The sequence below is a fragment of the Lathyrus oleraceus genome, unplaced genomic scaffold (assembly GCF_024323335.1).
Source record: "Lathyrus oleraceus cultivar Zhongwan6 unplaced genomic scaffold, CAAS_Psat_ZW6_1.0 chrUn0273, whole genome shotgun sequence".
NCBI classification, from domain to species: Eukaryota; Viridiplantae; Streptophyta; class Magnoliopsida; order Fabales; family Fabaceae; genus Lathyrus; species Lathyrus oleraceus.
In genome coordinates, this window is record NW_026112664.1 from 3464 (window position 1) to 75552 (window position 72089).

General features: G+C 40.4%; 3 protein-coding genes and 2 pseudogenes across 3 annotated transcripts; all 5 read left to right on the plus strand.

The window, feature by feature from the left end:
• Nucleotides 1-7829: 7829 nt before the first annotated feature.
• LOC127113348 (uncharacterized) lies at nucleotides 7830-8681 on the plus strand (annotated as a pseudogene).
• Nucleotides 8682-16379: 7698 nt separating this feature from the next.
• On the plus strand, nucleotides 16380-33092 carry LOC127113347 (uncharacterized). Its single transcript, XM_051046481.1, has 2 exons — nucleotides 16380-17424; nucleotides 32984-33092. The coding sequence occupies exon 1, from the start codon at nucleotides 16438-16440 to the stop codon at nucleotides 17368-17370; it is 933 nt and encodes a 310-aa protein (XP_050902438.1). The 5' UTR covers nucleotides 16380-16437; the 3' UTR covers nucleotides 17371-17424; nucleotides 32984-33092.
• LOC127113344 (uncharacterized) lies at nucleotides 20239-21409 on the plus strand (annotated as a pseudogene).
• LOC127113345 (uncharacterized) lies at nucleotides 24151-25324 on the plus strand. Its single transcript, XM_051046478.1, has one exon. The coding sequence runs from the start codon at nucleotides 24179-24181 to the stop codon at nucleotides 25298-25300; it is 1122 nt and encodes a 373-aa protein (XP_050902435.1). The 5' UTR covers nucleotides 24151-24178; the 3' UTR covers nucleotides 25301-25324.
• On the plus strand, nucleotides 28079-29239 carry LOC127113346 (uncharacterized). Its single transcript, XM_051046479.1, has one exon. The coding sequence runs from the start codon at nucleotides 28094-28096 to the stop codon at nucleotides 29213-29215; it is 1122 nt and encodes a 373-aa protein (XP_050902436.1). The 5' UTR covers nucleotides 28079-28093; the 3' UTR covers nucleotides 29216-29239.
• Nucleotides 33093-72089: the final 38997 nt, after the last annotated feature.

Genomic DNA, 72089 nt, shown 5'->3' on the forward strand with positions numbered 1-72089 from the left:
CACCCCTTTGTGGCGATGGTTGCACAACAATCATCAACACGAGGGAAAGCCCCACCCGTCATCAGAGGTTTTGGAACCACAGACATTGGCATTTTCAACTGATCCTTCTCAGTCACCTCTATCCCTTTCTTGTCCTTCGACATCATTTTTACTTTTACAGGACCATGCCTTGTCACGGGGTTAGCACTATCATCTGTCGTCGGTGCAAAGTTGATTGCCTTAGAATCCACCAAGTCCTGGACCACATGCTTAAAAGCTTTGCGATCCTCAATATGATGTCCGGGTGCCCCAGCATGGAACTCGCACCTGACATTCTCATCATAACTGGCAACCCTCTGATCCGGTTTCCCTGGAACCAATATCCTTGGCTGCACCAACCCAAGATCATTCAACCTTTTAAACAGAGAGGCGTAAGTCACGGGCGGCTTATTGAAATGACGATCTGTCATCCTTCTTCTCACTTGGCCCCCAGCTCTTTGTGTCCTTTGTTGAGGTGGCAGTTGTTGCAATTGCATAGATTGATTACTAGTAGGGATCGTTACCGTATCAACATATGGGTGGTAACGATCCTTACCGCGTTCTCTTTTGGCTTGCACACCACTTGCTTCAACCTCCTTCTTGAGATGACCATTGTCAGGGGGCTTCCTTACCACGGCGCCAGAGGGGTTGTTTACTTCGGATAACAGAACCTTTCCCTGAACTTTCTCCTTGATCATCCAGCCTTCAATCCTTTCCAATCTCTCCGCCATGGCTTTCTGTTCCAAGGCAAGCCCTTGCACAACACTGAACAACTCCCTCATCATCTCTTTTAGTTCAAGAATGTCGGCGTTGGGTGGATCCATCAGTTCGGATTTGCTGAGTCTGGGAGGGTATCTGGGCGGAAAAGCTGTGCGCACCGGTTAGATACTGATACCTACAAAACAGCAAACAGGTTAACATGCATGAATGCAACGTCTATCCATATGAGGAAGATTCCGTCCTTTGATTCTGGTTTCATCGAGACGGATAATATTTTGACATCCACATTCTGACATTTAAGATGTCTCTCAACCAGATTCTCACTCCGTAATACTCCCCATATGGCTAGGCATAGGTTTGATGCAGGTGAATGCAAAATGTGGATGATGCTGATGTGTGAATGCAATGCACTATGCCATCCTCCAAGTCATCTGATCAACTATTGCACTGAAGCCTGATCTCTGAACTGATCACAACCATCTGAGGTACTGAGCAATCATAAGTCCGACCCAAGGGTTCCGAAATAAACGGAAGTGAAAGATACATCACCATCATCATCAGACAAACTCTGAGCAGATAACCACAAAATCATCTGAATCGGCCCGGGGGAATCCTGAAATAAACGGATCACCACTGATAAATACCACGGACGGAACTCCGGCGTCTCGGAAATAAATCCATAAATCCGACTTATAAATATGACTCTGATCAATAGCTGAGCCATTAGTCACCAACACAGTCACCATCTGTACCTGTAATAAAGATCATCCCCTCCCCGCTCACGAGTGTCATCTAGGCCAGGGTAAGGTAAAGAGAAACGCAGCATAAATAACCTTTCACAGAATATCATCATATACACACCCGAAGTATGTAACGATAATATCCCATCAGGGTCTGAACTGCTCATGATGTCAATGTTCCGCTAAGTGGCGCATACCACCCGCTTCCCATGAATCACTCTATTCCTAGGTTTCCTAGATTTCACTCATAGCCTGGGTATTGGGCCTTTTACCTCGAGTAACTCCCACCCCATCAGAGAGACAACACAGCACAGCCAGATGAACAGATGAATATGAATGAATGCAAACATAAATGCAAACAATAAATGCAAACAATAAATGCAAACAATAAATAAATGAATGCAATAAATGAAACAGCAAAAGCAACCAAACCCTATCCTAGAGAGCGCTAGGACTGACTCGCTTAGGGAAGATGGACCAGCAAGAGGTCAACTTCAAGTCCCCAGCAGAGTCGCCAGCTGTCGCATCCGCGAAAAATAACCGGCGGGCTAAAACAAAACAACACAGAGCCGCCACCGTGCGTTATTTATCCCAAAGAGGGAAAGGAAACGCTCAGAGTAAACCTGGAAAAGCATGGTCTCGTGACCAAAGAGAAAGGGTACGGGAGTCGGTTATGCGAAGGGAAGGTATTAGCACCCCTACGCATCCGTAGTACTCTACGGGATCCACGCTCAAAAGATAGATTAAGGTTGCTAAAACAAACATCACACACACACACACACAGAAAACAACACAGGTGGAAAGAGGGGGAAGAGGGCTCGCTAGGACATCGCATCCTATGCCTACGTATCTCGTCTAGAATGAGAATCAGAGCTACCGTAGTTCGGCTCACGCACGCCGAAACAAACACACGCACAGACGCTGAGACATCAAACAAACACACAAATAGGCAAACATGGAACCCGAATGCCAATCGCTGGACTTACATCAACTTCCGAACCCGAACAAACCCACACTGGAAACCAGATGCCACTTGATGGACTTATACCGGACTCCAAGCACACAACAAGAGGATACGGACTGCCAATGGCTGGGCTTACATCCGTCTCCTAAAACACACAAGAACAAACAAGCAATAAGCTACTAAGGAGTCGGGAACTCGAGCCTAGCAACTGTCAAGCAAACACACACAAAAAGGAAAAGGGTTTGAAAACAAAAAGGGTGAAAAACAAAAAGGGTGCCCGGAGAGATCTCGTGCGACCTCCTGCCTACGTACCTCATCTGGTATGAGGATCAGGGCAACGTAGTTCCCCTAAACAGGGGAGAAACTTTCTCCTAACCAGAGACTGGGAAATGACAAACTAAAAGGGAGACTGACTCGAGCCTAATAGTTATCATGTATTCCACAATGGTCCTAGGTTGAGTTTTCTATCTACTTGCACAACAGCAAGCTATCCTAACCAGGCAAAGCAAGCATGCAAGCATAATCAGAACAAAGCAAACATTCACAGTTAGCACACACTATATACAGACAAGGTGGGCTCAATCAAGGGTTAAGTTGCAAAAGCAACACAACTGTGTCAGGGTGATGTTAGCTCTTAACCTTAACATTAAGAGTTAGGGTGAAACAGATGAAATAGGAAGTGAGGGGTGTGCCTCACAGCTCTTATCCCTGGCCAGGGAGAGCTTCAGACAATGAAGTGTGGGTTCAGAAAGTGGGAACCCTTCTACACTTATGACACTGACTCAACTGTACAACTGTACAAGGATCTTGGGTTAATGTCCACAATGCATCAACACCAGTTGTGTGAGCAGAGGGACGACTCAACAGAATAGCAGGAGATGGATTGCACATCTCTTGTATCTGCCAATTGCCTTAATCAAGGTCTTTTCCTGCTTGGGGACAAAAATAAACAATCACAGGCATTGCCTCTTAAGGAGGACTTCAGACAGGTGCCTGGCCAAGTAACAGGCCAGGTCTTCCAGACTACATGGAGAAAAGAAATTCTACCTCAATTGGTTTATACAACCAAGCAACAGCACAAGCAAGTTCAAAAGAACTCAAGCAACTAATGTACCTGAAATCAATCTAGCATGATCAGTACACAACTCAAACAGTTAAACAGACAATTACAAGTTAACAGTTAACTGTACACAAGCAATGCATTAAGCAAAGCATAAGCCAATGCTTAACACAAATGAATTAGAAACCACCTACAAAACAAAATTAATGTTAATCAACATCATCCAAATGAGCAACTTAAACCAAATGCGTTAATTCCTCCATTCCATTTGCCTTTTGTCCTGAAACACAACTCAAACATGAGAAGCAAACCCCTAGGACAAAGCCTAGGGTCAAAGAGGAAGAAAAAGTTCAAAACAGAACATGAAATCTATTAAAAATCAAGTTCAATCAAATTAGAATCATGTCCAATTGGTCTCATGTTCATATCATCAACCATTATCATTTCATGAAGCAATAAGGGCAAAGCATGTCATCTAGAAGCTCATTGGACCAAACAGAATGAATCAATTCAAACTCAATCCAAAACAATTCAATAAATCTCCAGAAAATTCATGGCTAAACAGAATTCAATACACAATCATCACACCAAATTTCAGGCTAATTGGATAATGGGAAGCAAGTCAATTAAATTCATCAAGTTAAGGTATGCTCAAACAAGTCCAAACAAGGCACAATATCATGCATCAACTTCAAGCAAGCATAAAACAATGTAGGAACATGATAAATGCACCAAACCAAAACCATGGCAAACTTCAATGTGTCTATAATCACTCCACAAAATTTCAGGTCCATCCAATACATATCTAGAATTTCACAAGACATTTAAGAACATGACTCACAAAAAGTCCACATTTGGTAAAACAGAAAGGAAATTCTCAATCAAATAGGAAACACATCCAAAAATTCCACAAAAATTCACATGTGAACCTAACATCCAAGAGAGTCAACATGAAAAAATTCAGCTCATTTCAAGGTAATTTGGCATGGTAATGAAAATCCCTAAGTTGGACATGAAATGGTGTGACACAAATTGTCACACCTAGATTCAAATGATCATATCTCACAATCCAGAAACTCAAAAATCACAAACCACATGTCAAAATGCTCCTTAAGGTGTCTAGAATATTCATACAAAATTTCAAGAATTTCCAATTAAGCATCATCATTTTACAAGCCAAACACCAAGCAATGTGCAAGCAAACATATGTTCATACAAACCCTAGCCAAAACAGAAATCCACACATGCACAATTTTTGCAAAAATATCCATTAAATTGAAGAGACTACAAGGATCATGGCACAAAAAATTTCATTCAATTTGGACAATTATTTCATGAGTTATGAATTTTGGAAGCAAGGGAAAAAATAAAAAAATGAAATAAAGCCTGTGAAATATGTAGCATATGGTTGAAATAAATGGCAAAGCAAAAAAGAGGAAACGCTTGGGCGAAGGATCGAAGGGAGGTCCATTTTAAAAACGTGCGCGCTAACACTCCCAGCATGAACAGTAGCGAAAATATGGATCTAGCAACACTTTCTGGAAAATTTTCACACGTTCTTCATGTTCATCATATGTTCATAGGTCCAAGAACAAATGTTCACCAAATCACACAAACCTTATATCAATGGAAAGGTCTTTCAATGCACATTCACAATATCACATCCATTAATCATAATTCATCCTAATTTAAGAGAATCGAATCAAAACATATTTGAGCATAAAACTTCAAATCATCATAACTTCCTTGTTTCTCAACCAAATTTAGTGGTTCAAAGTGCAGAATGATCTACTAAGAAAGATCTACAAGAAGCATCAAACAATTTCAAGAATCATTAAGGTCGAAATCTGACCTTCAAGATGATGACAGTTGTGAATCGCGCGTTTTAGGCCTTGTAACATGAAAACAGAACTTCTATGATGATGTGGAAGATGAATGGAACAAGGTTTGTGTGTTGATTATGCACGATCTTGATGAAATCTCAACTTGCCATTATTGCACCTCACTTTAACAGTCCATGATTTGCTCGAATGTGGATGAATCCTTGCTTGCAAAAGCTTCTACATTGCTTGAAGGTGATGAATCAATGAAGATCTTGGCTTGGTTTGTGAAGAAATTGCAAAAAAGTAAAGATGAAAAGTTGAGAGAATTGTGCAATTTTGGATCTAGATCTGAGATGAATGAATGTTAATCTGATTTTCTGTTATGATTAGCAATATATAGCACAGCTTAATCCATTTTGTTAATCAAGTTTAGCCAAATATGAGTGATTAGTGAAAATGCACTTTTATGCTAAAATGGCCAATTAGCCAATTCACCCTCACTTATGCCAAACCAATGTAACAGTGGATTTTCTTTGTTGCAGCAAGTTTCAAATAACATTGGTGAGCTATTGCAAAAGGAATCATGTGAAAACAAGGCTTATTTCTCAAAATGCACTTTTTCCCTCCAAATTCAAAATTGGTTCACTTAAAAAATGGACTTTTTATGTGATGAGTTTTCATGAAATGTAATGATGGATTATGATAGTACATGTCAAATGGAGTTTGCTCAAAGAAACCTCACTCAATTTGGCCTTGTGAATCAAAAGTTATGCCACTTTGAAATTCAACTTTTTTGGACAATGATCAATCCATAACTTGCCAACCACACATGAGAAATTCATGTTCTTGGACTTTTTGGAAAGGTGAGAGCAAGATCTACAACTTTCATGTTGGACAAAATTTCATTTCAAGCATTTTTGGACATGTAATTTTGAGGAGAAAAACTTTCCATTTTTGGCAAATTTCAATTACAAGTCACTTTCTATTTTTGGAAAGTCTCCATCTGACTTTATTTTCTTCATTCTTGATGTTTGAAATGTCAAATGAAACTTGTTTAGACATGAATGAAGTGTCTCTAACTCTCTCCCACCTCCAAATCCCTCAATTCAGGCACAGTTGACCACAATTGACTTTTGTTGACTGATAGATGAATTGGCTGTGCATTGATCAACTTGAGCCTCAAACTTCTGATGAAATGGCTCAATGATGAAACCCTAGCTTCCATAAGCTCAATATAATGATATGATGATCCTCATATCCATTGAAAACCTCATCTCCTTCACAAGCCCTGATTGGCCCAATGCAACTGATTAGGGTTGACCAGAGGTCAAAACCCTAATCTCAAGGCATCTGATCAATCTCTTGGTGATGGCAAAACCATGATGATGATGATGTGCCATTTCAACCAAGAGGAAGCTCATCCCCTTGAGAAATCAAGAAACCCTAATTTGAATCACACACCCTCAGATGATTAATGATCCAGTCAATGAAACCCTCAGCTTGAATATCAACCTCCTATCTTCTGACCAAGACTTAGGAGGATAACTTGCACAATGTTGCCACATGATATGCAATATGCAATGACTAATGTCCTAAAGATGATATCCAATATGTTAAGCTAGTCCCAAGAGAGGAGGGCAAATTTTGAGGTGTTACACGGACCTACTAACGATTTATGCAATCCGACTTGTTCGCCTTTTTATACTCGACCTAGAAAAGCTTGGTCTTTGAGAATTCTAAGATGTATAATAATATAAACATAATTATTGAAAATCAAAATATAATCGAAATACAATGTATTAAAAAGTTATATCTCAAAAATGATTTTTATAAAATACTATTTGAAAAATAGTTTCAAAATTAAATAATTTAAAAATATTTAATATCTAATTTTTTTAAATAAAATAATTAAATATCTAAAATAATATTTTTAGAATAATTATTAAAAGTAATTTTTTATTAATTTTTTTATTTACAATTTTTTTAAAAAGTAAATAGTATAAAAATCATTTTTTAAAAGCAAAACAAAACAAAACAATCTGACCTTTAATTTCTCTTTTTCAAACTCTAAAGATTCAAAATCCTCTCCGATTAAAGAATATAGTATAATTTTATAGATAGATCATCATGAGATGAAGACCCATACACTTAACTTCAGCCGCTACTTGGAATAAAGTTTCAAACCCAAAAACACAGCTCTCAAAACCTCACCATGCCAATTCACTCATCCAATCACTCCCTTACTTCATACACCACCGTCGTCGTCGTCCTCCTCCTCTTCCTCCAAACTTCAACTCCGATAATCAAAGCCCTCGCCGAAAACTCCCACGTCACCAATTTCCAATCACCAAACCTCTATCCAGAATCCCTAGCGTGAGACCCTTCAAAACAACACTTCCTCGTCGGATCCCTCCGTCACCGCACCATCTCATCAATCTCCGACGCTGGCATAATCGAAACCCTAATCTCTGATACCTCTCTCCCCGAAAACGTCACCGTTGTAGGTATAACAGTCGATTCACGCAACAACCGCGTCCTCGCTGTAATCCACGCCATCAAACCTCTTCCTCCTTTCAACGCTCTCGCCGCCTACGACCTAAAATCCGGCAACCGCCTCTTCCTCTCCCCTCTCCCCACCGATGAAGAAGCCCTCGCAAACAATGTCGCTGTTGATTACAACGGCAACGCTTACGTCACGAACTCCATCGGCAACTACATCTGGAAAGTCAACGTGAAAGGAGAAGCTTCAATCTTCTCAAAATCGCCGAGGTTCACCGAACATCCGGTGGACCGCGACACACCGTATAGTTACATCGGGCTCAACGGTATTGCTTACGTCAGCAGCGGGGATTATCTCTTGGTGGTTCAATCCAATACAGGTAAGGTTTTCAAGGTTGATGCGGACGACGGTACAGCCAGGCACGTACTTCTCAACGAGGATCTCACGCGTCCTGATGGCGTCGTTTTTAGAAGTGACGGTGTCGTTTTGGTGGTTTCACCGCAAGCGAATAAGTTGTGGCTTCTGAAGAGTAATAATGGATGGGGGGAGGGTGTGGTTTATGACAAAATTGACCTTGAGAGTGAAGGGTACCCTACTTCGGTTGTTTCGAGAGGGAGGGATAAGATGTATGTGTTGTATGGGTAATTTTTGGAGGGTCTTTTGGGGAATTCAGAGAGGGAGGGTTTTAGAATTGAGGAGATTATGTCACCAATGGAGAGTGAGGGAGATAATGTTTGGCTTTATGTGATGATTGGATTTGGCATGGTGTATTTTGTGTATTGGAGGTTTCAGATGGGTCAGCTTGTGAAGCATATGAACAAAAAGATCAATTGATTATTTCTAAGTTTATAGTTTCTATTTCATGGTTATAACTTTTTTTGTTTTGTTTTGTTGTTATTGTTAGGTTCATAGAATCATAGGAGTGACAATTGTATCATTTTGATGTTTTATAGAAAACTCTTATTAAGAGCTTAAGGTGGTTTATAAATTCTAATGCTCTTTATGAACGGGACAAAGGATGATTTGCAGCAGTATAGTGAGATATCTTAATGTAATTTAAGAAACATAGGGATAAAAAGAGTAAGAATTGAGAAGAATAAATGAGACATGTTATAGTATGGTGTTCTATTCCCCTGTTTTGATATGTAATACTCATGTTTTTTTATTGTTTTTTGTGCTATAGTGGGATGGAGTCTATGATAAATGAGAATTTATAAATTCTGCAATATGGGGTTTTCATCTCAAGGCTCTAAGAAACTACATTGATGAGGTGATAAGCAAAGATCTGATTGTCTCAAAGTGCAATTTTGCCATTCTGATGGTGACCTTTTTAAACTTCTCTCTGTGTACAAAGAATGGGAGGCTCTGCCTCAAGAGAGGAGGAATAAGTGGTGTTGGGAAAATAGCATCAATGCTAAATCTATGAGGAGATGCCAAGACACAGTTTTCGAGTTAGAATCTTTTCTAGAGCGTGAACATGGCTTTGTTGTTCCAAGTTACTGGCGTTGGGATCCTCATACATCTTTTGTTCATGATAAGAATATGAAAAAGGTTATACTAGCCTCACTTTCTGAAAATGTAGCCATGTTTTCTGGACGCAATCAACTTGGTTATGAAATTGCGCAAACTGGACAACATGTTCAACTGCATCCATCTTCTTCCTTGCTCGTGTTTGCTCAGAAGCCTAGTTGGGTGGTTTTCGGTGACCTTCTCTCAGTGTCTAATGAATATCTGGTATGTGTTAGTGCTGTTGAGTTTCAATCATTATATGACCTTCAACCCCCTCCCTCGTTTGATGTATCCAAGATGGAAGAACGGAAGTTGCAAACTAAGACATTGACTGGTTTTGGCACTATTCTTCTCAAAAGATTTTGTGTGAAATCCAACAGTAATTTGCTTGGTCATGTTTCACGTATTAGGAAAGCTTGTTTGGATGAAAGAATCTTTGTTGAAGTGAAAGTTGACGAGAATCTCATCCAGTTATGTGCCGCTTCACACGATATGAATACAGCTACTATGTTGGTGAGTGATGTTTTAGAATACGAGAAAAAGAGGTTACGCACAGAATGTATGGAAAAATGTTTGTATCACGGGTCTGGTTCTGCATCACCTATGGCTTTGTTTGGGTCTGGTGCTGAGATAAAGCATCTGGAACTCGAGAAGCATTCCCTGAGTGTTGATGTGTATCACTCAAACATAAATGCAATTGATGACAAGGAGCTCCTGATGTTTTTTGAAAAGAATACCTCAGGTTCTATATGTGTTGTGTACAAGTTCCAAGGAATGGGGAAGGATCCTCCAGATAGAGAAAAGTGGGGCAAGATAACATATTTGTCCCCTGATGCTGCCAAAAGAGCCGTTGAGCTGGATGGAGACGAGTTTTGCGGCTCGAACTTGAAAATACTTCCTTCACAATCAGCTATGGGAGGGGATAAAACATTTTTATTTCCTGAAGTTAAAGCAAGAATTTTCTGGCCTCGCAGACTTAGCAGAGGATTTGGCATAGTTATATGTGATAAAAATGATGTCAATATAGAGTGGTATACACCATTATCACCATGAGACAACTTATGACACTTTGCATAACTTTCTATATAGTATTCTCATAGCGGGTCAATCCGGTATAAATATTACTCTTAATATTCATACCTATGTTTAAGACTTGATAACTTTTTATCCATGATCCATGAGATGTGATCACCGGTCTACAAACATAATAGTCTCAATGCTTTAATGTTATCCCATTTCACAATAAAGCTCGACTATGGATACTTTAAGAATAGTGTCCTTATGTTTAATGTGCTCTCATGATTAAGTCACACTTAATACATTAAACGGACTATCTATTCCAGGGACTTTATTAATCAACCATAATAAAGAAAATGCCTTTTATTATTAATAAATAATTCGATACAAGTACCAAAAGTATTGGCCTCTAGGGCTTACACCAACATCATGTTGCCCCCTGACACCCTTCCAGAGACCGTTTCCGACTTATTCATATACTAGAGTAGAGTCACTATGTGATCAGATCCGACTTGCTTACGTCTTGTAACAATGTTCTCCGAGAACCGACTGTCGCATCCGCGAAAAACAACCGGCGGGCTAAAACAAAACAACACAGAGCCGCCACCGTGCGTTATTTATCCCAAAGAGGGAAAGGAAACGCTCAGAGTAAACCTGGAAAAGCATGGTCTCGCGACCAAAGAGAAAGGGTACGGGAGTCGGTTATGCGAAGGGAAGGTATTAGCACCCCTACGCATTCGTAGTACTCTACGGGATCCACGCTCAAAAGATAGATTAAGGTTGCTAAAACAAACATCACACACACACACTGAAAACAACACAGGTGGAAAGAAGGGGAAGAGGGCTCGCTAGGACATCGCATCCTATGCTTACGTATCTCGTCTGGAACGAGAATCAGAGCTACCGTAGTTCGGCTCACGCACACCGAAACAAACACACGCACAGACACTGAGACATCAAACAAACACACAAACAGGCAAACATGGAACCCGAATGCCAATCGCTGGACTTACATCAGCTTCCGAACCCGAACAAACCCACACTGGAAACCAGATGCCACTTGATGGACTTATACCGGACTCCAAGCACACAACAAGAGGATACAGACTGCCAATGGCTGGGCTTACATCCGTCTCCTAAAACACACAAGAACAAACAAGCAACAAGCTACTAAGGAGTCGGGAACTCGAGCCTAGCAACTGTCAAGCATTCACACACAAAAAGGAAAAGGGTTTGAAAACAAAAAGGGTGAAAAACAAAAAGGGTGCCCGGAGAGATCTCGTGCGACCTCCTGCCTACGTACCTCATCTGGTATGAGGATCAGGGCAACGTAGTTCCCCTAAACAGGGGAGAAACTTTCTCCTAACCAGAGACTGGGAAATGACAAACTAAAAGGGAGACTGACTCGAGCCTAATAGTTATCATGTATTCCACAATGGTCCTAGGTTGAGTTTTCTATCTACTTGCACAACAGCAAGCTATCCTAACCAGGCAAAGCAAGCATGCAAGCATAATCAGAACAAAGCAAACATTCACAGTTAGCACACACTATATACAGACAAGGTGGGCTCAATCAAGGGTTAAGTTGCAAAAGCAACACAACTGTGTCAGGGTGATGTTAGCTCTTAACCTTAACATTAAGAGTTAGGGTGAAACAGATGAAATAGGAAGTGAGGGGTGTGCCTCACAGCTCTTATCCCTGGCCAGGGAGAGCTTCAGACAATGAAGTGTGGGTTCAGAAAGTGGGAACCCTTCTACACTTATGACACTGACTCAACTGTACAACTGTACAAGGATCTTGGGTTAATGTCCACAATGCATCAACACCAGTTGTGTGAGCAGAGGGACGACTCAACAGAATAGCAGGAGATGGATTGCACATCTCTTGTATCTGCCAATTGCCTTAATCAAGGTCTTTTCCTGCTTGGGGACAAAAATAAACAATCACAGGCATTGCCTCTTAAGGAGGACTTCAGACAGGTGCCTGGCCAAGTAACAGGCCAGGTCTTCCAGACTACATGGAGAAAAGAAATTCTACCTCAATTGGTTTATACAACCAAGCAACAGCACAAGCAAGTTCAAAAGAACTCAAGCAACTAATGTACCTGAAATCAATCTAGCATGATCAGTACACAACTCAAACAGTTAAACAGACAATTACAAGTTAACAGTTAACTGTACACAAGCAATGCATTAAGCAAAGCATAAGCCAATGCTTAACACAAATGAATTAGAAACCACCTACAAAACAAAATTAATGTTAATCAACATCATCCAAATGAGCAACTTAAACCAAATGCGTTAATTCCTCCATTCCATTTGCCTTTTGTCCTGAAACACAACTCAAACATGAGAAGCAAACCCCTAGGACAAAGCCTAGGGTCAAAGAGGAAGAAAAAGTTCAAAACAGAACATGAAATCTATTAAAAATCAAGTTCAATCAAATTAGAATCATGTCCAATTGGTCTCATGTTCATATCATCAACCATTATCATTTCATGAAGCAATTAGGGCAAAGCATGTCATCTAGAAGCTCATTGGACCAAACAGAATGAATCAATTCAAACTCAATCCAAAACAATTCAATAAATCTCCAGAAAATTCATGGCTAAACAGAATTCAATACACAATCATCACACCAAATTTCAGGCCAATTGGATAATGGGAAGCAAGTCAATTAAATTCATCAAGTTAAGGCATGCTCAAACAAGTCCAAACAAGGCACAATATCATGCATCAACTTCAAGCAAGCATAAAACAATGTAGGAACATGATAAATGCACCAAACCAAAACCATGGCAAACTTCAATGTGTCTATAATCACTCCACAAAATTTCAGGTCCATCCAATACATATCCAGAATTTCACAAGACATTTAAGAACATGACTCACAAAAAGTCCACATTTGGTCAAACAGAAAGGAAATTCTCAATCAAATAGGAAACACATCCAAAAATTCCACAAAAATTCACATGTGAACCTAACATCCAAGAGAGTCAACATGAAAAAATTCAGCTCATTTCAAGGTCATTTGGCATGGTAATGAAAATCCCTAAGTTGGACATGAAATGGTGTGACACAAATTGTCACACCTAGATTCAAATGATCATATCTCACAATCCAGAAACTCAAAAATCACAAACCACATATCAAAATGCTCCTTAAGGTGTCTAGAATATGCATACAAAATTTCAAGAATTTCCAATTAAGCATCATCATTTTACAAGCCAAACACCAAGCAATGTGCAAGCAAACATATGTTCATACAAACCCTAGCCAAAACAGAAATCCACACATGCACAATTTTTGCAAAAATATCCATTAAATTGAAGAGACTACAAGGATCATGGCACAAAAAATTTCATTCAATTTGGACAATTATTTCATGAGTTATGAATTTTGGAAGCAAGGGAAAAAATAAAAAAATGAAATAAAGCATGTGAAATATGTAGCATATGGTTGAAATAAATGGCAAAGCAAAAAAGAGGAAACGCTTGGGCGAAGGATCGAAGGGAGGTCCATTTTAAAAACGTGCGCGCTAACACTCCCAGCATGAACAGTAGCGAAAATATGGATCTAGCAACACTTTCTGGAAAATTTTCACACGTTCTTCATGTTCATCATATGTTCATAGGTCCAAGAACAAATGTTCACCAAATCACACAAACCTTATATCAATGGAAAGGTCTTTCAATGCACATTCACAATATCACATCCATTAATCCTAATTCATCCTAATTTAAGAGAATCGAATCAAAACATATTTGAGCACAAAACTTCAAATCATCATAACTTCCTTGTTTCTCAACCAAATTTAGTGGTTCAAAGTGCAGAATGATCTACTAAGAAAGATCTACAAGAAGCATCAAACAATTTCAAGAATCATTAAGGTCGAAATCTGACCTTCAAGATGATGACAGTTGTGAATCGCGCGTTTTAGGCCTTGTAACATGAAAACAGAACTTCTATGATGATGTGGAAGATGAATGGAACAAGGTTTGTGTGTTGATTATGCACGATCTTGATGAAATCTCAACTTGCCATTATTGCACCTCACTTTAACAGTCCATGATTTGCTCGAATGTGGATGAATCCTTGCTTGCAAAAGCTTCTACAATGCTTGAAGGTGATGAATCAATGAAGATCTTGGCTAGGTTTGTGAAGAAATTGCAAAAAAGTAAAGATGAAAAGTTGAGAGAATTGTGCAATTTTGGATCTAGATCTGAGATGAATGAATGTTAATCTGATTTTCTGTTATGATTAGCAATATATAGCACAGCTTAATCCATTTTGTTAATCAAGTTTAGCCAAATATGAGTGATTAGTGAAAATGCACTTTTATGCTAAAATGGCCAATTAGCCAATTCACCCTCACTTATGCCAAACCAATGTAACAGTGGATTTTCTTTGTTGCAGCAAGTTTCAAATAACATTGGTGAGCTATTGCAAAAGGAATCATGTGAAAACAAGGCTTATTTCTCAAAATGCACTTTTTCCCTCCAAATTCAAAATTGGTTCACTTAAAAAATGGACTTTTTATGTGATGAGTTTTCATGAAATGTAATGATGGATTATGATAGTACATGTCAAATGGAGTTTGCTCAAAGAAACCTCACTCAATTTGGCCTTGTGAATCAAAAGTTATGCCACTTTGAAATTCAACTTTTTTGGACAATGATCAATCCATAACTTGCCAACCACACATGAGAAATTCATGTTCTTGGACTTTTTGGAAAGGTGAGAACAAGATCTACAACTTTCATGTTGGACAAAATTTCATTTGAAGCATTTTTGGACATGTAATTTTGAGGAGAAAAACTTTCCATTTTTGGCAAATTTCAATTACAAGTCACTTTCTATTTTTGGAAAGTTTCCATCTGACTTTATTTTCTTCATTCTTGATGTTTGAAATGTCAAATGAAACTTGTTTAGACATGAATGAAGTGTCTCTAACTCTCTCCCACCTCCAAATCCCTCAATTCAGGCACAGTTGACCACAATTGACTTTTGTTGACTGATAGATGAATTGGCTGTGCATTGATCAACTTGAGCCTCAAACTTCTGATGAAATGGCTCAATGATGAAACCCTAGCTTCCATAAGCTCAATATAATGATATGATGATCCTCATATCCATTGAAAACCTCATCTCCTTCACAAGCCCTGATTGGCCCAATGCAACTGATTAGGGTTGACCAGAGGTCAAAACCCTAATCTCAAGGCATCTGATCAATCTCTTGGTGATGGCAAAACCATGATGATGATGATGTGCCATTTCAACCAAGAGGAAGCTCATCCCCTTGAGAAATCAAGAAACCCTAATTTGAATCACACACCCTCAGATGATTAATGATCCAGTCAATGAAACCCTCAGCTTGAATATCAACCTCCTATCTTCTGACCAAGACTTAGGAGGATAACTTGCACAATGTTGCCACATGATATGCAATATGCAATGACTAATGTCCTAAAGATGATATGCAATATGTTAAGCTAGTCCCAAGAGAGGAGGGCAAATTTTGAGGTGTTACACGGACCTACTAACGATTTATGCAATCCGACTTGTTCGCCTTTTTATACTCGACCTAGAAAAGCTCGGTCTTTGAGAATTCTAAGATGTATAATAATATAAACATAATTATTGAAGATCAAAATATAATCGAAATACAATGTATTAAAAAGTTATATCTCAAAAATGATTTTTATAAAATACTATTTGAAAAATAGTTTCAAAATTAAATAATTTAAAAATATTTAATATCTAATTTTTTTAAATAAAATAATTAAATATCTAAAATAATATTTTTAGAATAATTATTAAAAGTAATTTTTTATTAATTTTTTTATTTACAATTTTTTTAAAAAGTAAATAGTATAAAAATCATTTTTTAAAAGCAAAACAAAACAAAACAATCTGACCTTTAATTTCTCTTTTTCAAACTCTAAAGATTCAAAATCCTCTCCGATTAAAGAATATAGTATAATTTTATAGATAGATCATCATGAGATGAAGACCCATACACTTAACTTCAGCCGCTACTTGGAATAAAGTTTCAAACCCAAAAACACAGCTCTCAAAACCTCACCATGCCAATTCACTCATCCAATCACTCCCTTACTTCATACACCACCGTCGTCGTCGTCCTCCTCCTCTTCCTCCAAACTTCAACTCCGATAATCAAAGCCCTCGCCGAAAACTCCCACGTCACCAATTTCCAATCACCAAACCTCTATCCAGAATCCCTAGCGTGGGACCCTTCAAAACAACACTTCCTCGTCGGATCCCTCTGTCACCGCACCATCTCATCAATCTCCGACGCTGGCATAATCGAAACCCTAATCTCTGATACCTCTCTCCCCGAAAACGTCACCGTTGTAGGTATAACAGTCGATTCACGCAACAACCGCGTCCTCGCTGTAATCCACGCCGTCAAACCTCTTCCTCCTTTCAACGCTCTCGCCGCCTACGACCTAAAATCCGGCAACCGCCTCTTCCTCTCCCCTCTCCCCACCGATGAAGAAGCCCTCGCAAACAATGTCGCTGTTGATTACAACGGCAACGCTTACGTCACGAACTCCATCGGCAACTACATCTGGAAAGTCAACGTGAAAGGAGAAGCTTCAATCTTCTCAAAATCGCCGAGGTTCACCGAACATCCGGTGGACCGCGACACACCGTATAGTTACATCGGGCTCAACGGTATTGCTTACGTCAGCAGCGGGGATTATCTCTTGGTGGTTCAATCCAATACAGGTAAGGTTTTCAAGGTTGATGCGGACGACGGTACAGCCAGGCACGTACTTCTCAACGAGGATCTCACGCGTCCTGATGGCGTCGTTTTTAGAAGTGACGGTGTCGTTTTGGTGTTTTCACCGCAAGCGAATAAGTTGTGGCTTCTGAAGAGTAATAATGGATGGGGGGAGGGTGTGGTTTATGACAAAATTGACCTTGAGAGTGAAGGGTACCCTACTTCGGTTGTTTCGAGAGGGAGGGATAAGATGTATGTGTTGTATGGGTAATTTTTGGAGGGTCTTTTGGGGAATTCAGAGAGGGAGGGTTTTAGAATTGAGGAGGTTTCAGATGGGTCAGCTTGTGAAGCATATGAACAAAAAGATCAATTGATTATTTCTAAGTTTATAGTTTCTATTTCATGGTTATAACTTTTTTTGTTTTGTTTTGTTGTTATTGTTAGGTTCATAGAATCATAGGAGTGACAATTGTATCATTTTGATGTTTTATACCAAACTCTTATTAAGAGCTTAAGGTGGTTTATAAATTCTAATGCTCTTTATGAACGGGACAAAGGATGATTTGCAGCAGTATAGTGAGATATCTTAATGTAATTTAAGAAACATAGGGATAAAAAGAGTAAGAATTGAGAAGAATAAATGAGACATGTTATAGTATGGTGTTCTATTCCCCTGTTTTGATATGTAATACTCATGTTTTTTTATTGTTTTTTGTGCTGTAGTGGGATGGAGTCTATGATAAATGAGAATTTATAAATTCTGCAGTATGGGGTTTTCATCTCAAGGCTCTAAGAAACTACATTGATGAGGTGATAAGCAAAGATCTGATTGTCTCAAAGTGCAATTTTGCCATTCTGATGGTGACCTTTTTAAACTTCTCTCTGTGTACAAAGAATGGGAGGCTCTGCCTCAAGAGAGGAGGAATAAGTGGTGTTGGGAAAATAGCATCAATGCTAAATCTATGAGGAGATGCCAAGACACAGTTTTCGAGTTAGAATCTTTTCTAGAGCGTGAACATGGCTTTGTTGTTCCAAGTTACTGGCGTTGGGATCCTCATACATCTTTGTTCATGATAAGAATATGAAAAAGGTTATACTGGCCTCACTTTCTGAAAATGTAGCCATGTTTTCTGGACGCAATCAACTTGGTTATGAAATTGCGCAAACTGGACAACATGTTCAACTGCATCCATCTTCTTCCTTGCTCGTGTTTGCTCAGAAGCCTAGTTGGGTGGTTTTCGGTGACCTTCTCTCAGTGTCTAATGAATATCTGGTCTGTGTTAGTGCTGTTGAGTTTCAATCATTATACGACCTTCAACCCCCTCCCTCGTTTGATGTATCCAAGATGGAAGAACGGAAGTTGCAAACTAAGACATTGACTGGTTTTGGCACTATTCTTCTCAAAAGATTTTGTGTGAAATCCAACAGTAATTTGCTTGGTCATGTTTCACGTATTAGGAAAGCTTGTTTGGATGAAAGAATCTTTGTTGAAGTGAAAGTTGACGAGAATCTCATCCAGTTATATGCCGCTTCACACGATATGAATACAGCTACTATGTTGGTGAGTGATGTTTTAGAATACGAGAAAAAAGGTTACGCACAGAATGTATGGAAAAATGTTTGTATCACGGGTCTGGTTCTGCATCACCTATGGCTTTGTTTGGGTCTGGTGCTGAGATAAAGCATCTGGAACTCGAGAAGCATTCCCTGAGTGTTGATGTGTATCACTCAAACATAAATGCAATTGATGACAAGGAGCTCCTGATGTTTTTTGAAAAGAATACCTCAGGTTCTATATGTGTTGTGTACAAGTTCCAAGGAATGGGGAAGGATCCTCCAGATAGAGAAAAGTGGGGCAAGATAACATTTTTGTCCCCTGATGTTGCCAAAAGAGCCATTGAGCTGGATGGAGACGAGATTTGCGACTCGAACTTGAAAATACTTCCTTCACAATCAGCTATGGGAGGGGATAAAACATTTTTATTTCCTGAAGTTAAAGCAAGAATTTTTTGGCCTCGCAGACTTAGCAGAGGATTTGGCATAGTTATATGTGATAAAAATGATGTCAATATAGAGTGGTATACACCATTATCACCATGAGAATAACTTATGACACTTTGCATAACTTTCTATATAGTATTCTCATAGCGGGTCAATCCGGTATAAATATTACTCTTAATATTCATACCTATGTTTAAGACTTGATAACTTTTTATCCATGATCCATGAGATGTGATCACCAGTCTACAAACATAATAGTCTCAATGCTTTAATGTTATCCCACTTCACAATAAAGCTCGACTACGGATACTTTAAGAATAGTGTCCTTATGTTTAATGTGCTCTCATGATTAAGTCACACTTAATACATTAAATGGATGATCTATTCCAGGGACTTTATTAATCAACCATAATAAAGAAAATGCCTTTTATTATTAATAAATAATTCGATACAAGTACCAAAAGTATTGGCCTCTAGGGCTTACACCAACATCATGTTGCCCCCTGACACCCTTCCAGAGACCGTTTCCGACTTATTCATATACTAGAGTAGAGTCACTATGTGATCAGATCCGACTTGCTTACGTCTTGTAACAATGTTCTCCGAGAACCGAGCTACTAACGATTTATGCAATCCGACTTGTTCGCCTTTTTATACTCGACCTAGAAAAGCTCGGTCTTTGAGAATTCTAAGATGTATAATAATATAAACATAATTATTGAAGATCAAAATATAATCGAAATACAATGTATTAAAAAGTTATATCTCAAAAATGATTTTTATAAAATACTATTTGAAAAATAGTTTCAAAATTAAATAATTTAAAAATATTTAATATCTAATTTTTTTAAATAAAATAATTAAATATCTAAAATAATATTTTTAGAATAATTATTAAAAGTAATTTTTTATTAATTTTTTTATTTACAATTTTTTTAAAAAATAAATAGTATAAAAATCATTTTTTAAAAGCAAAACAAAACAAAACAATCTGACCTTTAATTTCTCTTTTTCAAACTCTAAAGATTCAAAATCCTCTCCGATTAAAGAATATAGTATAATTTTATAGATAGATCATCATGAGATGAAGACCCATACACTTAACTTCAGCCGCTACTTGGAATAAAGTTTCAAACCCAAAAACACAGCTCTCAAAACCTCACCATGCCAATTCACTCATCCAATCACTCCCTTACTTCATACACCACCGTCGTCGTCGTCCTCCTCCTCTTCCTCCAAACTTCAACTCCGATAATCAAAGCCCTCGCCGAAAACTCCCACGTCATCAATTTCCAATCACCAAACCTCTATCCAGAATCCCTAGCGTGGGACCCTTTAAAACAACACTTCCTCGTCGGATCCCTCCGTCACCGCACCATCTCATCAATCTCCGACGCTGGCATAATCGAAACCCTAATCTCCGATACCTCTCTCCCCAAAACGTCACCGTTGTAGGTATAACAGTCGATTCACGCAACAACCGCGTCCTCGCTGTAATCCACGCCGTCAAACCTCTTCCTCCTTTCAACGCTCTCGCCGCCTACGACCTAAAATCCGGCAACCGCCTCTTCCTCTCCCCTCTCCCCACCGATGAAGAAGCCCTCGCAAACGACGTCGCTGTTGATTACAACGGCAACGCTTACGTCACGAACTCCATCGGCAACTACATCTGGAAAGTCAACGTGAAAGGAGAAGCTTCAATCTTCTCAAAATCGCCGAGGTTCACCGAACATCCGGTGGACCGCGACACACCGTATAGTTACATCGGGCTCAACGGTATTGCTTACGTCAGCAGCGGGGATTATCTCTTGGTGGTGCAATCCAATACAGGTAAGGTTTTCAAGGTTGATGCGGACGACGGTACAGCCAGGCACGTACTTCTCAACGAGGATCTCACGCGTCCTGATGGCGTCGTTTTTAGAAGTGACGGTGTCGTTTTGGTGGTTTCACCGCAAGCGAATAAGTTGTGGCTTCTGAAGAGTAATAATGGATGGGGGGAGGGTGTGGTTTATGACAAAATTGACCTTGAGAGTGAAGGGTACCCTACTTCGGTTGTTTCGAGAGGGAGGGATAAGATGTATGTGTTGTATGGGTATTTTTTGGAGGGTCTTTTGGGGAATTCAGAGAGGGAGGGTTTTAGAATTGAGGAGATTATGTCACCAAAGGAGAGTGAGGGAGAGAATGTTTGGCTTTATGTGATGATTGGATTTGGCATGGTGTATTTTGTGTATTGGAGGTTTCAGATGGGTCAGCTTGTGAAGCATATGAACAAAAAGATCAATTGATTATTTCTAAGTTTATAGTTTCTATTTCATGGTTATAACTTTTTTTGTTTTGTTTTGTTGTTATTGTTAGGTTCATAGAATCATAGGAGTGACAATTGTATCATTTTGATGTTTTATACCAAACTCTTATTAAGAGCTTAAGGTGGTTTATAAATTCTAATGCTCTTTATGAACGGGACAAAGGATGATTTGCAGCAGTATAGTGAGATATCTTAATGTAATTTAAGAAACATAGGGATAAAAAGAGTAAGAATTGAGAAGAATAAATGAGACCTGTTATAGTATGGTGTTCTATTCCCCTGTTTTGATATGTAATACTCATGTTTTTTTATTGTTTTTTGTGCTGTAGTGGGATGGAGTCTATGATAAATGAGAATTTATAAATTCTGCAGTATGGGGTTTTCATCTCAAGGCTCTAAGAAACTACATTGATGAGGTGATAAGCAAAGATCTGATTGTCTCAAAGTGCAATTTTGCCATTCTGATGGTGACCTTTTTACACTTCTCTCTGTGTACAAAGAATGGGAGGCTCTGCCTCAAGAGAGGAGGAATAAGTGGTGTTGGGAAAATAGCATCAATGCTAAATCTATGAGGAGATGCCAAGACACAGTTTTCGAGTTAGAATCTTTTCTAGAGCGTGAACATGGCTTTGTTGTTCCAAGTTACTGGCGTTGGGATCCTCATACACCTTCTGTTCATGATAAGAATATGAAAAAGGTTATACTGGCCTCACTTTCTGAAAATGTAGCCATGTTTTCTGGACGCAATCAACTTGGTTATGAAGTAGCGCAAACTGGACAACATGTTCAACTGCATCCATCTTCTTCCTTGCTCGTGTTTGCTCAGAAGCCTAGTTGGGTGGTTTTCGGTGACCTTCTCTCAGTGTCTAATGAATATCTGGTCTGTGTTAGTGCTGTTGAGTTTCAATCATTATACGACCTTCAACCCCCTCCCTCGTTTGATGTATCCAAGATGGAAGAACGGAAGTTGCAAACTAAGACATTGACTGGTTTTGGCACTATTCTTCTCAAAAGATTTTGTGGGAAATCCAACAGTAATTTGCTTGGTCATGTTTCACGTATTAGGAAAGCTTGTTTGGATGAAAGAATCTTTGTTGAAGTGAAAGTTGACGAGAATCTCATCCAGTTATATGCCGCTTCACACGATATGAATACAGCTACTATGTTGGTGAGTGATGTTTTAGAATACGAGAAAAAGAGGTTACGCACAGAATGTATGGAAAAATGTTTGTATCACGGGTCTGGTTCTGCATCACCTATGGCTTTGTTTGGGTCTGGTGCTGAGATAAAGCATCTGGAACTCGAGAAGCATTCCCTGAGTGTTGATGTGTATCACTCAAACATAAATGCAATTGATGACAAGGAGCTCCTGATGTTTTTTGAAAAGAATACCTCAGGTTCTATATGTGTTGTGTACAAGTTCCAAGGAATGGGGAAGGATCCTCCAGATAGAGAAAAGTGGGGCAAGATAACATTTTTGTCCCCTGATGCTGCCAAAAGAGCCGTTGAGCTGGATGGAGACGAGTTTTGCGGCTCGAACTTGAAAATACTTCCTTCACAATCAGCTATGGGAGGGGATAAAACATTTTTATTTCCTGAAGTTAAAGCAAGAATTTTTTGGCCTCGCAGACTTAGCAGAGGATTTGGCATAGTTATATGTGATAAAAATGATGTCAATATAGAGTGGTATACACCATTATCACCATGAGAATAACTTATGACACTTTGCATAACTTTCTATATAGTATTCTCATAGCGGGTCAATCCGGTATAAATATTACTCTTAATATTCATACCTATGTTTAAGACTTGATAACTTTTTATCCATGATCCATGAGATGTGATCACCAGTCTACAAACATAATAGTCTCAATGCTTTAATGTTATCCCACTTCACAATAAAGCTCGACTACGGATACTTTAAGAATAGTGTCCTTATGTTTAATGTGCTCTCATGATTAAGTCACACTTAATACATTAAACGGACTATCTATTCCAGGGACTTTATTAATCAACCATAATAAAGAAAATGCCTTTTATTATTAATAAATAATTCGATACAAGTACCAAAAGTATTGGCCTCTAGGGCTTACACCAACATCATGTTGCCCCCTGACACCCTTCCAGAGACCGTTTCCGACTTATTCATATACTAGAGTAGAGTCACTATGTGATCAGATCCGACTTGCTTACGTCTTGTAACAATGTTCTCCGAGAACCGACCTACTAACGATTTATGCAATCCGACTTGTTCGCCTTTTTATACTCGACCTAGAAAAGCTCGGTCTTTGAGAATTCTAAGATGTATAATAATATAAACATAATTATTGAAGATCAAAATATAATCGAAATACAATGTATTAAAAAGTTATATCTCAAAAATGATTTTTATAAAATACTATTTGAAAAATAGTTTCAAAATTAAATAATTTAAAAATATTTAATATCTAATTTTTTTAAATAAAATAATTAAATATCTAAAATAATATTTTTAGAATAATTATTAAAAGTAATTTTTTATTAATTTTTTTATTTACAATTTTTTTAAAAAATAAATAGTATAAAAATCATTTTTTAAAAGCAAAACAAAACAAAACAATCTGACCTTTAATTTCTCTTTTTCAAACTCTAAAGATTCAAAATCCTCTCCGATTAAAGAATATAGTATAATTTTATAGATAGATCATCATGAGATGAAGACCCATACACTTAACTTCAGCCGCTACTTGGAATAAAGTTTCAAACCCAAAAACACAGCTCTCAAAACCTCACCATGCCAATTCACTCATCCAATCACTCCCTTACTTCATACACCACCGTCGTCGTCGTCCTCCTCCTCTTCCTCCAAACTTCAACTCCGATAATCAAAGCCCTCGCCGAAAACTCCCACGTCATCAATTTCCAATCACCAAACCTCTATCCAGAATCCCTAGCGTGGGACCCTTTAAAACAACACTTCCTCGTCGGATCCCTCCGTCACCGCACCATCTCATCAATCTCCGACGCTGGCATAATCGAAACCCTAATCTCCGATACCTCTCTCCCCAAAAACGTCACCGTTGTAGGTATAACAGTCGATTCACGCAACAACCGCGTCCTCGCTGTAATCCACGCCGTCAAACCTCTTCCTCCTTTCAACGCTCTCGCCGCCTACGACCTAAAATCCGGCAACCGCCTCTTCCTCTCCCCTCTCCCCACCGATGAAGAAGCCTTCGCAAACGACGTCGCTGTTGATTACAACGGCAACGCTTACGTCACGAACTCCATCGGCAACTACATCTGGAAAGTCAACGTGAAAGGAGAAGCTTCAATCTTCTCAAAATCGCCGAGGTTCACCGAACATCCGGTGGACCGCGACACACCGTATAGTTACATCGGGCTCAACGGTATTGCTTACGTCAGCAGCGGGGATTATCTCTTGGTGGTGCAATCCAATACAGGTAAGGTTTTCAAGGTTGATGCGGACGACGGTACAGCCAGGCACGTACTTCTCAACGAGGATCTCACGCGTCCTGATGGCGTCGTTTTTAGAAGTGACGGTGTCGTTTTGGTGGTTTCACCGCAAGCGAATAAGTTGTGGCTTCTGAAGAGTAATAATGGATGGGGGGAGGGTGTGGTTTATGACAAAATTGACCTTGAGAGTGAAGGGTACCCTACTTCGGTTGTTTCGAGAGGGAGGGATAAGATGTATGTGTTGTATGGGTATTTTTTGGAGGGTCTTTTGGGGAATTCAGAGAGGGAGGGTTTTAGAATTGAGGAGATTATGTCACCAAAGGAGAGTGAGGGAGAGAATGTTTGGCTTTATGTGATGATTGGATTTGGCATGGTGTATTTTGTGTATTGGAGGTTTCAGATGGGTCAGCTTGTGAAGCATATGAACAAAAAGATCAATTGATTATTTCTAAGTTTATAGTTTCTATTTCATGGTTATAACTTTTTTGTTTTGTTTTGTTGTTATTGTTAGGTTCATAGAATCATAGGAGTGACAATTGTATCATTTTGATGTTTTATACCAAACTCTTATTAAGAGCTTAAGGTGGTTTATAAATTCTAATGCTCTTTATGAACGGGACAAAGGATGATTTGCAGCAGTATAGTGAGATATCTTAATGTAATTTAAGAAACATAGGGATAAAAAGAGTAAGAATTGAGAAGAATAAATGAGACCTGTTATAGTATGGTGTTCTATTCCCCTGTTTTGATATGTAATACTCATGTTTTTTTATTGTTTTTTGTGCTGTAGTGGGATGGAGTCTATGATAAATGAGAATTTATAAATTCTGCAGTATGGGGTTTTCATCTCAAGGCTCTAAGAAACTACATTGATGAGGTGATAAGCAAAGATCTGATTGTCTCAAAGTGCAATTTTGCCATTCTGATGGTGACCTTTTTACACTTCTCTCTGTGTACAAAGAATGGGAGGCTCTGCCTCAAGAGAGGAGGAATAAGTGGTGTTGGGAAAATAGCATCAATGCTAAATCTATGAGGAGATGCCAAGACACAGTTTTCGAGTTAGAATCTTTTCTAGAGCGTGAACATGGCTTTGTTGTTCCAAGTTACTGGCGTTGGGATCCTCATACACCTTCTGTTCATGATAAGAATATGAAAAAGGTTATACTGGCCTCACTTTCTGAAAATGTAGCCATGTTTTCTGGACGCAATCAACTTGGTTATGAAGTAGCGCAAACTGGACAACATGTTCAACTGCATCCATCTTCTTCCTTGCTCGTGTTTGCTCAGAAGCCTAGTTGGGTGGTTTTCGGTGACCTTCTCTCAGTGTCTAATGAATATCTGGTCTGTGTTAGTGCTGTTGAGTTTCAATCATTATACGACCTTCAACCCCCTCCCTCGTTTGATGTATCCAAGATGGAAGAACGGAAGTTGCAAACTAAGACATTGACTGGTTTTGGCACTATTCTTCTCAAAAGATTTTGTGGGAAATCCAACAGTAATTTGCTTGGTCATGTTTCACGTATTAGGAAAGCTTGTTTGGATGAAAGAATCTTTGTTGAAGTGAAAGTTGACGAGAATCTCATCCAGTTATATGCCGCTTCACACGATATGAATACAGCTACTATGTTGGTGAGTGATGTTTTAGAATACGAGAAAAAGAGGTTACGCACAGAATGTATGGAAAAATGTTTGTATCACGGGTCTGGTTCTGCATCACCTATGGCTTTGTTTGGGTCTGGTGCTGAGATAAAGCATCTGGAACTCGAGAAGCATTCCCTGAGTGTTGATGTGTATCACTCAAACATAAATGCAATTGATGACAAGGAGCTAATGATGTTTTTTGAAAAGAATACCTCAGGTTCTATATGTGTTGTGTACAAGTTCCAAGGAATGGGGAAGGATCCTCCAAATAGAGAAAAGTAGGGCAAGATAACATTTTTGTCCCCTGATGCTGCCAAAAGAGCCGTTGAGCTGGATGGAGACGAGTTTTGCGGCTCGAACTTGAAAATACTTCCTTCACAATCAGCTATGGGAGGGGATAAAACATTTTTATTTCCTGAAGTTAAAGCAAGAATTTTCTGGCCTCGCAGACTTAGCAGAGGATTTGGCATAGTTATATGTGATAAAAATGATGTCAATATAGAGTGGTATACACCATTATCACCATGAGAATAACTTATGACACTTTGCATAACTTTCTATATAGTATTCTCATAGCGGGTCAATCCGGTATAAATATTACTCTTAATATTCATACCTATGTTTAAGACTTGATAACTTTTTATCCATGATCCATGAGATGTGATCACCAGTCTACAAACATAATAGTCTCAATGCTTTAATGTTATCCCACTTCACAATAAAGCTCGACTACGGATACTTTAAGAATAGTGTCCTTATGTTTAATGTGCTCTCATGATTAAGTCACACTTAATACATTAAACGGACTATCTATTCCAGGGACTTTATTAATCAACCATAATAAAGAAAATGCCTTTTATTATTAATAAATAATTCGATACAAGTACCAAAAGTATTGGCCTCTAGGGCTTACACCAACATCATGTTGCCCCCTGACACCCTTCCAGAGACCGTTTCCGACTTATTCATATACTAGAGTAGAGTCACTATGTGATCAGATCCGACTTGCTTACGTCTTGTAACAATGTTCTCCGAGAACCGACCTACTAACGATTTATGCAATCCGACTTGTTCGCCTTTTTATACTCGACCTAGAAAAGCTCGGTCTTTGAGAATTCTAAGATGTATAATAATATAAACATAATTATTGAAGATCAAAATATAATCGAAATACAATGTATTAAAAAGTTATATCTCAAAAATGATTTTTATAAAATACTATTTGAAAAATAGTTTCAAAATTAAATAATTTAAAAATATTTAATATCTAATTTTTTTAAATAAAATAATTAAATATCTAAAATAATATTTTTAGAATAATTATTAAAAGTAATTTTTTATTATTTTTTTTATTTATAATTTTTTTAAAAAAATAAATAGTATAAAAATCATTTTTTAAAAGCAAAACAAAACAAAACAATCTGACCTTTAATTTCTCTTTTTCAAACTCTAAAGATTCAAAATCCTCTCCGATTAAAGAATATAGTATAATTTTATAGATAGATCATCATGAGATGAAGACCCATACACTTAACTTCAGCCGCTACTTGGAATAAAGTTTCAAACCCAAAAACACAGCTCTCAAAACCTCACCATGCCAATTCACTCATCCAATCACTCCCTTACTTCATACACCACCGTCGTCGTCGTCCTCCTCCTCTTCCTCCAAACTTCAACTCCGATAATCAAAGCCCTCGCCGAAAACTCCCACGTCATCAATTTCCAATCACCAAACCTCTATCCAGAATCCCTAGCGTGGGACCCTTTAAAACAACACTTCCTCGTCGGATCCCTCCGTCACCGCACCATCTCATCAATCTCCGACGCTGGCATAATCGAAACCCTAATCTCCGATACCTCTCTCCCCGAAAACGTCACCGTTGTAGGTATAACAGTCGATTCACGCAACAACCGCGTCCTCGCTGTAATCCACGCCGTCAAACCTCTTCCTCCTTTCAACGCTCTCGCCGCCTACGACCTAAAATCCGGCAACCGCCTCTTCCTCTCCCCTCTCCCCACCGATGAAGAAGCCCTCGCAAACGACGTCGCTGTTGATTACAACGGCAACGCTTACGTCACGAACTCCATCGGCAACTACATCTGGAAAGTCAACGTGAAAGGAGAAGCTTCAATCTTCTCAAAATCGCCGAGGTTCACCGAACATCCGGTGGACCGCGACACACCGTATAGTTACATCGGGCTCAACGGTATTGCTTACGTCAGCAGCGAGGATTATCTCTTGGTGGTGCAATCCAATACAGGTAAGGTTTTCAAGGTTGATGCGGACGACGGTACAGCCAGGCACGTACTTCTCAACGAGGATCTCACGCGTCCTGATGGCGTCGTTTTTAGAAGTGACGGTGTCGTTTTGGTGGTTTCACCGCAAGCGAATAAGTTGTGGCTTCTGAAGAGTAATAATGGATGGGGGGAGGGTGTGGTTTATGACAAAATTGACCTTGAGAGTGAAGGGTACCCTACTTCGGTTGTTTCGAGAGGGAGGGATAAGATGTATGTGTTGTATGGGTATTTTTTGGAGGGTCTTTTGGGGAATTCAGAGAGGGAGGGTTTTAGAATTGAGGAGATTATGTCACCAAAGGAGAGTGAGGGAGAGAATGTTTGGCTTTATGTGATGATTGGATTTGGCATGGTGTATTTTGTGTATTGGAGGTTTCAGATGGGTCAGCTTGTGAAGCATATGAACAAAAAGATCAATTGATTATTTCTAAGTTTATAGTTTCTATTTCATGGTTATAACTTTTTTTGTTTTGTTTTGTTGTTATTGTTAGGTTCATAGAATCATAGGAGTGACAATTGTATCATTTTGATGTTTTATACCAAACTCTTATTAAGAGCTTAAGGTGGTTTATAAATTCTAATGCTCTTTATGAACGGGACAAAGGATGATTTGCAGCAGTATAGTGAGATATCTTAATGTAATTTAAGAAACATAGGGATAAAAAGAGTAAGAATTGAGAAGAATAAATGAGACATGTTATAGTATGGTGTTCTATTCCCCTGTTTTGATATGTAATACTCATGTTTTTTTTATTGTTTTTTGTGCTGTAGTGGGATGGAGTCTATGATAAATGAGAATTTATAAATTCTGCAGTATGGGGTTTTCATCTCAAGGCTCTAAGAAACTACATTGATGAGGTGATAAGCAAAGATCTGATTGTCTCAAAGTGCAATTTTGCCATTCTGATGGTGACCTTTTTACACTTCTCTCTGTGTACAAAGAATGGGAGGCTCTGCCTCAAGAGAGGAGGAATAAGTGGTGTTGGGAAAATAGCATCAATGCTAAATCTATGAGGAGATGCCAAGACACAGTTTTCGAGTTAGAATCTTTTCTAGAGCGTGAACATGGCTTTGTTGTTCCAAGTTACTGGCGTTGGGATCCTCATACACCTTCTGTTCATGATAAGAATATGAAAAAGGTTATACTGGCCTCACTTTCTGAAAATGTAGCCATGTTTTTTGGACGCAATCAACTTGGTTATGAAGTAGCGCAAACTGGACAACATGTTCAACTGCATCCATCTTCTTCCTTGCTCGTGTTTGCTCAGAAGCCTAGTTGGGTGGTTTTCGGTGACCTTCTCTCAGTGTCTAATGAATATCTGGTCTGTGTTAGTGCTGTTGAGTTTCAATCATTATACGACCTTCAATCCCCTCCCTCGTTTGATGTATCCAAGATGGAAGAACGGAAGTTGCAAACTAAGACATTGACTGGTTTTGGCACTATTCTTCTCAAAAGATTTTGTGGGAAATCCAACAGTAATTTGCTTGGTCATGTTTCACGTATTAGGAAAGCTTGTTTGGATGAAAGAATCTTTGTTGAAGTGAAAGTTGACGAGAATCTCATCCAGTTATATGTCGCTTCACACGATATGAATACAGCTACTATGTTGGTGAGTGATGTTTTAGAATACGAGAAAAAGAGGTTACACACAGAATGTATGGAAAAATGTTTGTATCACGGGTCTGGTTCTGCATCACCTATGGCTTTGTTTGGGTCTGGTGCTGAGATAAAGCATCTGGAACTCGAGAAGCATTCCCTGAGTGTTGATGTGTATCACTCAAACATAAATGCAATTGATGACAAGGAGCTCCTGATGTTTTTTGAAAAGAATACCTCAGGTTCTATATGTGCTGTGTACAAGTTCCAAGGAATGGGGAAGGATCCTCCAGATAGAGAAAAGTGGGGCAAGATAACATTTTTGTCCCCTGATGCTGCCAAAAGAGCCATTGAGCTGGATGGAGACGAGTTTTGCGGCTCGAACTTGAAAATACTTCCTTCACAATCAGCTATGGGAGGGGATAAAACATTTTTATTTCCTGAAGTTAAAGCAAGAATTTTCTGGCCTCGCAAACTTAGCAGAGGATTTGGCATAGTTATATGTGATAAAAATGATGTCAATATAGAGTGGTATACACCATTATCACCATGAGAATAACTTATGACACTTTGCATAACTTTCTATATAGTATTCTCATAGCTGGTTAATCCGGTATAAATATTACTCTTAATATTCATACCTATGTTCAAGACTTGATAACTTTTTATCCATGATCCATGAGATGTGATCACCAGTCTACAAACATAATAGTCTCAATGCTTTAATGTTATCCCACTTCACAATAAAGCTCGACTACGGATACTTTAAGAGTAGTGTCCTTATGTTTAATGTGCTCTCATGATTAAGTCACACTTAATACATTAAACGGACTATCTATTCCAGGGACTTTATTAATCAACCATAATAAAGAAAATGCCTTTTATTATTAATAAATAATTCGATACAAGTACCAAAAGTATTGGCCTCTAGGGCTTACACTAACATTATGTTGCCCCCTGACACCCTTCCAGAGACCGTTTCCGACTTATTCATATACTAGACTAGAGTCACTATGTGATCAGATCCGACTTGCTTACGTCTTGTAACAATGTTCTCCGAGAACCGACCTACTAACGATTTATGCAATCCGACTTGTTCGCCTTTTTATACTCGACCTAGAAAAGCTCGGTCTTTGAGAATTCTAAGATGTATAATAATATAAACATAATTATTGAAGATCAAAATATAATTGAAATACAATGTATTAAAAAGTTATATCTCAAAAATGATTTTTATAAAATACTATTTGAAAAATAGTTTCAAAATTAAATAATTTAAAAATATTTAATATCTAATTTTTTAAATAAAATAATTAAATATCTAAAATAATATTTTTAGAATAATTATTAAAAGTAATTTTTTAATAATTTTTTTATTTATATATTTTTTTAAATAAATAGTATAAAAATCATTTTTTAAAAACAAAACAATCTGACCTTTAATTTCTCTTTTTCAAACTCTAAAGATTCAAAATCCTCTCCGATTAAAGAATATAGTATAATTTTATAGATAGATCATCATGAGATGAAGACCCATACACTTAACTTCAGCCGCTACTTGGAATAAAGTTTCAAACCCAAAAACACAGCTCTCAAAATCTCACCATGCCAATTCACTCATCCAATCACTCCCTTACTTCATACACCACCGTCGTCATCGTCCTCCTCCCCTTCCTCCAAACTTCAACTCCGATAATCAAAGCCCTCGCCGAAAACTCCCACGTCACCAATTTCCAATCACCAAACCTCTATCCAGAATCCCTAGCGTGGGACCCTTTAAAACAACACTTCCTCGTCGGATCCCTCCGTCACCGCACCATCTCATCAATCTCCGACGCTGGCATAATCGAAACCCTAATCTCCGATACCTCTCTCCCCGAAAACGTCACCGTTGTAGGTATAACAATCGATTCACGCAACAACCGCGTCCTCGCTGTAATCCACACCGTCAAACCACTTCCTCCTTTCAACGCTCTCGCCGCCTACGACCAAAAATCCGGCAACTGCCTCTTCCTCTCCCCTCTCCCCATCGATGAAGAAGCCCTCGCAAACGACGTCACTATTGATTACAACGACAACGCTTACGTCACAAACTCCATCGGCAACTACATCTGGAAAGTCAACGTGAAAGGAGAAGCTTCAATATTCTCAAAATCGCCGAGGTTCACCGAACATCCGGTGGACCGCGACACACCGTATAGTTACATCGGGCTCAACGGTATTGCTTACGTTAGCAGCGAGGATTATCTCTTGGTGGTGCAATCCAATACAGGTAAGGTTTTCAAGGTTGATGCGGACGACGGTACAGCCAGGCACGTACTTCTCAACGAGGATCTCACGCGTCCTAATGGCGTCGTTTTTAGAAGTGACGATGTCGTTTTGGTGTTTTCACCGCAAGCGAATAAGTTGTGGCTTCTGAAGAGTAATAATGGATGGGGGGAGGGTGTGGTTTATGACAAAATTGACCTTGAGAGTGAAGGGTACCCTACTTCGGTTGTTTCGAGAGGGAGGGATAAGATGTATGTGTTGTATGGGTATTTTTTGGAGGGTCTTTCGGGGAATTCAGAGAGGGAGGGTTTTAGAATTGAGGAGATTATGTCACCAAAGGAGAGTGAGGGAGAGAATGTTTGGGTTTATGTGATGATTGGATTTGGCATGGTGTATTTTGTGTATTGGAGGTTTCAGATGGGTCAGCTTGTGAAGCATATGAACAAAAAGATCAATTGATTATTTCTAAGTTTATAATTTTCTATTTCATGGTTATAACTATTTTTGTTTTGTTTTGTTGTTATTGTTAGGTTCATAGAATCATAGGAGTGACAATTGTATCATTTTTGTAGGTGTTTAATTGGCTGCATTGTATGGTAAAACACTAGCTGGATTCTAATGTCTTGACTGATGTCATGACATGTTGTGAAGGCGTTTGTGTAACTGCATTGTAGGTTAGAATATCTAATTGTACTCTGATGTCTTGACTAATGTCATGACATACTTGAGTAGCTTAATGCAGGATTAGCTAATACAGGATTTATTGAATGTCAAATTGGATGTGGTGACATTCATCCCTGTCAGCAGATACTGAGGAATAGAACAGTTGGTGTTCTGTTAGAGCTCAGTATTCATTTCCAGTCTGGTTATCAAGGAAGTACCAGACCTGGCATAAGGCCTACTATCTGAATGTCAAACTGGATGTTATGACATTCATCATGGACAGCATATACTGAACAATAGACAGAGTGGAGTTCTGCTACACTTCAGTATGTTTCTCAGTCTGTTCTTTAAAAGGTTAACAGAACTAACTTAAGGCTAAATGTGTAAATGTCAAATTGGATACTTTGACATGTATTAATGTAAGCTGCTATTGTAGAATGGACAGTTTGGTCCTGTACAGTTCAGCAAATTTTTACAGTCTGTTTTCAGGAAAAACAGACTTAGCATATGGTCCTTGATGTCAAGCTGAATGTTGTGACATTCATTCCTGACAGCATATGCTATATTGTAGGTTGTTTAGTTTTTTGTTTCTGCTTTTTCTCAGGCTATTCTTCAGGGATTCAACAGCTGAGAGAAAATCCAGGAAATCAACAACCAAGCTACAATTAATGAACCTAACAAATAGCCTATTTGTTAGTAACCTAGATGTGGAATTTAGGGGAACTCGCGTGACCTTAAATTCAGGAGAATACAAGTGCAAAGGCCCAAGTACTGCAATATAAAAGGAAGTCGTTCCTTCATTCAGAACTGGGGATTTTGAGGCGTGAAGATTTAGTGTGTCCATCATACTTCACTGCTGTATTTTTGTGAGTCTTGTATTAGACGTATCTTGTAAACCAAGCTATTATCACGTAGATGATTGCTTTGGTATAGGGTGTTCATTGAGTTGTAAGTGTTGTGTCACTCTAAGCTTTTAAGCGTGAGTGCTGTGTATCTTGATTAAAGCTGTTAAGCACAATCAAGAATTGTTTGAAGTGTGACTTCAAAATTGTCTTTAATATTGATTAAAGGTAGTAATCACTGAGGTGATTGAGGGGGAGTGAGTAGGAACTCTGATCTTAGTGTAAGATTGAAATTGCATTGGGTAGGGATTAAGTGAAGAGTTGTAAACGGGTGAGTTTAGCTTTGAATTAATACTACTGATAGTGGATTTCCTCCCTGGCTTGGTAGCCCCCAGACGTAGGTCATGTTGGACTGAACTGGGTAAACAATTACTTGTGTTATTTACTGCACTTACTTTTAAGTTCTGCATAATTCTTGTCTGTGCAGAATTGGATGTCATAACAACCCGTGTGACATCGAAAGTATGATAACTAGAATTTCAATTGGCATCAGAGCAGGCACCCTGCCTGTTAATTTCTGGGTGAGATCTAGGGAAGTTACTTTCTAGTACCATGGACAAGGATATAGGACACTCAAATAGACCACCCATGTTGGATGGCTCTAACTATGATGACTGGAAGCCTCGTATGATAGCGTTCTTAAGGTCTCTCGATAGCAAAGTCTGGAGAGCTGTCAACAAAGGATGGGAACATCCAACGAAGACAGGTGAAGATGGAGGCAGTGTGCAAATTCCTGAAGAAGAATGGGACAAGGAACAAGAGGCATTAGCCCTTGGAAATTCTAAGGCCTTGAATGCATTGTTCAATGGAATCAGTAAGAACATCTTCAGGCTGGTACACCACTGTGAGCTAGCTAAGGAAGTTTGGGATACCCTCAAGATAACTCATGAAGGTACTTCCAAGGTGAAGATGTCCAAACTTCAGATGCTGACCACCAAGTTTGAAAATCTGAGGATGAAAGAGGATGAGACTATTCATGACTTTAACATGAATATTCTTGAAATTGCAAACACCTCTGGTGGATTAGGTGAGAAAATGGCTGAAGAGAAACTTGTAAGAAAGATTCTCAGGTCCTTGCCTAAGAGATTTACTATGAAGGTCACAACCATAGAGGAGGCTCAGGACATCTGCAATATGAAGGTGGATGAGCTCATTGGTTCTCTCCAAACCTTTGAAATGGGCTTGTGTGAGAATGCAGAAAAGAAAAACAAAAGCGTAGCTTTTGTATCTAATGCTGAAGAGGAGTTAGAAGCAGGATATACTGGAGGTGATGAAAGCATATCAGAAGCCTTAGCCATGCTTGGGAGACAGTTCAACAAGTTCGTGAAGAAGATTGATCAAAGAGGTAGACCTAATGTCAAGAACATCTCGTCTGACATCAAGAAAAGATCAACTTCTGAAGAAAAGTTCAACCAAGGCAAGGGAATCAAGTGTCATGGTTGTGAAGGGTATGGACACGTCAGAGCTGAATGCCCTACTTACCTCAAGATGCAAAAGAAGGGGCTAGCTATCACATGGTCTGAAGGAGATTCTGAAAGTGAATCTGAAGGAGAATCTGCTAAACATGTCACTGCACTAACCAGTGTTTGTGCCTCTGATGATGACTCAAGTGCAGATGAACTGACCTTTGATGAACTTGCTGCAGCTTATAAGAAGCTGTGTGTCACCAGTGCAGAAGTGCGGGTACAGGGAGAAAAGCAGAAGAAATTCATCAAGGAGCTGGAAGATGAGAGATAGAAGCATCTGACGGCCATAGAGGGTCTAAATGATGAGATAACCCTGCTGACCTCCAAGCTGAATCAGATGACTAAATCCATCAGAATGATGAATAAAGGAACTGACACCTTGGAAGAGATCCTAAAGGTGGGACAGAAGTCTGGAACCACATCTGGTTTAGGCTTTGGGAAAAGATCCTCAGCTGAACGCAAACGCCCAAAGGCTAAAGTTCAGAAATTCAAGCGGAGGTCACATCCAATGTCTCAACATCGGGGAGCCAGGATGAATAATCATCAGAAGAGGAAATTCCAGAGATGGAGTTGTCACCACTGTGGAAGGCTTGGGCATATAAAAGCCTTCTGCTACAGGCTTCAGGGCTACCCGAACCAAGTCCCCCATGTCAGGCCTAAGCATAAGACATATAGGCACCATGTCCCCAACAAGAAGAGACAATGGTATGCTAGGTTAGCTCACACAGCTCTAAGGGCTTCTACCAACGAAGACTGGTACTTTGACAGTGGATGCTAAAGACATATGACTGGGATGGAAAATCTATTGGTAGATATTCAACCTCACACTACCAGCTATGTGACCTTTGGTGATGGTGCTAAAGGAAAAATAAAAGGTGCGGGTAAGCTGGACTGCTCTGGAGTTCCAAAACTGAATAATGTGTTGTTAGTAAGAGGACTAACTGCAAACCTCATCAGCATAAGCCAGCTGTGTGATCAAGGGTTCTATGTTCAGTTTACTAAGGAGCTATGTATTGTGACGAATGGTGACAATCAGGAAGTTATGAGAGGATCCAGGTCCAAAGATAACTACTATCTGTGGGAACCTAAAGTCTCAAACTTCTCCACAATCTGCTCTCCAGCCAAGGAAGAACAGGAGGTGAAGCTGTGGCATAGACGCCTTGGACATCTCCACTTACGGGGAATGAAGAAGATCATATCCAAGGAAGCAGTCAGAGGAATTCCAAAGCTGCTTATTGATGAAGGAAGAGTCTGTGGAGAATGCCAGGTGGGCAAGCAAACCAAGATGTCACATCCGAAGCTGGGACATCCTACAACTTCTAGAGTTCTGGAACTGTTGCACATGGACTTAATGGGACCTATGCAGGTTGAAAGTCTGGGTGGAAAGAGATATGCATACGTGGTGGTTGATGATCATTCCAGATACACGTGGATAAGCTTTATCAGAGAGAAGTCAGATACATTTGATGTCTTCAAAGACCTGTGCATCAGACTCCAAAGGGAAAAGGACAGTTGTGTTGTCCGAATTAGGAGTGATCATGGTACGGAATTCAAAAATTCCAAGTTTGATGAGTTTTGCTCGTCTGAAGGAATAAGTCATGAGTTCTCCTCCCCTATAACTCCCCAGCAGAATGGAATAGTTGAAAGGAAAAATAGAACTATTCAAGAATCTGCCAAAGCTATGATTCATGCAAAGAAGCTCCCTATGCACTTTTGGGCTGAAGCTATGAATACCGCGTGCTATGTTCACAACAGAGTCACCTTGAGAAAAGGAACCTCCTCCACTCTGTATGAAATATGGAAAGGCAGAAAACCCACTGTGAAGTACTTTCATATCTTTGGAAGTAAATGTTACATTCTCACAGATCGTGAACAGAGAAGGAAACTGGATCCCAAAAGTGATGAGGGTATATTTCTAGGATACTCCACTAACAGCAGAGCTTACAGAGTATTCAACTACAGGACCAATGTCCTGATGGAATCCATAAATGTTATTGTGGATGATAAAGAGGAAGGAATTGATGTCATAGAGGATGTTGAAACATTCCTTGACAGTTCAACAGACATTCCAGTCAAGTCTGAAGAAGTACAGGAACCTCCTCCTGAATGTGAAGTAGATGCAACCACCAAAATGCCATCTATCAAAATTCAGAAAGACCATCCTAAGGATCTTATCATAGGGGATCCCAATAGTGGTGTGACTACCAGGTCAAGGGGAATAAGCTCAAATTCCTGTTTTGTATCCAAGGTTGAACCAAAGAATGTGAAAGAAGCCCTGACTGACGAATACTGGATCAATGCCATGCAAGAGGAACTTGAGCAGTTTAAAAGGAATGAAGTATGGGAGCTAGTTCCAAGACCTGAAGGGACCAATATCATTGGTACCAAGTGGATCTACAAAAACAAGTCTGATGAGAAAGGAGTAATTACTAGGAATAAAGCAAGACTACTAGCTCAAGGATATACCCAAGTTGAAGGGGTTGATTTTGATGAGACGTTTTCCCCTGTTGCCAGGCTTGAGTCCATCAAATTGCTGTTAGGTGTAGCATGTATTCTGAAGTTTAAACTGTTCCAAATGGATGTGAAGAGTGCATTCTTGAATGGCTACTTGAATGAAGAAGTCTATGTGGAACAACCTAAAGGGTTCTGTGATCCTAACCAACCTAAGCACGTGTACAAGTTGAAGAAAGCCTTGTATGGGTTGAAGCAAGCTCCTAGAGCATGGTATGAGAGGTTGACTGAATTTCTAACCTCAAATGGATACAGAAAAGGTGGGATAGATAAAACCTTGTTTGTGAAAGATGAAGAAGGGAAAATCATGATTGCTCAAATCTATGTGGATGATATAGTCTTTTGTGGAATGTCAGAACAAATGGTAAAACATTTTGTTCACCAAATGCAATCTGAGTTTGAAATGAGTCTGGTTGGGGAGCTGACTTACTTTCTTGGAATGCAAGTCAACCAAATGGAGGACTCTATGTTTCTCTCTCAAAGCAAGTATGCCAAAAACATAGTCAAGAAGTTTGGTATGGATAATGCTAGGCACAAGAGAACTCCTGCTCCTACTCATCTAAAGTTAACCAAAGATGATGGAGGGGCTAGTGTTGATCAATGTCTGTATAGAAGCATGATAGGCAGTCTACTATACCTAACTGCAAGTAGACCTGACATCTCTTATGCAGTTGGAGTGTGTGCTAGATACCAAGCAGAGCCTAAAGTGAGCCACTTGAATCAAGTCAAAAGGATTCTCAAGTACATCAATGGGACTTGTGACTATGGGATGCTGTACTCACATGGGTCTGAGCCTGTCCTATCTGGGTACTGTGATGCTGACTGGGCTGGGAGTGCTGATGACAGAAAAAGCACATCAGGGGGTTGTTTCTTCTTGGGAGACAATCTCATATCTTGGTTCAGCAAGAAGCAAAATTGTGTATCCCTGTCCACTGCTGAGGCTGAATACATAGCTGCTGGAAGCAGTTGTTCCCAACTGGTTTGGATGAAACAGATGCTCACTGAGTACAATGTCACTCAAAATGTCATGACATTGTTCTGTGACAATCTCAGTGCCATCAATATTTCCAAGAATCCCATCCAACACAGTAGGACCAAACATATTGACATTAGACATCATTTCATCAGAGATCTGGTGGAAGACAAGGTGATTACCTTGGTACATGTAGCCACTGAACTTCAACTGGCTGACATATTTACAAAGGCTCTGGATGCTACTCAGTTTGAAAACCTAAGGGGCAAACTGGGAATATGTCTCTCTGAGAACTTATAGCAACCAATGATGTTTGGAATGTATTGTTTAATATCTCTGCCTATTAAACAATTCGAACTATGCTCTGATTGGTCACCAGATCATAGCTATGCCACTTACAACAAGTGTGGCAACAAGAGGATAAGGAGATATCCTAACGTGAGGCGATCTATGCACCTGCAGGAGTTCAAGGACGCTGTTCATGCAGGAGTGGTTCTGGATGTCAGAAACAAAGTCATGGCATCTGACATGGTTGTACCTACTGTAAAGCAAAAGTGGGTGATTACTTGATCAAAGCTGTGAAGCAAGATCAAGTGGGTGCTAACTTGGTTGAAACTGACAGAAAACCAAGTCTGTAATTCTGTCATTTGTGTGTTATTCTGTTCTTTTTCTGTGGTCTGTTGCTTTGGCAACATTTTTGACAAAAAGGGGGAGTAATAGTGATACCCCAGGACAACAGATATTCATGATAGATTCAAGATTCCCTCCCCTGCAGCTGATGTGTGATGAAGTTTCATTTAACTTCTGTTTGTATGTGAAGTTTTTATTTAACTTCCATCTGTGTGAGTGTGCTGTCACTTTGAGTGTATTAGCTAGGTCTATTTCCTGCTAGATGTGTGATTTCCGCTGCTATGAACTCTGTTATGGGGATCAAAGTGTTTTAGCCAAAAAATTTCCAAAGGGGGAGTTTGTAGGTGTTTAATTGGCTGCATTGTATGGTAAAACACTAGCTGAATTCTAATGTCTTGACTGATGTCATGACATGTTGTGAAGGCGTTTGTGTAACTGCATTGTAGGTTAGAATATCTAACTGTACTCTGATGTCTTGACTAATGTCATGACATACTTGAGTAGCTTAATGCAGGATTAGCTAATACAGGATTTATTGAATGTCAAATTGGATGTGGTGACATTCATCCCTGTCAGCAGATACTGAGGAATAGAACAGTTGGTGTTCTGTTAGAGCTCAGTATTCATTTCCAGTCTGGTTATCAAGGAAGTACCAGACCTGGCATAAGGCCTACTATCTGAATGTCAAACTGGATGTTATGACATTCATCATGGACAGCATATACTGAACAATAGACAGAGTGGAGTTCTGCTACACTTCAGTATGTTTCTCAGTCTGTTCTTCAAAAGGTTAACAGAACTGACTTAAGGCTAAATGTGTAAATGTCAAATTGGATACTTTGACATGTATTAATGTAAGCTGCTACTGTAGAATGGACAGTTTGGTCCTGTACAGTTCAGCAAATTTGTACAGTCTGTTTTCAGGAAAAACAGACTTAGCATATGGTCCTTGATGTCAAGCTGAATGTTGTGACATTCATTCCTGACAGCATATGCTATATTGTAGGTTGTTTAGTTTTCTGTTTCAGCTTTTTCTCAGGCTATTCTTCAGGGATTCAACAGCTGAGAGAAAATCCAGGAAATCAACAACCAAGCTACAATTAATGAACCTAACAAATAGCCTATTTGTTAGTAACCTAGATGTGGAATTTAGGGGAACTCGCGTGACCTTAAATTCAGGAGAATACAATTGCAAAGGCCCAAGTACTGCATATAAAAGGAAGTCGTTCCTTCATTCAGAACTGGGGATTTTGAGGCGTGAAGATTTAGTGTGTCCATCATACTTCACTGCTGTATTTTTGCGAGTCTTGTATTAGACATATCTTGTAAACCAAGCTATTATCACGTAGATGATTGCTTTGGTATAGGGTGTTCATTGAGTTGTAAGTGTTGTGTCACTCTAAGCTTTTAAGCGGGAGTGCTGTGTATCTTCATTAAAGCTGTTAAGCACAATCAAGAATTGTTTGAAGTGTGACTTCAAAATTGTCTTTAATATTGATTAAAGGTAGTAATCACTGAGGTGATTGAGGGGGAGTGAGTAGGAACTCTGATCTTAGTGTAAGATTGAAATTGCATTGGGTAGGGATTAAGTGAAGAGTTGTAAACGGGTGAGTTTAGCTTTGAATTAATACTACTGATAGTGGATTTCCTCCCTGGCTTGGTAGCCCCCAGACGTAGGTCATGTTGGACTGAACTGGGTAAACAATTACTTGTGTTATTTACTGCACTTACTTTTAAGTTCTGCATAATTCTTGTCTGTGCAGAATTGGATGTCATAACAACCCGTGTGACATCGAAAGTCTGATAACTAGAATTTCAATTTTGATGTTTTATACCAAACTCTTATTAAGAGCTTAAGGTGGTTTATAAATTCTAATGCTCTTTATGAACGGGACAAAGGATGATTTGCAGCAGTATAGTGAGATATCTTAATGTAATTTAAGAAACATAGGGATAAAAAGAGTAAGAATTGAGAAGAATAAATGAGACCTGTTATAGTATGGTGTTCTATTCCCCTGTTTTGATATGTAATACTCATGTTTTTTTTATTGTTTTTTGTGCTGTAGTGGGATGGAGTCTATGATAAATGAGAATTTATAAATTCTGCAGTATGGGGTTTTCATCTCAAGGCTCTAAGAAACTACATTGATGAGGTGATAAGCAAAGATCTGATTGTCTCAAAGTGCAATTTTTCCATTCTGATGGTGACCTTTTTACACTTCTCTCTGTGTGCAAAGAATGGGAGGCTCCGCCTCAAGAGAGGAGGAATAAGTGGTGTTGGGAAAATAGCATCAATGCTAAATCTATGAGGAGATGCCAAGACACAGTTTTTGAGTTAGAATCTTTTCTAGAGCGTGAACATGGCTTTGTTGTTCCATGTTACTGGCGTTGGGATCCTCATACACCTTCTGTTCATGATAAGAATATGAAAAAGGTTATACTGGCCTCACTTTCTGAAAATGTAGCCAGGTTTTCTGGATGCAATCAACTTGGTTATGAAGTAGCGCAAACTGGACAACATGTTCAACTGCATCCATCTTCTTCCTTGCTCGTGTTTGCTCAAAAGCCTAGTTGGGTGGTTTTCGGTGAGCTTCTCTTAGTGTCTAATGAATATCTGGTCTGTGTTAGTGCTGTTGAGTTTCAATCATTATACGACCTTCAACCCGCTCTCTCGTTTGATGTATCCAAGATGGAAGAACGGAAGTTGCAAACTAAGACATTGACTGGTTTTGGCACTATTCTTCTCAAAAGATTTTGTGGGAAATCCAACAGTAATTTGCTTGGTCATGTTTCACGTATTAGAAAAGCTTGTTTGGATGAAAGAATCTTTGTTGAAGTGAAAGTTGACGAGAATCTCATCCAGTTATATGCCGCTTCACACGATATGAATACAGCTACTATGTTGGTGAGTGATGTTTTAGAATACGAGAAAAAGAGGTTACGCACAGAATGTATGGAAAAATGTTTGTATCACGGGTCTGGTTCTGCATCACCTATGGCTTTGTTTGGGTCTGGTGCTTAGATAAAGCATTTGGAACTCGAGAAGCATTCCCTGAGTGTTGATGTGTATCACTCAAACATAAATGCAATTGATGACAAATAGCTCCTGATGTTTTTTTAAAAGAATACCTCAGGTTCTATATGTGCTGTGTACAAGTTCCAAGGAATGGGGAAGGATCCTCCAGATAGAGAAAAGTGGGCAAGATAACATTTTTGTCCCCTGATGCTGCCAAAAGAGCCGTTGAGCTGGATGGAGACGAGTTTTGCGGCTCGAACTTGAAAATACTTCCTTCACAATCAGCTATGGAAAGGGATAAAACATTTTTATTTCCTGAAGTTAAAGCAAGAATTTTTTGGCCTCGCAGACTTAGCAGAAGATTTGGCATAGTTATATGTGATAAAAATGATGTCAATATAGAGTGGTATACACCATTATCACCATGAGAATAACTTATGACACTTTGCATAACTTTCTATATAGTATTCTCATAGCGGGTCAATCCGGTATAAATATTACTCTTAATATTCATACCTATGTTTAAGACTTGATAACTTTTTATCCATGATCCATGAGATGTGATCACCAGTCTACAAACATAATAGTCTCAATGCTTTAATGTTATCCCACTTCACAATAAAGCTCGACTACGGATACTTTAAGAATAGTGTCCTTATGTTTAATGTGCTCTCATGATTAAGTCACACTTAATACATTAAACGGACTATCTATTCCAGGGACTTTATTAATCAACCATAATAAAGAAAATGCCTTTTATTATTAATAAATAATTCGATACAAGTACCAAAAGTATTGGCCTCTAGGGCTTACACCAACATCATGTTGCCCCCTGACACCCTTCCAGAGACCGTTTCCGACTTATTCATATACTAGAGTAGAGTCACTATGTGATCAGATCCGACTTGCTTACGTCTTGTAACAATGTTCTCCGAGAACCGACCTACTAACGATTTATGCAATCCGACTTGTTCGCCTTTTTATACTCGACCTAGAAAAGCTCGGTCTTTGAGAATTCTAAGATGTATAATAATATAAACATAATTATTTAAGATCAAAATATAATCGAAATACAATGTATTAAAAAGTTATATCTCAAAAATGATTTTTATAAAATACTATTTGAAAAATAGTTTCAAAATTAAATAATTTAAAAATATTTAATATCTAATTTTTTTAAATAAAATAATTAAATATCTAAAATAATATTTTTAGAATAATTATTAAAAGTAATTTGTTATTAATTTTTTTATTTACAATTTTTTTTAAAAAATAAATAGTATAAAAATCATTTTTTAAAAGCAAAACAAAACAAAACAATCTGACCTTTAATTTCTCTTTTTCAAACTCTAGAGATTCAAAATCCTCTCCGATTAAAGAATATAGTATAATTTTATAGATAGATCATCATGAGATGAAGACCCATACACTTAACTTCAGCCGCTACTTGGAATAAAGTTTCAAACCCAAAAACACAGCTCTCAAAACCTCACAATGCCAATTCACTCATCCAATCACTCCCTTACTTCATACACCACCGTCGTCGTCCTCCTCCTCCTCTTCCTCCAAACTTCAACTCCGATAATCAAAGCCCTCGCCGAAAACTCCCACGTCATCAATTTCCAATCACCAAACCTCTATCCAGAATCCCTAGCGTGGACCCTTTAAAACAACACTTCCTCGTCGGATCCCTCTGTCACCGCACCATCTCATCAACCTCCGACGCTGGCATAATCGAAACCCTAATCTCCGATACCTCTATCCCCGAAAACGTCATCATTGTAGGTATAACAGTCGATTCATGCAACAACCGCATCCTCGCTGTAATCCACGCCGTCAAACCTCTTCCTCCTTTCAACGCTCTCGCCGCCTACGACCTAAAATCCGGCAACCGCCTCTTCCTCTCCCCTCTCCCCACCGATGAAGAAGCCCTCGCAAACGACGTCGCTGTTGATTACAACGGCAACGCTTACGTCACGAACTCCATCGGCAACTACATCTGGAAAGTCAACGTGAAAGGAGAAGCTTCAATCTTCTCAAAATCGTCGAGGTTCACCGAACATCCGGTGGACCGCGACACACCGTATAGTTACATCGGGCTCAACGGTATTGCTTACGTCAGCAGCGGGGATTATCTCTTGGTGGTGCAATCCAATACAGGTAAGGTTTTCAAGGTTGATGCGGACGACGGTACAGCCAGGCACGTACTTCTCAACGAGGATCTCACGCATCCTGATGGCGTCGTTTTTAGAAGTGGCGGTGTCGTTTTGGTGGTTTCACCGCAAGCGAATAAGTTGTGGCTTCTGAAGAGTAATAATGGATGGGGGGAGGGTGTGGTTTATGACAAAATTGACCTTGAGAGTGAAGGGTACCCTACTTCGGTTGTTTCGAGAGGGATGGATAAGATGTATGTGTTGTATGGGTATTTTTTGGAGGGTCTTTTGGGGAATTCAGAGAGGGAGGGTTTTAGAATTGAGGAGATTATGTCACCAAAGGAGAGTGAGGGAGAGAATGTTTGGCTTTATGTGATGATTGGATTTGGCATGGTGTATTTTGTGTATTGGAGGTTTCAGATGGGTCAGCTTGTGAAGCATATGAACAAAAAGATCAATTGATTATTTCTAAGTTTATAGTTTCTATTTCATGGTTATAACTTTTTTTGTTTTGTTTTGTTGTTATTGTTAGGTTCATAGAATCATAGGAGTGACAATTGTATCATTTTGATGTTTTATACCAAACTCTTATTAAGAGCTTAAGGTGGTTTATAAATTCTAATGCTCTTTATGAACGGGACAAAGAATGATTTGCAGCAATATAGTGAGATATCTTAATGTAATTTAAGAAACATAGGGATAAAAAGAGTAAGAATTGAGAAGAATAAATGAGACATGTTATAGTATGGTGTTCTATTCCCCTGTTTTGATATGTAATACTCATGTTTTTTTATTGTTTTTTGTGCTGTAGTGGGATGGAGTCTATGATAAATGAGAATTTATAAATTCTGCAGTATGGGGTTTTCATCTCAAGGCTCTAAGAAACTACATTGATGAGGTGATAAGCAAAGATCTGATTGTCTCAAAGTGCAATTTTGCCATTCTGATGGTGACCTATTTACACTTCTCTATGTGTACAAAGAATGGGAGGCTCTGCCTCAAGAGAGGAGGAATAAGTGGTGTTGGGAAAATAGCATCAATGCTAAATCTATGAGGAGATGCCAAGACACAGTTTTCGAGTTAGAATCTTTTCTAGAGCGTGATTATGGCTTTGTTGTTCCAAGTTACTGGCGTTGGGATCCTCATACACCTTCTGTTCATGGTAAGAATATGAAAAAGGTTATACTGGCCTCACTTTCTGAAAATGTAGCCAGGTTTTCTGGACGCAATCAACTTGGTTATGAAGTAGCGCAAACTGGACAACATGTTAAACTGCATCCATCTTCTTCCTTGCTCGTGTTTGCTTAGAAGCCTAGTTGGTTGGTTTTCGGTGACCTTCTCTCAGTGTCTAATGAATATCTGGTCTGTGTTAGTGCTGTTGAGTTTCAATCATTATACGACCTTCAATCCCCTCCCTCGTTTGATGTATCCAAGATGGAAGAACGAAAGTTGCAAACTAAGACATTGACTGGTTTTGGCACTATTCTTCTCAAAAGATTTTATGGGAAATCCAACAGTAATTTGCTTGGTCATGTTTCACGTATTAGAAAAGCTTGTTTGGATGAAAGAATCTTTGTTGAAGTGAAAGTTGACGAGAATCTCATTCAGTTATATGCCGCTTCACACGATATGAATACAACTACTATGTTGGTGAGTGATGTTTTAGAATACGAGAAAAAGAGGTTACGCACAGAATGTATGGAAAAATGTTTGTATCACGGGTCTGGTTCTGCATCACCTATGGCTTTGTTTGGGTCTGGTGCTTAGATAAAGCATTTGGAACTCGAGAAGCATTCCCTGAGTGGTTATGTGTATCACTCAAACATAAATGCAATTGATGACAAGGAGCTCCTAATGTTTTTTTGAAAAGAATACCTCAGGTTCTATATGTGTTGTGTACAAGTTCCAAGGAATGGGGAAGGATCCTCCAGATAGAGAAAAGTGGGACAAGATAACATTTTTGTCCCCTGATGCTGCCAAAAGAGCCGTTGAGCTGGATGGAGACGAGTTTTGCGGCTCGAACTTGAAAATACTTCCTTCACAATCAGCTATGGGAGGGGATAAAACATTTTTATTTCCTGAAGTTAAAGCAAGAATTTTCTGGCCTCGCAGACTTAACAGAGGATTTGGCATAGTTATATGTGATAAAAATGATGTCAATATAGAGTAGTATACACCATTATCACCATGAGAATAACTTATGACACTTTGCATAACTTTCTATATAGTATTCTCATAGCGGGTCAATCCGGTATAAATATTACTCTTAATATTCATACCTATGTTTAAGACTTGATAACTTTTTATCCATGATCCATGAGATGTGATCACAAGTCTACAAACATAATAGTCTCAATGCTTTAATGTTATCCCACTTCACAATAAAGCTCGACTACGGATACTTTAAGAATAGTGTCCTTATGTTTAATGTGCTCTCATGATTAAGTCACACTTAATACATTAAACGGACTATCTATTCCAGGGACTTTATTAATCAACCATAATAAAGAAAATGCCTTTTATTATTAATAAATAATTCGATACAAGTACAAAAAGTATTGGCCTCTAGGGCTTACACCAACATCATGTTGCCCCCTGACACCCTTCCAGAGACCGTTTCCTTCTTATTCATATACTAGAGTAGAGTCACTATGTGATCAGATCCGAGTTGCTTACGTCTTGTAACAATGTTCTCCGAGAACCGACCTACTAACGATTTATGCAATCCGACTTGTTCGCCTTTTTATACTCGACCTAGAAAAGCTCGGTCTTTGAGAATTCTAAGATGTATAATAATATAAACATAATTATTGAAGATCAAAATATAATCGAAATACAATGTATTAAAAAGTTATATCTCAAAAATGATTTTTATAAAATACTATTTGAAAAATAGTTTCAAAATTAAATAATTTAAAAATATTTAATATCTAATTTTTTTAAATAAAATAATTAAATATCTAAAATAATATTTTTAGAATAATTATTAAAAGTAATTTTTTATTAATTTTTTTCATTTAAATTTTTTTTTTTAAAAATAAATAGTATAAAAATCATTTTTTAAAAGCAAAACAAAACAAAACAATTTGACCTTTAATTTCTCTTTTTCAAACTCTAAAGATTCAAAATCAATCCTCTCCGATTAAAGAATATAGTATAATTTTATAGATAGATCATCATGAGATGAAGACCCATACACTTAACTTCAGCTGCTACTTGGAATAAAGTTTCAAACCCAAAAACACAGCTCTCAAAACCTCACCATGCCAATTGACTCCTTCAATCACTCCCTTACTTCATACACCACCGTCGTCGTCCTCCTCCTCCTCTTCCTCCAAACTTCAACTCCGATAATCAAAGCCTTCGCCGAAAACTCCCACGTCATCAATTTCCAATCACCAAACCTCAATCCAGAATCCCTAGCGTGGGACCCTTTAAAACAACACTTCCTCGTCGGATCCCTCTGTCACCGTACCATCTCATCAATCTCCGATGCTGGCATAATCGAAACCCTAATCTCCGATACCTCTCTCCCCGAAAACGTCACCGTTGTAGGTATAACAGTCGATTCACGCAACAACCGCGTCCTCGCTGTAATCCACGCCGTCAAACCTCTTCCTACTTTCAACGCTCTCGCCGCCTACGGCCTAAAATCCGGCAACCGCCTCTTCCTCTCCCCTCTCCCCACCGATGAAGAAGCCCTTGCAAACGACATCGCTGTTGATTACAACGGCAACGCTTACGTCACGAACTCCATCGGCAACTACATCTGGAAAGTAAACGTGAAAGGAGAAGCTTCAATCTTCTCAAAATCGCCGAGGTTCACCGAACATCCGGTGGACCGCGACACACCGTATAGTTACATCGAGCTCAACGGTATTGCTTACGTCAGCAGCGGGGATTATCTCTTGGTGGTGCAATCCAATACAGGTAAGGTTTTCAAGGTTGATGCGGACGACGGTACAGCCAGGCACATACTTCTCAACGAGGATCTCACGCGTCCTGATGGCGTCGTTTTTAGAAGTGACGGTGTCGTTTTGGTGGTTTCACCGCAAGCGAATAAGTTGTGGCTTCTGAAGAGTAATAATGGATGGGGGGAGGGTGTGGTTTATGACAAAATTGACCTTGAGAGTGAAGGGTACCCTACTTCGGTTGTTTCGAGAGGGAGGGATAAGATGTATGTGTTGTATGGGTATTTTTTGAGGGCCTTTTGGGGAATTCAGAGAGGGAGGGTTTTAGAATTGAGGAGATTATGTCACCAAAGGAGAGTGAGGGAGAGAATGTTTGGCTTTATGTGATGATTGGATTTGGCATGGTGTATTTTGTGTATTTTGATGTTTTATACCAAACTCTTATTAAGAGCTTAAGGTGGTTTATAAATTCTAATGCTCTTTATGAACGGGACAAAGGATGATTTGCAGCAGTATAGTGAGATATCTTAATGTAATTTAAGAAACATAGGGATAAAAAGAGTAAGAATTGAGAAGAATAAATGAGACCTGTTATAGTATGGTGTTCTATTCCCCTGTTTTGATATGTAATACTCATGTTTTTTTTATTGATTTTTGTGCTGTAGTGGGATGGAGTCTATGATAAATGACAATTTATAAATTTTGCAGTATGGGGTTTTCATCTCAAGGCTCTAAGAAACTACATTGATGAGGTGATAAGCAAAGATCTGATTGTCTCAAAGTGCAATTTTTCCATTCTGATGGTGACCTTTTTACACTTCTCTCTGTGTACAAAGAATGGGAGGCTCTGCCTCAAGAGAGGAGGAATAAGTGGTGTTGGGAAAATAACATCAATGCTAAATCTATGAGGAGATGCCAAGACACAGTTTTCGAGTTAGAATCATTTCTAGAGCGTGAACATGGCTTTGATGTTCCAAGTTACCGGCGTTGGGATCCTCACACACCTTCTGTTCATGATAAGAATATGAAAAAGGTTATACTGGCCTCACTTTCTGAAAATGTAGCCATGTTTTCTGGACCAAATCAACTTGGTTATGAAGTAGCGCAAACTGGACAACATGTTAAACTACATCCATCTTCTTCCTTGCTCGTGTTTGCTCAAAAGCCTAGTTGGGTGGTTTTCGGTGACCTTCTCTCAGTGTCTAATGAATATCTGGTCTGTGTTAGTGCTGTTGAGTTTCAATCATTATACGACCTTCAACCCCCTCCCTCGTTTGATGTATCCAAGATGGAAGAACGGAAGTTGCAAACTAAGACATTGACTGGTTTTGGCACTATTCTTCTCAAAAGATTTTGTGGGAAATCCAACAGTAATTTGCTTGGTCATGTTTCACGTATTAGGAAAGCTTGTTTGGATGAAAGAATCTTTGTTGAAGTGAAAGTTGACGAGAATCTCATCCAGTTATATGCCGCTTCACACGATATGAATATAGCTACTATGTTGGTGAGTGATGTTTTAGAATACGGGAAAAAGAGGTTACGCACAGAATGTATGGAAAAATGTTTATATCACGGGTCTGGTTTTGCATCACCTATGGCTTTGTTTGGGTCTGGTGTTGAGATAAAGCATCTGGAACTCTAGAAGCATTCCCTGAGTGTTGATGTGTATCACTCAAACATAAATGCAATTGATGACAAGGAGCTCCTGATGTTTTTTGAAAAGAATACCTCAGGTTCTATATGTGCTGTGTACAAGTTCCAAGGAATGGGGAAGGATCCTCCAGATAGAGAAAAGTGGGGCAAGATAACATTTTTGTCCCCTGATGCTGCCAAAAGAGCCGTTGAGCTGGATGGAGACGAGTTTTGCGGCTCGAACTTGAAAATACTTCCTTCACAATCAGCTATGGGAGGGGATAAAACATTTTTATTTCCTGAAGTTAAAGCAAGAATTTTCTGGCCTCGCAGACTTAGCAGAGGATTTGGCATAGTTATATGTGATAAAAATGATGTCAATATAGAGTGGTATACACCATTATCACCATGAGAATAACTTATGACACTTTGCATAACTTTCTATATAGTATTCTCATAGCGGGTCAATCCGGTATAAATATTACTCTTAATATTCATACCTATGTTTAAGACTTGATAACTTTTTATCCATGATCCATGAGATGTGATCACCAGTCTACAAATGTAATAGTCTCAATGCTTTAATGTTATCCCACTTCATAATAAAGCTCGACTACGGATACTTTAAGAATAGTGTCCTTATGTTTAATGTGCTCTCATGATTAAGTCACACTTAATACATTAAACGGACTATCTATTCCAGGGACTTTATTAATCAACCATAATAAAGAAAATGCCTTTTATTATTAATAAATAATTCGATACAAGTACCAAAAGTATTGGCCTCTAGGGCTTACACCAACATCATGTTGCCCCCTGACACCCTTCCAGAGACCGTTTCCGACTTATTCATATACTAGAGTAGAGTCACTATGTGATCAGATCCGACTTGCTTACGTCTTGTAACAATGTTCTCCGAGAACCGACTGTCGCATCCGCGAAAAACAACCGGTGGGAAAAAGCAAACAAACAGAGCCGCCACCGTGCGTTATTTATCCCAAAGGAGGGAAAGGAAACGCTCGAAGTAAACCTGGAAAGGAAATGGTCTTACGACCGGAGATGCAAGGATCGGGAGTCGGTTACGCAAGGGGAAGGTATTAGCACCCCTCACGTCCGTCGTACTCGACGGGATCCACGCTCAGAAGAATAGGATAAGGTTGCTGATAAACTGCTCAAAGAATGCACACACACTGGAATAATAAAACAGGCGGAAGAAGATGGAGGAAGGAGACTCGGCAGGATGTCGCATCCTGGGCCTACGTAGTTTGTCAGAAACAAACATCAGAGTTGACGTAGTTCGGGGAAAAGGGGAACGGGCTCGCTAGGATATCGCATCCTATGCCTACGTATCTCATCTAGAATGAGAATTAGAGCTACCGTAGTTCGGCTAACGCACGCCGAAACAAACACCATACCAAGACGCTGAGACGTCAAAGCAAACACGCAAATGGAAACAGACTGCCAATGGCTGGTCTTACGTCCGACTCCAAACAACAAACACAAACAAGGAAACCGAATGCCAATCGCTGGACTTACATCAGACTCCAAGCACACAAACACCCACAGGAAACCGACCGCCAATCGCTGGACTTACGCCAGACTCCACACAAACAAACACAGGAAACCGACTGCCAATCGCTGGACTTACGTCAGACTCCACACAAACAAACACAGGAAACCGACTACCAATCGCTGGACTTACGTCAGACTCCAAGCAAACAAGAGGTTAACCGGACGCTGAGTCGTCAAAAACAACAAAAAAGGTGAACAAACAAGCTAACAGGGAGCCTGGTACTCGAGCCTGCTATCTGTCAAGCAAACACACACAAAAAAGGAAAAGGGTGCCCGGAGAGATCTCGCACGATCTCCTGCCTACGTACCTCATCTGGTATGAGGATCAGGGCAACGTAGTTCCCCTTAACAGGGGAGAAACTCTCTCCTAACCAGAGACCGGGAAATAACAAACTAAAAGGGAGGCTGACTCGAGCCTAATAGTTGTCATGCAATCCACAATAGTCCTAGGTTGAGGCATCTAAACAGAACCTAACTCGCACAGGCAGCAAGTTGAAACAGCAAATAAACAGCAAACAAGCATTCACAAGAGAGCAAGCACACACACTATATGCAAACAAGTGGCTCACACAAGGCTAGGCTGTAGAAACAAGCCAACTGGAATGGGGTGTTTTTAGCTCTTAACCCTAACATTGAGAGTTAGGGTGAAGCAGATGAAATGGAGATGAGGGTTATGCCTCATAGCTCTTATCCCTGGCCTGGGAGAGCTTGAATCAACTAGAAAGTGTGGGAGTTCAGAATGTAGGAACTCTTCTCCACATGACTGACACAACAAGATCTTGGGTTCTTATTCAAAGTGCATCAACACATGGTGTGAGCAGGATGCATGACACAACTGAATAGCAGGGGATGGATTGCACATCCCTTCTATCTGCCAATGCCTCTTCACTTAGGAGGTCTTTATATGTACAAGGCACAAAGATAAACAAGCACAAACATTGCCTCTTAAGGAGGGCTTCAGACAGGTGCCTGCCAAAATAACATGACAGGTCTTCCAGACTACATGGAGATCAAGGAAGTTACCTAAGTGGTATGTCAACCACAAGCAAAGCAAAGCAACTCAAATAATGAGTTAAAGCGGCTAAAGTACCTGTGTAAACAACTAAACCAATCAGTACAGAATTCAGACAAACAGACAACAGTCAATATCAAACAGGCAATCCCAATGTACAACAAATAAACCCTAAGGCAAACTCAAGTGAGTTATCATCAACCTACAAAACAGCAAATGTTAGCAATCAATAGCAAATATCAACATTTAAATGATGAAGCATCATCAACCATGGAGATTAAGTGCTTGATCCTGAAATTCAAAGCTCACATGTAAGTAACAAACCACTAGGTCAAAGCCTAGGGTCAAAGGTGAAGAAAAAATTCAAAACAGGAGCTGAAATTCAACACAATGCAACTTAAAACACATATTAACATGTCATAAAAAGGACCAAGTCAAAATCATCAAGCAAGGCCATGTAATAAGCAAAGGAAGTCAAAGACAATTTTAAGGCTCACAAATGGACATTGAGAATGAAAAATCCAAATCAAAACAGAAATGATTCCAATAATTCTGGAAAAAATCATGAGCATTCTACACCTCCAACATGATCATAATACAAAAATTCAGAAGCATTAGAGGTCATTTGAAATGGAAATTAAATTGCATAAGTTGATCAACCAAATGTGTGACACAAATTGTCACACCTCACAAACATGTGCATAAAACAGAAATGGTAAATTAGAAAAATACCAAACCAAGCCTAAAACATCCAGCAATGTGTCTAGAATCATCATGCAAAATTTCATGTCCATTGGATTAAAATCAAGCATTTCACAATAGAAAGAGTGGAGCAAGGTCACAAATGCACATATGTTCAATCATTCTAACACAAACAGAAATCCAGCCATGCACAACTTCAAAATTCATCATCATAAAAAACTAGACATTCTAAGGAACAAGTAGCAAAACATTTGGAATTATTTGAGGCTTTTTTCAATTTGTTATGAATTTTGGAAGTTAGCATAAAAAAATTTGAAAAGAAAATGAAGCATACATGAAATTGGAGGGAAATAGGAATTAATTTGAATTAATGCTGCCACCAGGATTCGAACTTGGTCCGAATTTGAATATGAGCGCGCCTCAATGAAACGGCGCCGTTTTGCAGCGAACCCTAGCCTCAAGCTAGCGACGGTCCAAACCGACGCAAAGCGAAGCAAAACCGACGTAAAGTGAAGATCTTCATCTTCCTCACGAAGGCGATGAAGAACAGTGATGAAGTTCATCACAAATTTCCAGATTTTCCAGATTTTCCAGAATTGCTCAGAATTTTACAAATTATATATCGTTGGAAAGCTCTTTCAATGTAGAGTTCAAATATCATATTATCTAAGCCTAAATCTCCATGGATTTTCTGAATCGAAGCAAAGAAGTTTCTAGATCTAAACTTGAAATCATCATATCTCACTCAATTTTCATCCAAATTCCACAAAATTTATATCAGAATTCTCACCACAACAAGATCTACAAGATTATGTACATAAAACAGAGAATTAAGAGGATAAAAAATGTGACCTCTTGAAGAATAGTTGGCGAATTCTACAGATTCAAGGCCAAGCAAGCATGCAAATCCACTCCAAATCACTTGTTATGAAGTTTGATGATGAAATTGAGGCTTGGAAACGTGTAGATCTAGCTCAATTTTCATTTGCCATTTTTGAGTTCTTGAACTTCACATGCACAATTCTGGTCCAAACTTGATGATCCAAGGCTTGATCTCTGCTAAATCAACACTAGAGAACCAGAATATGGAAGAAGATTCAAGGCTTATGTGAGAAAAATTTGAATTAAGATTGGAAGAAAATTTTGGAGGGAAAAAATTCTTAGATCTAGAAATGGTGAATTGTGATTAACCTCTTCAAATTCTGTTACAATTATCTATATATACCATGTCCTAATCCTATTTTAATTAAAATTAATCAAAGTTAATTAGAGATTAAGCAAAATAAGGGTGCATGGCAAAAATTGGAAATTTGCATGATGCATGTAATAAATGGACGTGAACAGTACCAAACCAATGATCAAATGCACTTAAAAACACTCCATGCACATATTAGCAATGGTCATTTGTTCCCATGATGCATCAATTTTAAATTTTGCAATTTCCCTCCAAAATTGACTTGAAAGCACAAATGATCATATGTTGGAAATTCATGCAATGTGATGGATGTTTTGGAAACTTCATGTCATGACAAGCATTTTGCAAAAAGAACCACCAAATTTGGAGTTATGAATCAAAAGTTATGGCCTTTTGAAGTTCCATGCATCCTTGGTAATGATTGGACCATATCTCCTCAACCATTCATCATAAATTCATGATCCTGGACTTTTTGGAAATAGGAGAGAGAGATCTTCAACTTTCATGTTGGACAAAATTTCATTTGAAGCTTATTTGATGATGCAAGATCAAGTTGAATTTGAACCAAAAACTTTCCATTTTTGGAAACTTCCAATTACAGGTCACTTTCCATTTTTGGAAACTTTTGATCTGGCCTCAAATTCTTCAAGATATGCATTTGACATGATGAATAAGCCCCCTTTGAACATGAATGAGATGTTGAAACTCATTTCTCCACCTCCTAGCCCTGAGTTGACTTTCTGTTGACTTTTATGGTTGACAGATGACTTGAACATGCACAGATGATTTTGAGCCTCAACCACTTGATGAAATAACTCCAAAATGAAACCCTAGCTTATACAAGCTCAATAAAATCATATTATGATCTCCATCTCAATAAAGACCTCATCTCCTTGAAAAACCCTGACTGGTAGAATGCAACTGATTAGGGTTGACCAGAAGTCTAAACCCTAATCCCAAAGAATCTGAGCATGAACAATGAGCCCCTTGAGGATGACACAACCATGATGATGATGTACCCTTGCCAATAAGATAATGCTCAAACTCCTTGAAGGAACAAGAAACCCTAATTGAAGCACAAACCCTCAGATGATTAGTGATCAATTTATGAGACCCTCAGGCTTGCATCTCTTAACCTCTCTATCTTCTGAGAAAGAATTTTAGGGGATGACTTATCTATTCCACATGATATGCAATATGCAAATGCCTAATGCCCTAAAAAATGAAATGCAATATGCTAAGCTAGTCCCAAGAGAGGAGGGCAAATTTTGAGGTGTTACAGCTGCCCCTATTCAATCCACTATGAACCTGTCGATATGAACAACCTCGGCTTTCAGATGATCAGGGTGAAGAGTGATTGAATACCAAGAACAGACGAACAATTTGCGCTCTGATGGGAAATAATTAACAATGCCCGTCAGAATCGGCGAAGAAGCAATCTCAAAAGAAGAATCCGTCTGGTACGGAGAAAGTCGGATGAATACCGAAAAGAAACGTTGACCTGGATACCAAAATAAATGGCAACACAGGAATACCCATGGCCTGAACGCCGCTCGTCAGTCTGAACACTGAGCATCGGAACATGAGAGTATTAACGTCGGTCTGAACACCGAGAGATTGGCCTGCATGCCTGAAAAACTGGCCTGAACGCCACTTCGGTCTGGATACCACTTCGGTCTGGATACCACTTCGGTCTGGACACCGGAAAACTGGCCTGAATGCCACTTCGGTCTGAATACCAATTCGGTCTGGATACCGGGAAATTGGCCTGAATGCCACAAGTACTTCAACCTGATCGTCGGAAACTTCTTCGATCTGAAAATCGGAAAATCTGGTCTGAACACCCACCTCGGTCTGAACACCGGAAACCTGGCCTGAATGCCGCAAGCTGCATCGATCTGAACTTCGGAAGCTTCTTCGATCTGAAAATCGGAAACTGGTCTGAATACCCACCTCGGCCTGAACACCGGAAACCTGGCCTGAATGCCGCATCGGTCTGAATACCCGAAAAAACTAGCCATGCCTGTCAGCATCGGCAGAAATAAGGGACAGTGATAAATGAGGCGGCACGCGTGCCAACGACCCATGCTGGGGATAACGAGCCATGAGAATGCTATCCTCTATTCAACCCTAGCAAACGAACAATTTGCGCTCAGCTGAGGATTATTCTCTTTCTCTTTTTTTTTGCCTTTTTTGAACCCCAAAACTTCTTTGATTATCATTTCCATCTCCGCCTGACAGAAACTCTTCCTCCAATATCGCACTACTGGGGAATACTTGTTGATTCAAAATCACGATGCCAAACTCCTCAGAGTAACATCTTCCAACTTCCATCTCGCACGACAGAAATCTCCTCCAGTATCGCACTACTGGTGAATACCGTTGACCCAACGTCACGATGCTGAACTCCTCGGAGTAACATCTCCACCACCCGGCGAAATCAAATCTCAAACGGTAACCACGGCTTGAGTCTAGTTTATCCAACGTCATGATGCTGAACTCCTTGGAGTAACATCTCCACCACCCGGCGAAATCAAATCTCAAACGGTAACCACGACTTGAGTCTGATGCTTGCAATGCTGAGGCTAATCTTCCAACCAGCGAAACCACTTCTCAAACGGTAACCACGGCTTGAGTAGCATCTTCACCAACCGGCGAAACCGAATCTCAAACGGTAACCACGGCTTTAGACTAGCTTATGCTTGCAATGATGATGCATGATGATTTTTTTTACAGCGTAATGCTCCATAATTATGGAAATGCTACGCAATTAGGTATGCAATATGATATGCTTATCTAAATGATGAATGCATAAAAAGTATCCCTCTCAAGGGACTCTTCTGGGGAGCTCAAGGCACTCTGCTGAGGAACCCGCTAACACTCTAATCTCCACCCTGCTGGGGAATAGCACCGCTGCTGGGGAAAGAGACCACCCTTGCCAGGGATGACCTCCACTGAACCCGACCCGCTTGGGGATTTCGCTGGGGAAGAAACCACCACCGCACTCTGCGGGGAAAACAACAGTCTCTGACTTGCTGGGGGAAATGCCAGCAACGGACACCTCCGCTGGGGAAACAGCAACCTTCAGGCCTGGCTGCTGAGGAAACATCGATCTAAAACCTGCTGGGGAGATAACCATCCCGACCCTGCTAGGGAAGACTCAGACCTTGAATCTGCTGGGGAGATAACAATTCCGCCTCTGCTTGGGGAAACCAGGAAAGTCTGGCACAGAACACCCGTCGACTCGCCGAACCCCGGTATTCACCATCTAACCACAGTATCAGCTTTCCACTTTTGAGAGCTCCCAGACTCGTCTGGACTTTTCTGATTCATCACCTTGTATTCTCGACTTCTCCGTACTCCACGGAGATCGCACTCCCTGGATTCAAACAAACTTTCCAGTCCTCAGACTTTGAAGAGTCTTCTTGATTAATTCTCAAGGATCGTCGCACGTCTTCCATCGTCTTTTCACCATTCCTCAATCCCTTGTCCCTGATTGGACTCTACGGGGATCTTTTGTCAAAAAACCTCACATCGCAACCTGCAAGTGAGTGAAACTAATCTAACAGCACCTGCAAAAGAGATCGTTAGACAAAAACGTGCCCCAGGCGTGCCAAGATTTCAACACCTGAGTCACTCAACCTTCCAAATAAGATTTCAGGTTTTCAATCTTATAAACATGCATCGGAAGGAACCTGTATGTCTTAAAATGCAAAGATTCTTTATCACAATAAACGGATGTTTTTGTAATCAAAGCGGAAATGAAAACAAAAACAAAAATTATTTGACTGAATATGCATTTTATTGATTGAAAAAGGTGGCTCAAAACCGAGCAATACAAAGGAAGCAATTCCTAAAAAAGGTAATTGCGCACAAAAGGAAAATCTATCCTAATGGCAATGTGAAACCGTGATCTCATCGAGTTCCAACTCGGTTACACCCCATATGTCCTCAGACTCTCCGCACTTTCCGCCTTCTGAACAAGACGTTTCCGACTGATCCCTGCCAGGGATTATCCAGGTGTCATAACCAAAGCGTAAACGATCATGCCAGACGCAGTTGTTCGTTTCAATCCCTCTTTTGCCTGGACCTCCCTTTCGGGTTTTCAGTCCACCGGGATACCCTTTTTTGCCCAAGCCGCCTTTTCAGGTTTTCGACTTGCCGGGTGTACAGTTTTTTCCTTTTAATCCCTAATTTTTGCCCGAACCTTTTTCATTTTTTTTTCGGTTCGCCGGGATGCCCATTTTTGCCTGGACTATTTTATTCTTTTCGTCCAGCGGGTCTCTTTATACGAAGTATTTTTTAACTGCGTCTGCATTCACAAGGGATGGAAAATCCTCGCCATCCATGGTCGTTAACAACAAGGCTCCGCCAGAGAAAACCTTCTTCACCACGAATGGACCTTCATAATTAGGTGTCCACTTGCCCCTACGATCTTTTTGAGGAGGAAGGATCCTTTTCAGCACCAGATCTCCTACGTGATACACACGAGGTCGCACCTTTCGGTCAAAAGCACGCTTCATCCGCTGCTGGTACAACTGCCCATGATAGATGGCCGCCAGCCTCTTTTCCTCGATCAGGCTCAACTCTTCATACCGAGTCCTTACCCATTCAGCCTCTTGCAATTTTACGTCCATCAGGACTCTCAAAGAAGGAATTTGAACCTCAACCGGTAGCACGACTTCCATTCCATACACAAGCGAGAAAGGCGTTACCCCAGTAGACGTGCGCACCGAGGTTCGATACTTATGCAATGCAAATGGCAACATCTCGTGCCAATCCTTGTAGGTCACGACCATCTTCTGCACAATCTTCTTGATATTCTTATTGGCTGCCTCGACCGCCCCATTCATCTTCGGACGATAAGGAGAAGAATTGTGATGCTCAATCTTGAATTCCCGGCACAGTTCTGCCATCATCTTATTGTTGAGATTAGAACCATTATCAGTAATGATTCTTTCGGGAACCCCATATCTGCAAATGATGTCTCTCTTCAGGAATCTGGCAACGACCTGTTTCGTCACATTTGCGTAAGAGGCTGCTTCCACCCACTTGGTGAAGTAATCAATAGCCACTGATATGAACCGGTGCCCATTCGAAGCCGTAGGCTCAATCTTCCCAATCATATCAATGCCCCACATAGCAAACGGCCACGGAGACGACATCAAGCTCAATGGATTTGGAGGCACGTGCACCTTGCCGGCATAAATCTGGCATTTATGACACTTCCGCACAAAATTGAAACATTGAGCCTCCATTGTCATCCAATAATAACCTGCCCTCAGCAGCTTCTTCACCATTGCATTCCCACTGGCATGGGTACCGAACAACCCCTCGTGAACCTCTTTCATCAATTGGCTTGCTTCTTTATCATCAACACATCTGAGCAAAACCCAATCGAAATTTCTCTTGTACAAAACCCCATCCTTATTCAAGTAGAACACCATGGCCAACCTCCGCAGAGTCTTTCGGTCCTTCTTGGATGCTCCCTCAGGATACTCTTGGGTTTCCAAATAGCGCTTGATATCGTAATACCACGACTTCTCATCATCAGGCGCTGTGTCAACAGCAAACACATAAGCCGGTCTATCCAGACGTCCCACCTCAACATTGGGGAACTGATTCCACCACTGCACCTTAATCAAGGCGGCCAGAGTAGCCAAAGCATCTGCCAAAGGATTCTCTTCTCTAGGCACATGATGCAACACTACCTTGGTGAAAAACGTCAACAATCTCCTCGTATAATCCCGATATGGAATTAAATGAGATTGATGCGTATACCATTTCCCGTTAACCTGATTCACAACCAAAGCTGAATCTCCATAAATAACAAGGTTCTTGATCCGCAAATCAATCGCCTCTTCAATCCCCAAGATACAAGCTTCGTATTCAGCCGCGTTGTTGGTGCACTCAAATGTTAGCCGGGCAGCAAAAGGAATGTGGGACCCTTTCGGCGTAACCAAAACAGCACCAACTCCGCTACCATTCACGTTAACGGCCCCATCAAACATCAAAATCCATTCGGATTCAGGGTCAGGCCCCTCCTCCGGGATTGGTTCCTCACAATCTTTCGATTTGAGAAACATGATGTCCTCATCAGGGAATTCAAACTTCATCGGTTGATAATCCTCAATGGGTTGCTGGGCGAGGTAATCAGACAATACACTCCCCTTGATTGCTTTCTGAGAGGTATACTGTATATCATATTCGGTCAAAATCATTTGCCATCTCGCAACCCGTCCGGTCAATGCTGGCTTCTCAAAAATATACTTGATTGGATCCATCTTGGAAATCAATAAAGTGGTATGAACCAGCATATACTGTCTCAGTCGGCGAGCAGCCCATACCAAAGCACAACAAGTTTTCTCGAGCAGTGAATATCTTGTTTCACAGTCGGTAAACTTTTTGCTAAGGTAGTATATGGCATGCTCTTTTCGACCAGACTCGTCATGCTGCCCCAGTACACACCCCATAGACCCCTCGAGGACTGTCAAGTACAGAATTAACGGTCGTCCCTCCACAGGAGGCATCAGAATCGGAGGCTCCTGCAAATACTCTTTTATCTTTTCAAATTCCGCTTGGCAATCATTATTCCACCTGACCGTTTGATCTTTTCTCAACAATTTGAATATAGGTTCGCACGTGGCTGTTAAATGAGATATGAACCGCGAAATGTAGTTCAATCTACCTAAGAAACCACGAACCTCTTTTTCTGTTCTCGGCTCAGGCATTTCTCGTATTGCTTTTACTTTAGCAGGATCAACCTCGATTCCTCTTTCACTTACGATAAACCCCAGCAATTTACCGGACCGTACTCCGAAAGTGCACTTATTCGGATTCAACCTCAGTCTGAATTGTCTCAACCGGTCAAACAACTTGGCCAGATCTACCAAATGCCCCTCTTCTGTTTGGGACTTTGCTATCATGTCATCAACATAGCATTCGATTTCATGATGAATCATATCATGAAACAAAGTCACCATAGCCCTCTGATAAGTAGCACCGGCGTTCTTGAGACCGAATGGCATCACCTTATAGCAGAAAGTACCCCATGGTGTGATGAACGTTGTTTTCTCCATATCATCTGGCGACATTTTGATTTGATTATAGCTAGAAAAGCCATCCATGAAGGAAAACACCGAGAACTGAGTTGTATTATCTACCAACACATCAATGTGAGGTAACGGGAAATCATCCTTCGGGCTAGCTCTGTTCAAATCCCGGTAGTCCACACACATTCTCACCTTCCCATCCTTCTTCGGCACTGGCACAATATTTGCGACCCAAGGCGGATAATTAGTGACAGCGAGGAAACCAACATCCAACTGCTTCTGAACCTCCTCTTTAATTTTCATGGCCATCTCGGGTCGAGTTCTGTGCAACTTCTGCTTCACTGGAGGACAATCTGCTCTCAATGGTAGCTTGTGCACAACAATATCGGTATCCAACCCTGGCATATCTTGATAAGACCAGGCGAAGATATCAACATACTCTTTCAACAGGGCTACCATTCTGCTCTTGACACTTTCCTCCAAAGCAGCCCCAACTTTCACTTCCTTTCTGACCTCCTCGGTACCCAGATTCACAACCTCAACTTGCTCCTCGTGCGGTTGAATCACCTTCTCCTCTTGTTTCAACAACCTGGCTAATTCCTCCAGCAGTTCACAATCTTCTTCGCCTTCTTCTTCGGCATGATAGATCGGATTGTCGAAGTCATATGAGGGTGTAACAGGATTGTTATCAATGAGATCCGGAGAAAGATCGCATCTGCATGAATGTTGATTCATGCACTGCTTTAGAACCGGAGTGAAACAATTTCAAAGAAGAATGAAAACAAACATTGCCATTTTTGTTTTTATTTTTATTAAACTGCAAAAATAAATGAAAGACAGGGAACACCGCTTTTAATTGAAAAACATCCTTTTATTTATGATGCAAAAAATTGCAAAATGAAACATGAGGTGGCCCTTACAATGAACCATTACGTTTCGGGCAAAACGTATGGCTTCCATGCAAATAGAATTGAAAAACAGGAAATATTACTCTTCAAGTAGAGTGACAGTGATGATCTTTTCGGCCTTCCAGTTCTGGACTTCCATCCCTGGTACGCACGGCTTTATCCATTGATCTATCTCACAGTCACTGTCATCTTCTTCACCCACCATGCAGATGTGATCTGGATCCAGCATTCCAGCACTGGTGAACGTGAATGACGTACGACGTCCTCTGCCCTGTCCAGACGAGCCTCGGCCCGGCTGATAACCAACCCCAAATCGGTCTTTCTTGGCGGCGATGTCCATCATCTTCCCCCAACCTGGAGCTTCTCCATTCTTCACCACCTCAGCAGCCTGTTTATACGAAGAAATGGACGGCTTTTCCTCTTCTTTGGCAAAAAGAGCATTCTCCACCTTGACGGTTTCGAATGCTTGACTTGGTGTTTCAACAATTTCACCGTCCATTTCCACGTATTTGAACGATGATAGATGGCTGACGAAGATGTCTTCCTCTCCACAAACTGTGACGACCTGCCCGTCTCAGATGTACTTCAATTTCTGGTGCAAAGTCGAAGTCACTGCCCCAGCAGCATGAATCCACGGCCTACCCAACAAGCAACTGTATGCCGGCTGAATATCCATGACATAAAATACCGACTTGAACACCTCGGGCCCGATCTTCACAGGGAGCTCCACTTCCCCAAACACAGCCCGCTTTGAACCGTCGAAAGCTCTCACCACCAAATCTGTAGGCCTCAGCACTAACCCATCACAGTCTAGCTTCGCAAGGGCTTTCTTTGGCAACACATTTAAGGATGAGCCGGTATCAACCAACACGTGCGAGAGCACGGCTCCTTTACACTCCATAGCAATGTGTAATGCCCTATTATGATTCCGCCCATCCACAATCAGATCAAGATCAGTGAAACCCAGCCCATTGCTGGCATTGACATTTGACACCACCGTCTCTAACTGATTGATTGTTATCTCCTGAGGAACATAGGCTCTCTTCAGGAATTTCAGCAAAGCCTCTCTATGCCCCTCGGAGCTCAGCAATAATGACAGAATTGAGATCTTGGATGGCGTTTGCTGCAGATGGTCAACAAGCTTGTACTCTGACTTCTTGATGATTCTCAAAAATTCTTCAGCTTCATCATCAAGTTCTTTCTCCGACCCCACAGGCGCCGGTGTCACCACAGGAGTACCCTCATTTACCGCTTGTTTCCCTCTCGCCCTGGCTAAAGCCTCGGCCTTTTCTTTCTTTTCTTTCTCTCCATCCCCATTCCTCAAAGCACCAGGTGCAAACAACCTTCCACTGCGAGTGAAACCATTGGGTCCGGCATTATCCACCTTTGAAACGGTGGTTTCACTTGCAGCCTGATCCTCCAACTTCTCCTCATTACAATATACTTCTCCACCATAATGCCACGGCACGGCTTCATCTTTGTCATAAGGAATTGGCCCAGGTACCGTGATAGTAACTGGAGCCGCATCTGCCAGCGTTGACAAATCAACCGGGTCGAAGTAAATGGTGATGGTGGAGACATCTTCCTTCACCAAATCAATCTTTTCAAATCTGAGGCTTCCCTCATCCATCAGCCTCTGGACAACCTCCCTCAACAATACACACCCATTGGGAACAACGGTGCATGCAGCACAACAATCATCACAGCCCGGGAAGACCCCATTCTTCAACAATTGTCTTTTGACCTCAGCCAACGGAGTCTTCAACTGGTCCACATTCATCAGCCCGATTCTGCCCTCTTCAGAAATTGCATTCACCCCCATTTGACCATGCGCAGGCATGGGATTAGCATTAACATTTGGAGATGGTGCAAAGTTGATAGCTTTAGAATCCACCAAGTCCTGGACCACATGCTTAAAAGCTTTACAATTTTCCACATTGTGTCCAGGGGCACCTGAGTGGAATTCGCACTTGGCGTTCTCATCATAGCTAGGAGGCCTCTGATCGGGTCTCACTGGAGCCAAGGTCCTCAGCTGAACCAACCCTAAGTCCTTCAACTTTTTCAACAAGAATGAATAGGTCACAGGTGGCCTATCAAATTGACGATCAGTCATTCGTCCTCTTACTTGATACCCGGCCCTCTGCGGTCTCTGTTGAAATGGTTGTCGTTGTTGTTGCGGTTGTTGCTGTTGCTGTTGTTGATTATCAGCAGGAATAGTTACCGCAGCAGTGTGCTGGTAGTAACGATCCCTGCTCTGCCCCCTCTGAGCATACACTGCACTGGTGTCACCCTCCTTCTTCCTCTGACCATTCCCAAAGGGCTTCTTCGATCCAGATGACGAAGCACTACCCTGAATCTTTCCCATCTTTAACCAGCTCTCTATTCTTTCTCCGGCCACCACAATATCAGCAAAGTTAGTAACCGGGCATCCAACCATTCTTTCAGCAAATGTCCCTTGAAGGGTACCCATAAACAAATCTGACATTTCTCGGTCTACCAACGGAGGTTGGACTCGGGCAGCCAGCTCCCTCCACCTATGCGCATATTCTTTAAACCCCTCATTAGGCTTCTGAGACATACCCTGCAATTGGGTACGGCTAGGAGCCATATCAGCATTAAATTGGTATTGTTTAAAGAAAGCGTCCCCAAGATCCTGCCAGCTTTTGATATCCGAAGATTTCAATTTGGTGTACCACTCCAAAGACCCCCCAGACAGACTCTTCTTGAAGAAGTACATCCACAGCTTCTGGTCCATTGTATAAGCAGAAATCTTTCGAACGAAGGCCTGGAGATGAGTTTCCGGGCAAGAACTCCCATTGTATTTGTCAAACGCAGGCGCTTTAAACTTTTGCGGGATCACAATCCCCTCAACCAGCCCCATGTTCGACATGTTAACAACCTCCAGAGTAGCATAACTCTCAAGAGCCCTAATTTTCTCCGCCAGCACCTGAATCTCTTTGTTTGGTGGTTGGACACCATATTGACCGAACTGTTCATTAAGCACGGAGAACTGATCTTCTTCTCTATCTTCCTCGGTCCCGAAGAAAGGAGGAAACAGACTGTCCTTCAAATTGTTGCCCATCGGACCCGGTCCACCGTCTGTGGCAACACCAAAACCACCCCCATTATTAACCACCACACCAGCAGTTGTTTTTTTCTGGGATCTTTTCCATCCCTAGAACCACCAAGACCGTGGTTGGAGACACCTTCTAAATTGACACCACTATTAGCAGCTGAAGCCCGCTCGAGCTTCTCCACTTTATCAGCAAGTGCTTTTTGCCCCACGGCAAACCCTTGCATAACATTGATCAGTTCATTCATCTTCTCCTTCAGCTCAAGAATATCTGCGTTGGGTAGATCCATCAGCCTGGATGTGTTGCGTCTAGTAGGATATCTGTGCGGATGTGCTGCGTGCAAAGGAATGATTCTACGTGCGCGAGCAATGATTCCTGAAACAATCAAGCACGTTAGAAACCGACACCTGCAAAATAGAAGACAAGTTATCATTATGCATGAATGCAATGTCTATCCATATGAGGAACCCTCTGTCTTTCGATCCTGATTTCATCGAGACAGATAATAATCTGACAGCAACAATCTGACATCAATCATCTGATTTTGCCATTCAAAGCAGAGAATTATGATTTAGCAAAGATATCACCCAACCATGTGTGTGCTGTGTGAGTGAAGCAATGGCAAAGCAAATAAAGCTTGAAGATCGATCACTGAATGAAAATAACCACTATATACCAAAAGTGCACAATATGTGCGAGAGTCATACATCAAGTCTGATACAAATCAAATTACAATTCTCCAAAAACAGAAAGGAAATACAAGCAAGTGAATTCCGTCAACATGCCTGACGGTAATCCAACACAAATAAGAAAGGTCTAAACTGACGAAGGTCCCACAGAGGGCCCTACATCATCAACCATCCTGGTAAACTTCGCGGCGAACCTGAGCTCGGTGTTCTCCTGCTGCAATCTCCCCACCTCCTTCTGGTGAATCTTCATCTGTCGGAAGTAATGATCCCTCTCAGCAAGATAATGATCTTTCTCAGCAATATAATGATCTCTCTCAGCAATATAATGATCTCTCTCAGCAATGATCTTCACGTCCTCTGCTTCCTTAATCTTTAGCTTTGCCTCCGACTCGGCGATAAGGGTTCTGACTCTGTCTTCCCTCTGATCCCTCACAAGGATTTGTCTCCTCTTCTCATCTTCAATGACCTTCGAAGCTCTAGCCAACCTCTCCTTGGTGATGTCGTGCTCCCTCGTGGATGACTCTAAAGCTTGGCTGACCTTGCCATAATAAGTGGTGTCTATCTCAAAGCGCTTCACCACAAGAGCATGTCTCTTATCTTGGTCTTCCATTTTCCCTTTGATCTCCTGATTAGCCATTTGGACTCTAGCAACACTCATCTCCAATTCAGTCTTCTCTGCCTGAAGCTGATCTCTCTCCCTCTTCATCTCAAGGAACTCTTCCATACTGACAAAAGAATGAGATTCCTCAATCAACGGATACCAAGGATCACCCACAGGAAATGGTAGACGAGTGAGCTCCACTCTCTTGCTGAGCCAATCATCAAACGGAGGAAAAGACCTGTTATTAGCTCTACCCCAAGAAAACTTGCCTTTCCTTTGAATGTTGCGCCATGCATCAGACACTTGCCTCAACCGTGACTGGTTACCCTCAACCGGGAAGTAGAAAGTTTCCTGAATCTCACTCTTGAGAGGAGGAACCTCCATAGCGAATCCCATTTGTCTCTTAAGAAGTGTCGGATTATAATTAATGCAACCCTGAACTCCTATAAGAGGCACATTGGGAAAACCCCCACAACTGCAAATGAAATCTTGTCCAACCCCACTATTGTGAGTCCAAGCTATGTCTTTGGCTTGCAAACCCATCAACTTGGTCGCCCAATTTACAGTATGGTCAAGAAGAACAAAAGCACCCCTGGAAGGCAAATATCCCATAAACCATTTGTATAATAGCTGAGCACAACACCTAATCAATCTTCCACGCCTCTTCTCGTTCCGATTATGGACCGAGTAATAGACATCCCCAACCAAAGTAGGAATAGGATTCCTATGCACAAACACCCGGATGGCATTAATGTCCACAAAGTTCTTCTGATTAGGAAACGGGATGATACCATAGATGCTCACAGCAATCAAAGCACAAACAGCCTTCCAATCACCCAAAACAGTATGCTCCTTGGCTTTAGCCTCTAGGAAACTCAGATGAAAACCAGGCAACTTTCCCTTCTCCTTCAGACCCCCCTTAGTCACCTCTGGGCTCAAATAAAGAGCACGAGAGATCCCCCCAACATCAGGTTCTTCCTTAGTAGCATAGAAAGGAACCTAATTTCTGATCTGGATACCCAGGATACCAGCATAGTCCTCCATCAAAGGCCCCAATAAGTAATCCGGGAAGACGAAACATCTCAAACCAGGGTCATAAAACTAGAGAAGAGTATGGATGGCGCTCCTATCCTTGTCAGTGAGCCTGAAAACCATCTTCAGAATACCCCCATAAGTCTCACGGAACATCCCCACATGGTCAGGTGTAATCAATGCTATCATCTCTTTCAGCACACTGATCTCTGGATCAAAGAAACTGTAGACAACATCGTCCTTCAAACCAGGCCTCATATCTGAGCAAAGAAGTCTCTCAACCAGGATCTCAATCAAGAATGTCCCCTGCATATGGATAAACATGAGTTAGATGCGGATAAATGCAAAATGTGAATGATGCTGATGTATGAATGCAATGCACTGTGCCATCCTCCAAGTCATCTGATCATCAACTGTACAGAAGCCCCAGTCTCTGAACTGATCACAACCATCTGAGGTACTGAGTAACCACAAATCCGACTTGGGGTTCCGAAATAAACGGAACGGAAGGATATATCACCATCATCACCATCATCACAGAGAAAACACTGAACTGATAGCCACAACAATCTCTGAATCAACCCAGGGAATCCTGAAATAAACGGATCCCCACTGATAAATACCGCGGACAGAATTCCGGCGTCTCAGACATAAATATCCATAAATCCGACTTATAAACAGGACTCTGATCAATAACTGAACCATTAGTCACCATCACAGTCACCATCAGAACATGCATCTGTAAGAATCAACCCTCCCCTCACAGGTGAATTCTAATCAGGTCATCCTAAGGCGGATAATGGTCTCGACAATTGGGCAAAGATACTCAACGGGTTTGCCCTTTCGGGTGTGCCGTTGCAGCTCTCATAAGATCGTCTAAACCAAAGATCCGGGAAAGAACGGTCACCGAAGTCAATAGCTCAAAAGAGGTAACCCAACCAAAGTGGAATACTCCACAATGGAAGAGCTCTCTCAGATGAACCTCGTCCGGCTTGTGGTATGTCACGTCGCAACAACATGCCCAACCAACATGTGAGGAACGTGAGACCACACTAATCCTAGGTGTATACTCGGGCCTGGGTTTTAGCCCCACTCAGAACACCCACCCCAACTCAGAGGAACCAACCTGTACAGAATCAGCACAATGATAATATGATGCATGCACACATATGCAAATAATCACAGTATAATAATCATAAATGCAATAAATAGAGCAGCAAAAGCAACCAAACTATCCTAGAGAGCGCTAGGATTGACTCGCTTAGGAAGATGGACAGCAAGAGGTCAACTTCTACAGTCCCCAGCAGAGTCGCCAGCTGTCGTGGCATCCGCGAAAACAACCGGCGGGAAAAAGCAAACAAACAGAGCCGCCACCGTGCGTTATTTATCCCAAGGAGGGAAACGAAACGCTCGAAGTAAACCTGGAAAGGAAATGGTCTTACGACCAGAGATGCAAGGATCGGGAGTCGGTTACGCAAGGGGAAGGTATTAGCACCCCTCACGTCCGTCGTACCCGACGGGATCCACGCTCAGAAGAATAGGATAAGGTTGCTGATAAACTGCTCAAAGAATGCACACACACTGGAATAATAAAAGGCGGAAGAAGATGGAGGAAGGAGACTCGGCAGGATGTCGCATCCTGGGCCTACGTAGTTTGTCAGAAACAAACATCAGAGTCGACGAAATTCGGGGAAAAGGGGAACGGGCTCGCTAGGATATCGCATCCTATGCCTACGTATCTCATCTGGAATGAGAATTAGAGCTACCGTAGTTCGGCTAACGCACGCCGAAACAAACACCATACCAAGACGCTGAGACGTCAAAGCAAACTGCAAATGAAACAGACTGCCATGGCTGGTCTTACGTCCGACTCCAAACAACAAACACAAACAAGGAAACCGAATGCCAATCGCTGGACTTACATCAGACTCCAAGCACACAAACACCCACAGGAAACCGACCGCCAATCGCTGGACTTACGCCAGACTCCACACAAACAAACACAGGAAACCGACTGCCAATCGCTGGACTTACGTCAGACTCCACACAAACAAACACAGGAAACCGACTACCAATCGTTGGACTTACGTCAGACTCCAAGCAAACAAGAGGTTAACCGGACGCTGAGTCGTCAAAAACAACAAAAAAGGTGAACAAACAAGCTAATAGGGAGTCTGGTACTCGAGCCTGCTATCTGTCAAGCAACACACACAAAAAAGGAAAAGGGTGCCCGGAGAGATCTCGCACGATCTCCTGCCTACGTACCTCATCTGGTATGAGGATCAGGGCAACGTAGTTCCCCTTAACAGGGGAGAAACTCTCTCCTAACCAAGACTAGGAAATAACAAACTAAAAGGGAGGCTGACTCGAGCCTAATAGTTGTCATGCAATCCACAATAGTCCTAGGTTGAGGCATCTAAACAGAACCTAACTCGCACAGGCAGCAATTTGAAACAGCAAATACAACAAACAAGCATTCACAAGAGAGCAAGCACACACACTATATGCAAACAAGTGGCTCACACAAGGCTAGGCTGTAGAAGCAAGCCAACTGGAATGGGGTGTTTTTAGCTCTTAACCCTAATATTGAGAGTTAGGGTGAAGCAGATGAAATGGAGATGAGGGTTATGCCTCATAGCTCTTATCCCTGGCCTGGGAGAGCTTGAATCAACTAGAAAGTATGGGAGTTCAGAATGTAGGAACTCTTCTCCACATGACTGACACAACAAGATCTTGGGTTCTTATTCAAAGTGCATCAACACATGGTGTGAGCAGGATGCATGACACAACTGAATAGCAGGGGATGGATTGCACATCCCTTCTATCTGCCAATGCCTCTTCACTTAGGAGGTCTTTATATGTACAAGGCACAAAGATAAACAAGCACAAACATTGCCTCTTAAGGAGGGCTTCAGACAGGTGCCTGCCAAAATAACATGACAGGTCTTCCAGACTACATGGAGATCAAGGAAGTTACCTAAGTGGTATGCCAACCACAAGCAAAGCAAAACAACTCAAATAATGAGTTAAAGCGGCTAAAGTACCTGTGTAAACAACTAAACCAATCAGTACAGAATTCAGACAAACAGACAACATCATATCAAACAGGCAATCCCAATGTACACAAATAAACCCTAAGGCAAATCAAGTGAGTTATCATCAACCTACAAACAGAAAATGTTAGCAATCAATAGCAAATATCAACATTAAAATGATGAAGCATCATCAACCATGGAGATTAAGTGCTTGATCCTGAAATTCAAAGCTCACATGTAAGTAACAAACCACTAGGTCAAAGCCTAGGCTCAAAGGTGAAGAAAAATTCAAAACAGGAGCTGAAATTCAACACAATGCAACTTAAACCATATTAACATGTCATAAAAAGGAACAAGTCAAAATCATCAAGCAAGGCCATGTAATAAGCAAAGGAGTCAAAGACAATTTTTAGGCTCACAAATGGACATTGAGAATGAAAATTCCAAATCAAAACAGAAATGATTCCAATAATTCTGGAAACAATCATGAGAATTCTACACCTCCAACATGATCATAATACAAAAATTCAGAAGCATTAGAGGTCATTTGATATGGAAATTAAATTGCATAAGTTGATCAACCAAATGTGTGACACAAATTGTCACACCTCACAAACATGTGAATAAAACAGAAATGGTAAATGAGAAAAATACCAAACCAAGCCTAAAACATCCAGCAATGTGTCTAGAATCATCATACA

Excerpts from the sequence above, each read along its gene's own strand:
- LOC127113345 (XM_051046478.1), top strand. The coding sequence starts at position 24,179 with ATGCCAATTCACTCATCCAATCACTCCCTTACTTCATACACCACCGTC.
- LOC127113347 (XM_051046481.1), top strand. The coding sequence starts at position 16,438 with ATGCCAATTCACTCATCCAATCACTCCCTTACTTCATACACCACCGTC.
- LOC127113346 (XM_051046479.1), top strand. The coding sequence starts at position 28,094 with ATGCCAATTCACTCATCCAATCACTCCCTTACTTCATACACCACCGTC.